General features: G+C 44.7%; 2 protein-coding genes across 2 annotated transcripts; both read right to left on the reverse strand.

Moving 5' to 3' along the window:
• Positions 1-35,282: 35,282 nt before the first annotated feature.
• LOC125525530 (zinc finger protein 2-like) lies at positions 35,283-35,979 on the reverse strand. Its single transcript, XM_048690535.1, has one exon. The coding sequence runs from the start codon at positions 35,873-35,875 to the stop codon at positions 35,531-35,533; it is 345 nt and encodes a 114-aa protein (XP_048546492.1). The 5' UTR covers positions 35,876-35,979; the 3' UTR covers positions 35,283-35,530.
• Positions 35,980-38,540: 2,561 nt separating this feature from the next.
• LOC125524513 (zinc finger protein 3-like) lies at positions 38,541-39,323 on the reverse strand. Its single transcript, XM_048689552.1, has one exon. The coding sequence runs from the start codon at positions 39,214-39,216 to the stop codon at positions 38,863-38,865; it is 354 nt and encodes a 117-aa protein (XP_048545509.1). The 5' UTR covers positions 39,217-39,323; the 3' UTR covers positions 38,541-38,862.
• Between the last annotated feature and the right edge of the window lie 32,766 nt (positions 39,324-72,089).

Consider the following 72,089-nt stretch of genomic DNA (forward strand, 5'->3'; position numbering starts at 1 on the left):
CAGAGAAGACCGTAAGAAAGACGGAAAGTTGAGAGTACCCGCCGACGGGTCGCAGTGGAGAAAAATCGAAACAAAGTACGGGAAGGAGTTTGCAGATGACGCAAGGAACGTATGGTTTGGTCTAAGCGCAGATGGCATTAATCCTTTTGGGGAGCAGAGCAGCAACCATAGCACCTGGCCTGTCACTGTATGTTTGTATAACCTTCCTCCTTGGTTGTGCATGAAGTGGAAGTTCATTATGATGCCAGTGCTCATCCAAGGCCCTAAGCAACCCGGCGACGACATTGATGTGTACCTAAGGCCATTAGTTGAAGAACTCTTACAACTGTGGAATGGAACAGGTGTACGTGCGTGGGATGAGCACATGGGGGAAGAATTTGACCTAAAGGCGTTGCTGTTCGTGACCATCAATGATTGGCCTGCTCTCAGTAACCTTTCAGGACAGACAAACAAGGGATACCGCGCATGCACGCACTGTTTGGACGATACCGACAATATATATTTGGCTAATTGTAAGAAGAATGTGTAGCTGGGACATCGTCGATTTCTTCCGAGCAGGCATCCCGTAAGAAAGAAAGGCAAGCATTTCAAAGGTGAGGCGGATCACCGGACGAAGCCTCGCCACCGTACTGGTGCTGATGTACATGATATGGTCAAGGATTTGAAGGTGGTCTTTGGAAAGGGTCCTGGTGGACAACCTGTTCCGAATGACGCAGACGGACGCTCACCCATGTGGAAGAAGAAATCTATATTTTGGGACCTGCCCTATTGGAAAGACCTAGAGGTCCGCTCCGCAATCGACGTGATGCACGTGACAAAGAATCTTTGTGTGACCCTGCTTCTCTTCTTGGGCGTGTATGGGAAGACAAAAGATACACCTGAGGCACGGGAGGACCAGCAACGTATGCACGGAAAAGACGGCATACATCAGGGTCATGCCAGCTACGCTCTTACCAAAGAAGAGAAGGAAATCTTCTTTGAATGCCTGCTCAGTATTAAGGTACCGTCTGGCTTCTCGTCGGATATAAAGGGAATAATAAACATGGCAGAGAAAAAGTTCCAGAACCTAAAGTCTCATGACTGCCACGTGATTATGACGCAACTGCTTCCGGTTGCATTGAGGGGGCTTCTACCGGAAAACATTCGATTAGCCATTGTGAAGCCATGTGCATTTCTCAATGCAATATCTCAGAAGGTAGTCGATCTAGAAATCATACCAAGGTTAGAGAATGATTTGGTGCGATGTCTTGTCAGTTTCGAGTTGGTGTTCCCACCATCCTTCTTCAACATCATGACGCACGTCCTAGTTCACCTATGCGAAGAGATTAACGTTTTGGGTCCTGTATTTCTACACAATATGTTCCCCTTTGAGAGGTTCATGAGAGTCTTAAAGAAATATGTTCATAACCGTGCTAGGCCAGAAGGAAGCATCTCCAAGGGCCATGAAAATGAGGAGGTCATTGAGTTTTGTATTGACTTTATTCCTGACCATAAGCCGATTGGTGTTCCTGAATCGCGGCATAAGGGCAGACTGGATGGAAAAGGCACGCTAGGAGGGGAACAAATAATATGTATGGACGGACTCTCTCACTGAAGCACACTACACAGTTCTACAGAATTCCGCCTTGGTGGCTCCGTATATGGATGAACACAAGAATTTACTACGCTCCAAACACCCGGAGCGGTCTGATGACTGGATTACACGTGAACAAACCAGGAGTTTCACCAGCTGGTTGCAGACACGTACCATGCATGACACCTCTATTGAAGATGACCTGTACTTGCTGTGTCAGTTACCATCTACGAATATAATGACTTTCAAAGGGTACGAGATAAATGGTAATACATTTTAGACGATCGCCCAAGATAAGAAGAGCACCAACCAAAACAGTGGTGTCCGCTTTGATGTAGAAACCAAGACGGGAAAGGAAACATATTATGGTTATATACAGGACATATGGGAACTTGACTATCGACGTGGTTTGTAGGTCCCTTTGTTTCGGTGCAAATGGGTCAATATGACACGAGGCGGGGTAACGGAAGACCCGCAGTACGGAATGACAACAGTGGATCTCAACAATCTTGCGTATGCAGATGAACCATTCGTCCTAGCCAATGATGTGGCACAGGTTTTCTATGTGAAGGACATGTCTACCAAGCCAAGAAAAAGAAAAGTTAAGGAAGCGAATGCACCGTACGATGAGCCAAAGCGGCACATAGTTCTTTCTGGGAAGAGAAACATCATGGGAGTGGATGACAAGACAGACATGTCAGAAGATTATGAAAATTTTGATGAAATTGCTCCATTCACAGTGAATATTGACCCGAGCATCCCGTTAAATGATGAAGATTTTGCATGGTTACGGCGCAAAGGGACACACGCGAAGAAAAATTTTCACACCCAAAGATCTGGGATGTGATCGGCTTCACTATCATCACTTTCTTTTGTGTTTCACACCCAGGAGGGAATCTCTGTAATAGTTTGGGTAGTTATGTGTTTTGGCATTTGAAACGTGAAGAAATTTTATGTGCAAACAAATTCTTTCATGCCTTTACTGATTTTTAAAGTTAATTTATTCACAAACTAGTGATTCACACTAATTTCAAATAATTCAAAATTTAAACTATTAAAATTTAAAAACTATGGGCACTAACAGAAAGTTTGTAATTTTTTGTACCTAAAGCAAAAATATTCACAAAGAAACTCTAAATACACAAAAAAAACTCAAAAATAAATAAAGCAAAAAAAATTAAAAAAAGCCCACCTACTGGGCGAGAGCGGCCTGCATACGACTAGAAACCAAACCTGTTGTTGGGCCAGAATGCAGGCCCGCAAAGGCTCAGTAGGCCCACAGGGCAGCACAGAACATGTAGGCCCAGTAGGCCTGCTTTGGAGAGGATCTCGAGAGAGCTACCGCACGGGGGGTTATAAACCAGTGCGGACGCCCCTCGGCTAGCGAGGTGGGACTAAACTGGCTGCACCGCACCTGCACCAGCGCACCCCCTTTAGTACCGGGTGGTGGCACCAACCGGTACTAAAGGGGGGGGCCTTTAGTACCGGTTGGAGCCACCACCCGGTACTAAAGGGGGTGCACTTCCCGCCGCTTGGCCTGACCAAAACAGGCCTTTAGTACCGGTTGGTGGCTGCAACTGGTACTAAAGGTCCATCCTATATAACTAAACACTTCAAAAATTTCAGTTTCTCATTTGCTTCTTCTCCTCTGCCCCGTCACCCGCCGCCCCCGTCTCCATATCCCCCTCGCCGCCCCGTTCCAGTCGTCGCCGCCCCGTCGTCCCCGTCCCCGTCGTCACCGCCGCCCCGTCCCGGCCCGTCCCGCGTCGTCCCCGTCCCCGTCATCGCCGCCCCGGCCCGTACGTCCCCGTCCCCGTTGTAGCCGCCCCGTCCCTATCCCCGTCGTCGCCGCGCCCGTCGCCATCCCCGTCGCCGCCCCCCGTCGCCTCTCGCCTCGCTGGTGAGCGCGCACAGACACACACACACATTTTTTTAGTTTTTTAGTTATAGGAATAGTTATAAAAATGTTAGCAATTTTTCTTTTTTTAGTTATAGAAATAGTTAGTTATATAGCATTGTTAGAAATGTTATAGAAATGTTAGAATTGTTAGAAATTTTTCTGTTTTTTAGTTATAGAAATAGTTATAAAAAAGTTAGAAATTTTTCTTTTTTTAGTTATATAAATATTAGAAATGTTATACAAATGTTAGTTATATATATAGAAATGTTATAATTTTTTTTGGTTTTTTAGTTATAGAAGTATTAGAAATGTTACTTATATAGCATTGTTAGAAATGTTATAGGAATGTTAGTTATATAGAAATGTTAGAAATTTTAGTTATCAAAATCCAATCATTAAAAAAATGTTACTTTTTGCGGGCATATAGCTAGTATTTGTTCTCGATGATGCCCGGCCCACATCCTCGCCGTCGACCCGTCCGCGACGACGTCCGGCTGACCCATGTCTGGGACTGGGCTCCGCCGGGCTGGCACTGGGAGGTGCTGCCTGGAGGGGCGCGCCGCTTGATGAGGAACCCGGCCCCGGGTCCCGTCGTCGACCCTGATCTCGTTTGGTGGCGTTCGCGTGGGCTAGTTTCGGTGCGGAGGGAGCCGGCCCCGCCGGAGGTGGTACGTCGCTGTGTCAGGGAGGAGGACGAGCACGTCCATCGCTACATGGTTGCGTTAGAGGGCGGCAGGTTCTCCAATACCTGGCAGTTTCTTCAGGGATCTCACTTCACCCATGATCCTGTGAGGGTTCCTTCTCTTTGGGTGTCCACCGCCCGCGCCGCAGGAACCACGAGTGTCCTAGATTCTTCTGTAGTATTCGATCTTTATTCGCTACCTAGCCAGTGATGTATTCGATATATAATATTCGAGACGATGTATTCGAGATTATATATTATTCGAGACGATGTATTCGAGATTATATCTATTATTCGAGACGATGTATTCGAGATTATATCTATTATTCGATACGATGTATTCGAGATTATATCTATTATTCGAGACGATGTATTCGAGATTATATCTATAATTCGAGACGATGTAATTTGAATACTAAATTGTTTTATATTTCTTTTGGATTAGTTAAACAAAACCTATGGCGAACAATACCGGCAGAGAGGGAGAAGAGGCCCTGTTCAATATCATACGCAATCCTCGCGGGCCAGATGATGATCAGAATGAAGAAGATTATGACGGCTCTGAATATCTAAACAACACCAGGGAGGGTGATATGATATTCGATCGCGACGACCGAATTGATGAAGTCATGAACTATGAACATGACGAAGAAAATGTTGATATTGAAACAACAAAGACCGGCGAGGTATATATATTTATATAAGCAGGCATCTCGTGATCATCACATGTTTTAAATGATTCAAAGATATATTAACGAATCGATCTTTCTTCTTTCAGCCATCCGGACCGAGCAAATCTTCAGGCAATAGGAAACGAGGCCCGAACAAAAAGTTGAAGGAGGGCGTTAAGTACAATATCGAGGCCATCAAAACTAATGGCGAACCATTAGCGCCTAAGAAGAGTGCGGACGAGTTCATTCGTCAGTGCGGAGTTCTTGTGAAGGACCAACTCCCAATCTCCCTTCAAGAATGGAGAGAGCCAGCAAAGCCACGTCCAGGAGTTAATTTCGTCGACGACAGACAAAAACTTATGCTTTGGGAAACGTTCATGGAACATTTCACCCTACCAGATCATTTCACAGATGCATATGTGGAGAAAGTCAAGGACGCTGCTCTTAGGAAGATGGCGGTTGCATTCAAGAACCACAAGATTCGTGAATGGGCCAAGTACGTCAACGGAGGAAGGAAGACTCCAGTATTCAAGGGAACACTAGAGAACCAAAGTGCTCATTGGGATGATTTCGTGAAATTCAAGGATTCGGAATTATCTAAGGAACGGTCGAGAATAAACAAGGACAATGCCACAAAAAAGGATAAGTTCCATAAGCTGGGGCCAGGTGGCTATGCGGTGGGAATGCCTAAGTGGGATAAGTCTGAGAAAGAGATGCTGGATGCAGGTGTCACTCCAGAAACATTGAGCTGGCCCCCTAGGTGCAGGACTTGGTTCTATGCGCATGGGGGGAGTTGGACCCGAAGACAGGCAAAGTTTCGAAGAAGACATGTCTGGACGGAGCCGAAGATAAGCTACTTGTTGCAATATAAGAGGCTCGATCGGGGTTGTTCGAGCCCAACAAAGAGAACGACGAGCTTACGCGTGCCCTGGGAAATCCTGAACACCCGGGAAGAACACGAGGCATGGGCGCTATTCCGTGGTATGAGGGGTTTTCGGAATGGAACGCCGACTACAGAACCCGTGCGAGAAAGAAGATTGCGGAGGAGAAGAAGAGGAAGATGGAGGAGGAGCAGAGGAAGCTAGACTATGAATGCCTTCAAGGCCTAGAATCAGCGCATGCGGACTTGGCAGTCAAATTCCAGCGGCAGCAGGAGCAGATCGACTCACTTAGCTAGTAAAGGGGGTCTCAGCAGCCAGCAGATGATCCACCTTCGGATAGCACCGTCCCATCCATGCCGAGAAGCAGCGTGGGTTCCGCCCCGGGAGACGCATTGCTGGAAAGCTACCCACTGGATGACATCATGGAGAACACTAACTGCGAGCTACACTTCAAAATGAAGAACATATCCATGAAGGTGGCGGACGCCCTTGCTTTTACAAATCCCCCCGAGGCAACCTTCCATTGCAACCCGATTCCAGCGGGCTATGCTCGTGTCTTGGTTGATGAGGTGGTGGACCAATATTCGGGGCTAGAGCTTGACATTCCTGGAGGTGACGATGAGCACACACTAGGAGAAGCCAACCATCGTATCATACTATGGAGAAAGGATTGCATTATGTTTCGAAGGCCACTGGCACTGCGTCATCCGACTCCTCGTCGCAGTCCGCCACCGAGTCAGCAGACTCCCGCTCCTCCAAGTCCACCAACGCGTCAGGCCACTCCTCCTCCAAGTCCGGCACAGCTTCAGGCCACTCCTCCTCCTCCAAGTCCGGCAAAGCATCAGGCCACTCCTCCTCCAAGTCCGGCACAGCTTCAGGCCACTCCTCCTCCTCCAACTCAGCCAAGTCAGCCGTCTTCACCGCCTCAGCAATCACGGAAGAGAGCCGCCTCAGCTATGGTGCATAGCGGTACAAGTCGACGTAGTACTGGAGGTACAGGCGGAGGCAAGCGATTTCAATATGGTCCAAGCCGCGCGCCTCTTCCGCAGAGGCCTTACGACAAGTCCGAGGAGGAAAACGTAGCCCTATCGAAGGCCGAGGTGGAAGCCCATTTTGCACCGAAACCGCCACCGCTGCCAAGGGAGAAAGTGCATGTGGAAAAGATTGACCACATCATTCGTATGGCTAGAGCACCAGCTCCCAAGCCTGTTGACACAGACTATGAGCGCCACATCAAGAAGTTAAATCGAGCACATCTACAGAAAGAGGCGAGCTCGATCTCGAGCAAATCAGCTGGCAAAAGGAGCAGTAAAACCGTTCCCCAGCTGGGAGAACAGGCGGCGCAATCAATCCCCCCGCTTGTTGTGCCAACAACACTTGAGAGTAGGCGCGCCCAATATTATTGTGGGCAACCATTAATGCTCCCGGGGTGGGCGATGTGGTAATAACCGAGGAGCATATTGCGCAGGCTGAATCGATCGGGATCACTATTGGACAACTCCTCGATATCGAGCCCATGTCTCCAACTAGAGAGGAGGAAATAAAACAGAAATATGCCTGGGGCCAACCTTTGGTCGAGCCAGAGGAGGTCCATAAGCTCCCAACGAGAATGTATGAATTGCATCAATGTTACATGGACATTACCAAGATTTCCAATCGAGAGTCCCTCATGACGAATGCCAACAAGGATCATTACTACCATGAGAAAGCTGTGACCGTTGAGTATTCAGAACTATTTCAGCTATACAATCAAGATGCACTTGACAAATCTATCGTCAGTTGCTATTGTCTCTAAGTGATTTCTTTCTGTAATTTAAGTCTCAAGCTAGCTGTAGTGATCATTTTGATCAATCATTACCTGTAATTATCCTCACTATATTCTTTTCTGTGGTATTATGCAGGATGAAGATTTATGAAATGAAAAAAGGTGGACGCTATGGCATTGGGTTCATTGACCCAAATACCATTAATGAATACACATGGAAAATAGATCCATATCACGAAAAAAGTGTAGAGGAAAGCATGCTACAGTTCTTCAAGGAACTCAAATACAATGAAGATATACTACTTCCTTACAACTTCCAGTGAGCCACACTGTCTTGTACTACAAATTATGTTTTTCCCTACTAGCTAGCTACATGTTTTTGCTTACATATGCCCGCTTAATTAAGACATGCAAACGTGTGTGCATGCAGATTTCACTGGATCTTGTTAATCATTAAAGTTGATGAAGGAATAGTTGAAGTACTAGACTCACTACTTAAGAAAGCAAGTGACTACACCATCGTGAAGGGGATAGTCAACAGGTAATTTCAATTAGTATTAACTATATCTCGGCCTATTTAATTAGTTTGTCATTTCCTGATAACAACTATTTAATAACACATTTATTCATTTTCTTTGTCGGCGGGCAGGGCTTGGGCAAAGTTCATCAGGGCCACTCCAGGCCCATGGAAACAAAATCTGAAATGGTTTCAACCCAAGGTAAGTAATTAAGTAGTACTAGCTAGCTGCCATCTCTTTAATTATCATGCTTGATTAATTATTATCTGATCAAATTCCATTCTTGTAAAGGCCCTGAAGCAGGCGCCGGGGAATGATCTATGTGCATACTACGTTTGCGAGAACATTCGCATGATGGCGTCCGAAAGGAGCAAATCTCAAAGACAGGAGTGGGTATGATATCGATTGTCAGAATACTATTCACAATTTTTACACCATTATTGATATCTAGTCATACAACTAATACACATGCATATTGATCTCCTTCTTAACAGTTCAAAAAGGTGCAGGACAAGCTCCTAGCACAGGACCGAATAGAAGCAATTCAAGAGGAAATAGCGGGATTTTTGCTCGACCAGGTCATAGATCCCAAAGGAGAATACTATTACCCGCTACCGCCCCATGAACCACTTCCAATTGTTATCATGCTCCGAAGGCACCAATTAGCTAGGCTAATGCCACTGGCTCCGAAGGCACCAACTAGGAGAAATTGTATATATATATATGTATATATATATATATATACATACATGTGTGTATATATGTGTGAATTAATTAATGGTGGTTGTGAGACATATGTAGTATCGTAAAATACCAGCAAACGAAAAATAATTAAATGGAAAACACAAAATTAAATGAAAAATAAATCATAAACCCAAAACCCCACAACCTTTTAATACCGGTTGGTGACACCAACCGGTACTAAAGGGCTCCCTGCCCCCGAAGCTGGCTCGTGCCACGTGGTTGCCCTTTAGGACCGGTTCGTGCTGAACCGGTCCCAAAGGGGGGGGGGGCTTTAGTGCCTACACTTTAGCACCGGTTACCAAACCGGCACTAAAGGGCCTTACGAACCGGTGCTATTGCCCGGTTCTGCACTAGTGTTACCCTTTCCTCTTCATGGGAGAACCAACGCAGTGCTCAAGAGGTAGCAATAGGCATCGTCGACGTCGATACGGGAATAATTGCTTTAACTAAAAAAGTAAACTAGTTCTATTAATTTTCGTACTAAAAATAAAATAGTTGTATTAACTCAACTAGTTCAATTAAGCACTTACTATAAATAAAAATAAACTAGTTTTTACTAAAAATAAACTAGTTCAACTAGTTATACTAATTTTCTTACTAATTCTATTAAACACTTACTAAAAACAGTAAAAAAACACTAGTTAGATTAACTCTAAAATTTAACCCTAACTGATGAACTCTAAAATTTAATGAACCCTAACTAATTTGATGAACTCTAAAATTTAACCCTAACTAATTTGATGAACTCAAAAATTTAATGAACCCTAACTAATTTGATGAACTCTAAAATTTGACCCTAACTAATTTGATGAACTCCAAAATTTAACCCTAACTAATTCAATGAACTCTAAAACTAATTCTATTTAACAAGTAATGCCATAATTAGCATCTAATTTGATGAACCATAACTAATTAGATGAACTCTGAAATTTAACCCTAAGAAATCTAGCTAGGAAGAGGTAGGGGAGGAGGAGGAGGGCGTGCTCACCTCGGGCGCCGGCGGAGTTAGGGAGAGGGGCACGTGGCATTGAGGTCGGGGACGCGGTCGGGGTCGGGGCGGCGGGCACACGGCGGAGGGCGGCGATGTAGGGGGCGTCGAGGTCGGGGTCGAGGGCGGCGTCGAGGTCGGGGTCGGGGTCGGGGGCGGCGTCGAGGGTGTGCGGAGAGCTACGGGTCGCGCGCGGCGGCCGACGGCGATGCAGGGTGGCGACAGTGGAGGAGTAGGGATTTAGGGGAAGTGGCCGTGGGGGAAGAACGAACCGTGCAGTTAAGTCAAAAGTAGCAGTAGCGCGTTCCAGGAAGTGCGCTGCTGCTACGATAGCTATAGCACGTTTTTTAACAAGCGCTACTGCTATTCCTTTCTCTTTTTTATTTGCTTTCCATTTAATTTTATTTTCGTTAGCAGTAGCGCCTTTGTTCGTAAACGCGCTGCTATAAAACAAGTAGCGGTAGCGCGGTTCTACGTAGATCGCAACTACTAGCCTATCGGCTAAGCTGTGGGAATTTTAGTAGTAGCGCTTTTATCTTCAAGCACGCTACTGCTGCAGTTGTATCTGTAGTGCCCTTTACACCTGCACGCTACTGCTACTTAGCACCAGCGTGCTTTTTTAACACGCGCTACAGCTAAAGTTCTGTGTATAAGGTTTTCCCTACTAGTGTTCATTTGCTTACTAGATCGCGTGTCGAGTTCTATCTATACGTATAGTAGCTAGCGTCGACCAAGCACAGAGAAAGAGAGGACACTTCTCTCTATTAGTTAGCTAACACAATATGAAACTCCTAAATTAACCATCCAAAACCCCCACTCTTCAAAAAAAAAACCAGCTCCTGCCAGCTGCTAACGCGTGGATGCCTTTTGGTCCCGCTTGGTGTTACCAACCGGGACTAAAGGTCCTCCTGCCTGGGCGCCCCATAGCGGCCACGTGGAGCCTCTTCTGTCCCGGTTCGTAAGCAAACCGAGACTAAAGATTTTGGGCTTTACTCCCGAACCTTTAGTCCCGATTCCAGAACCGGGGCTAATGGGCCTCTGGAACCGGGAAAAATGGGCCGTTTTCTACTAGTGCATCATCTTTTTCCCCTTTCGACTTTGTTTTCAAATACCAAAAAACAAGTAGATTTGCAACTTCATATGACTAAATAATAATTAATGGGCAATTAAGGGGTAATCTGGAAGCACACCTGAACCAGTTGTCAAGAAAAACATTCACTCATGTCGCCACGCTCGAGGAACTACCATAGCACCTGTCGCCTTCGCCACCCACATCGGCCCTCCCTCACCGACGGTTGAGGAAACTAACGAGCTAGCACGGTGCACTACCGATGAAGGTGTATCTGCATGGGGGGGGGGTCCTAAGCTTCGAAAGCTTATGACGAAAGGTTGGTGTGTGCGCACCTCTAGATCTCTTGATTGTGTGGGAAGCGAGGTCACCGAATAACATGGGCCACGGCACAGAGGCTTCGTCGATAGCTTACGAAGCCATATCTGGTCACATCCTCCCCTATGTTGTTTGGTAAGTTATGCCCCTCCAGATCCCGGTTGTGCTGATATGGTCATCTGACCCCGAGTTGGTTGGGGTGCTAGTGGCGACGAGTCAAGTTTGGGAGAAAATCATGGGCTGGCCTAGTTTGCCACGATAGCGGAGACCTCCAAGTGTGTTGTTCCCCTCCACCGAGGCGACATACGAGTCCTCTACTCTCCTCCCCTTCCACGTTGTCTCTCATGTGAAAAAACATTATCTTTGTTCAGCGGTAGTGGTGCCCTAAGCGTCGTGTCCTTCCTAAAGGTGCCGCCTTAGGAGCTTTCCAAGATGTTGGTGTTGTTGTGATGTGATAGGCACACGCGGCGGGAGGGGGGGTGTGCCGATAGTTGTGTTCTTCTCACATAGGAGGTTTGGCAGTTCCATTGTTTTGTGTGCTCTCCATGCGTCTGGTGCAACCAGTAATGGCTTGGTTTCAGTGCATGAGGGCATAGGGTTCCTCTCCATCGGCGGCAGGTGTCCGGCCGGTCCTGCATTCCATGGGTTGTTCCAGGGTGAGAAGAGATAGGGTTCCCCTCCACCTGAAGCTACACCAAGGTGTGTTGCAACAGTCGTAGCTCATCCTTTTTGTCTTCATTGGCGCTTTGTTCATGGAAGAGGGTCTTGACATCTCCATGCTTTATGTCTCTTCTCTATCTTTATAGCTTGTAGCATGTGAGGCTTTGTTAGTTGTTTTTCCAATGGTTTTGTATCTTCTTGTGTTCTTTTATTTTCTTTGTTTGATTGTGGTTTAATCTTGGCAGGTTGATGGCTTTGTTGAATAAATGTTTGGTTCGTCTCAAGCCTATTTTTTCTAAATTAAGTGGCAATTTGGAGAGAGAAAAATCAAGATTATCAAGGTTAAAGGAAGGAAACAATGAGCACAAAGCACGGACAACAGTGAACAACGAAGCTATTTGTGTTATGGCGGCCTAATGAAGTCATGGCGGAGGTCTCGAGAGTTTATTATGACTGGCGTAGCGTTCGTTTACCTCGTCCGTGCATGATTAAGGCATCCCAACGCTGACCCGTAAAAGGATACTCTCTCCGTTTCATAATGTAGTGCCTATAGATTTTTAGAGTCAAACTCTTCACAATGTAGTGCCTATAGATTTTTAGAGTCAAACTCTACAAAATTTGACCAAGTTTGTAGAGAAAAACATATAAATCTAGAATACCAAATATAGATCATTTGAATATATTATAAGACACACTTTCATATTATATATATTTAGTATCGTGGACATAAATAATTTTCTTTGTAAACATGGTCAAAGTCTATAAAGTTTGACTTTCCACAAAATCTATATGCACTACATTATGGAACGGGTGGAGTACCATAATGTCCTTTTGTTTGTTTGCACGTGGTCCGGCGGACATGATGAGGGAGCTGGTCATTAATCCGGTGAGGAGGAGTGAGAGAAGAAGGGGACCATGCATGTGATAAAAGAGAAAAAAAAGGAGGATCATGTGGTTACTTTTGGTTGATCAAGTGGATGTCCGGAGTCCTCCAAAGCGCCTCCTGATTGTTGCTAAGATACCTGAATCCGTACATTAAAACTACTAAACTAACATAAAAAGGTCTTTATTGGATGATAAAAATGGTGGGGACACTATGGTCCGAATCGTATAAGGGTGGTTTGAGGGTTGGCTTTAAAGATGCACTTACTCCGCCATCCTATGGGAGTGCTGCTGGATCTTCTCCTTCCTAGCTTGTATCATTCACGGTGTCTTCTCTCTTCGACGGTTCGTGAAAGAACACTAGTTTGACCGAGCGAGTTTCCGTGCTGTTTTGTGTGTAAGATATGTTTGTCTTTTGTCACACTCACACCGGTCCGCTCCGTTGGGTAGTACACCAGACCTGCAGCCAAGTTTGGGGTAAACGTTTCGCTTTCATGTGTGTGGGGTTGGCACGGCTATTTATGCAGCAGACATCACCGCGTGCATGTACGTGGTCGCTGTCTAATGTGGTTTGTTGCATCAGCTGGTGCTCCGTACAGGCTCCACCACACACACACACCCACGGCCATTTTTAGCAACGTGAATCTCCCAGCGACCGGCCTTGATTTGTCCGACGTGAAAGATTGGCAGCCGGCCGACGCACTGGAGCTGAGTGTTGATAACACTGGCCGGGCATGCATGCATACGATGACTGTTTCAGCAACTGAAAAAGCCTGCATATATGCCGGTCACAATTGCTAGCTCCAGTAGAGAGCAGAGGTTGCATCTGGCGTGGATTTAATTCGTGCAGAAACCAAAGTAAATATGGTTGCCCGAGCTGAGGCTGCGTGAAGCGTCCAGAGTACACCAGAGCAAGCGGAGTGGGGCCGCCAAGGAACAAAAATTTGTCAAAACTTCCGAAATTTCGATGTTTTATTATTTTGCGCTATGCTAAAAAAATTGGTATTTAAAAAATGCGCTTATAAAAGAAGGCGGAATCCTTGTTATTAACTGATACTCCATCACCTAGCCCAGCGGAATCCTTCAGTTTATGCATGCTTTGTTAGAAAAATCACGTAGCTCAGATTTGATCCTGGGTTCATAATGAACTAGATGTAAAGATCTCACAACTGTGATCATTCGATTTTTACGTAAAATCACAGCCACAGCAGCTATTTATCCAACTATTTAAATTCAAATTGTTTAAATTAAATAAATTCCCATTGATTTGTCCAAAACAAAATTTTCATGAATTTTGATGGTTTCGGGGGTGATACAAGTTTCTAAATTATATGCAGATACTACCTCTCTTCCGGTTTATAATGCTCATCTCAAAATTTCCGTTTTTCCATTTTATGAGTCTAATTTTTATTACTTCCTATCAAATGTTAAGATTTTAATGTGCATTAAATTTTTACATGCCAGGAATATCATAAAACTACCTAACCCATGCGCACATATGTTTCATTAGAGTAATGAAAAGAAGTCGTGAGGACTAAGCAGGAAAAATGTAGCCATTGTGTATGCCAAGGACCGGAGCCTCTATGCGAAGCTTTTCATGCTTGGTACATGTGTGTTTGTGAGTTCCTCCATTCTGTGTGTGTTCTTGACAGAATCCTTGAGACGACAGAGTTGCCAGGGAGAGAAGAAGAGGGACTGCGACGATGCAGCGCCAACATAGGTGTGCCATTCGAAACCAGGAAATCACACACAAGGGTGGGAGTGTATGCGTTCTGAGTATGCAGAAATGATATGATTTTTAGTGATACAATTGCGTTCACAGATCCGTCGACGACTGATCCACTGCTTCTACTCCATCGGCGACGCGGCTCAACATCTTTGCTCGGCATCGCCGGGGATGCTGTGGCCGGATACACCGCTTCCATCTTCACCTCGGCGCAGCTCGCCTTCTTGGCCGTGGAAATCAACTTAGGTGAGCATCCCGATGACCCCGCGCCGCTGGCGCTACGTCGAGCGTGCGAGCAGACAGCACGGCGTGTAGTTACGTGGTCCCTGTCTGGGTCTACATATACAGTACCCATCACACGTATTGTATTGTGGTTCGTTGGATCCGCTGCTGCTCGGTACAATGATAGCAATGTTACAGGCTCCACCACCAACAGCCACACCCACGGCCATTTTTAGCAACGTGAATCTCCCAGCGACCAGCCTTGATTTGTCCACCAGGCATGCATGAGTGGTCATGGCAGCCGCCCGTACGATGGCTGGCCCCCGGCGCTCTGACGTTGCATGTGGATAAGCCTGGCCGCCGGCTGGGCATACTATGACGGTCTCAGCTGCTGAAAAAGGCTGCAGCTACGTCGGTCACAATTCCTCCAACAGATCACAGGCGCAAGTGGATTGGATTTAATTCTGTCAGAGAAAACAAAACATGGTGGTGCGAGCTGAGGCTGCGTGAAGCGTCGAGAGTACAGTAGAGCGCGAATAGGGCCGCCCTACTATGCAGAATCTCGTCGGACTCCCTAGATCGCCGGTACAAGATATAGATCGTCTATGGCCCCCAGCTCCTACATACTCCCTCTAAAAAGAAATACTCCCACTAGAACAGGGTTTTTGTTCGGGCCTGGTCAGCCCATTAGTTCCGGTTCAGCCACGAACCAGGACTCATGGGGGCATACGCCCCGGTTCATGAGACCAGGGAGCCGGCCGGGGCCTCGTGGGCATTGGTCCCGATTCGTCTGGATTTATTTGTCTTGTGGGCATACCCCCTCGCCGCAGTAGAGCACTCCACAGTGCTCTGTTTTTTCTGGCCGACGAAGGGAGGGCAATTGGGTGCTCTAACTCACCTCCTATGCACATGAGGTGTTCGATGAATGCCCGAGCCACGCTAGTTAAGTTTTCTCCTCTCGAAGCTCGACCTCCAAACTACATTTTCCCCGAGATTTGCATAGGTTTAGCGGTCCATCACGTCCTGTCGCCTTCTTCACGCCGTCGATCGTCCGCGCTGATCTCCTCGCCGGCACCACCGTGGTGAGCCTCTTATTCTTCTCTTATTTCTGAAAGAGAAACAATTCTTGCTTTAAATAGATACTTGTCTAATTTTCTTACTTTTGACACACATAATTATATATAATGCACGCTGGTGAACCGACAATGGATGTACGGTGACAGACACACCTCCGAGTACATTAAGTGTTGGGGAACGTAGTAATTTCAAAATTTTCCTACGCACACGCAAGATCATGGTGATGCATAGCAACGAGAGGGGAGAGTGTTGTCTACGTGCCCTCGTAGACCGACAGCGGAAGCGTTATGACAACGCGGTTGATGTAGTCGTACGTCTTCACGGCTCGACCAATCAAGCACCGAAACTACGGCACCTCCGAGTTCTAGTACACGTTCAGCTCGACGACGATCCCCGGATTCCGATCCAGCAAAGTGTTGGGGAGGAGTTCCGTCAGCACGACGGCGTGGTGACGATCTTGATGTTCTACTGTCGCAGGGCTTCGCCTAAGCACCGCTACAATATTATCGAGGAGTATGGTGGAGGGGGGGCACCGCACACGGCTAAGAGAACGATCACGAAGATCAACTTGTGTGTCTAGAGGTGCCCCCCTGCCCCCGTATATATATAAAGGAGCAAGGGGGGAGGCCGGCCGGCCCTTGGGCGCGCCAAGGAGGAGGAGTCCTCCTCCTAGTAGGAGTAGGACTCCCCTCTTTCCTACTCCTACTAGGAGGGGGAAAGGAAGGGGGAGAGGGAGATGGAAAGGGGGGCGCCGCCCCCACCCCCTCTCCTAGTCCAATTCGGACCAGAGGGGGAGGGGGCACGCGGCCCACCCTGGCCGCCCCTCTCTCTCTCCACTAGGGCCCATAAGGCCCATTACTTCTCCCGGGGGGGTTCCGGTAACCCTCCGGCACTCTGGTTTTCTCCGAAATCATCCGGAACACTTTCGGTGTCCGAATATACCCGTACAATATATCAATCCTTATGTCTCGACCATTTCGAGACTCCTCGTCATGTCCGTGATCATATCCGGGACTCCGAACAAACTTCGGTACATCAAAATATATAAACTCATAATAAAACTGTCATCGTAACGTTAAGCGTGCGGACCCTACGGGTTCGAGAACAATGTAGACATGACCGAGACGTGTCTCCGGTCAATAACCAATAGCGGAACCTGGATGCTCATATTGGCTCCCACATATTCTACGAAGATCTTTATCGGTCAGACCGCATAACAACATACTTTGTTCCCTTTGTCATCGGTATGTTACTTGCCTGAGATTCGATCGTCGATATCTCAATACCTAGTTCAATCTCGTTACCGGCAAGTCTCTTTACTCGTTTCGTAATACATCATCTCGCAACTAACTCATTAGTTGCAATGCTTGCAAGGCTTATATGATGTGCATTACCGAGAGGGCCCAGAGATACCTCTCCGACAATCGGAGTGACAAATCCTAATTTCGAAATACGCCAACCCAACATGTACCTTTGGAGACACCTGTAGAGCTCCTTTATAATCACCCAGTTACGTTGTGACGTTTGGTAGCACACAAAGTCTTCCTCCGGCAAACGGGAGTTGCATAATCTCATAGTCATAGGAACATGTATAAGTCATGATGAAAGCAAAAGCAACATACTAAACGATCGGGTGCTAAGCTAATGGAATGGGTCATGTCAATCACATCATTCTCCTAATGATGTGATCCCGTTAATCAAATGACAACACATGTCTATGGTTAGGAAACATAACCATCTTCGATTAACGAGCTAGTCAAGTAGAGGCACACTAGTGACGTTTAGTTTGTCTATGTACTCACACAAGTATTATGTTTCCGGATAATACAATTCTAACATGAATAATAAACATTTATCATGATATAAGGAAATAAATAATAACTTTATTATTGCCTCTAGGGCATATTTCCTTCATTAACGGCCTGCATAATTTTCTCGAAGTGGCTGAGGCAAACAAGCAAAATGGTTTTATGTGCTGTCCATGACCTATATGTGGGAATACGAAGTCTTACTCTGACCGGAAAATCCTTCACACCCACCTGCTTTATAAGGGTTTCATGCCACACTATAATGTTTGGGCGAACCACGGACAAATAGGGTTATGATGGAAGACAACGAAGAAGAAGAGGACGATGATAACTATATGCCCCCTGAATACCGTGACGCTACAACGGGGGAAGCTACTGAAGATCAAGAGGAACCACACAATGTGCCCGATGATGATGATCTCCGCCGGGTCAATGTTGATGCAAGGATACAGTGTAAAAGTCAAAAGGAGAAGCTGAAATTCGATCGCATGTTAGAGGATCACAAAAAAGGGTTGTACCTCAGTTGCGAAGATGGCAACACAAAGCTCGGTACCGTACTGGACTTGCTGCAGTGGAAGGCAGAGAATGTTGTGTCTGACAAAGGTTTTGAGAAGTTACTGAAAATATTGAAGAAGAAGCTTCCAAACGATAACGAATTGCCCGACAGTACGTATGTAGCCAAGAAGGTCGTATGCCCTCTAGGATTGGGGGTGCTGAAGATACATGCATGCCCTAATGACTACATCCTCTACCGCGGTGCGTACGAGGATTTGAACGCATGCCCGATATGCGGTGCATTGCGGTATAAGGTCAGACGAGATGACCCTGGTGATGTTGACGGCGAGCCCCTCAAGAAGAGGGTTCCTGCGAAGGTGATGTGGTATGCTCCTATAATACCACGGTTGAAATGTCTGTTCAGAAACAAAGAGCATGCCAAGTTGATGCGATGGCACAGAGAGGACCGTAAGACAGACGGGAAGTTGAGAGCACCCGCTGACGGGTCGCAGTGGAGAAAAATCGAGAGAAAGTACTAGATTGAGTTTGCAGGTGACCCAAGGAATGTATGGTTTGGTTTAAGTGCGGATGGCATTAATCCTTTCAGGGAGCATAGTAATAATCACAGCACCTGGACCGTGACTCTATGTATGTTTAACCTTCCTCCTTGGATGTGCATGAAGTGGGAGTTCATTATGATGCCAGTTCTCATCCAAGGCCCTAAGCAACCCGGCAACGACATTGATGTGTACGTAAGGCCATCAGTTGAAGAACTTTTACAGCTATGGAATGGAAACGGTGTATGTGTGTGGGATGACCACAAATAGGAGGAATTTAACCTGCACGCATTGCTGTTTGTAACCATCAACGATTGGCCCGCGCATGCACGCAATGTTTAGCTGACACCGAAAGTATATACCTGGACAAATGCAGGAAAAATGTGTACCTGGGCCATCGTCGATTTCTTCCGACCAACCATCAATGTCGAAAGAAAGGCAAGCATTTCAAAGGTGAGGCAGATCACCCGAAGAGGCCCGCCATGCGTACCGGTGATCACGTACTTGCTATGGTCAATGATTTACACGTAATCATTGGAAAGGGTCCTGGCGGACTAGCTGTTCCGAATGGGGCTGAGGGGCGCGCGGCCATGTGGAAGAAGAAATCTATATTTTGGGACCTACCCTACTGGAAAGAGCTAGATGTCCGCTCTTCAATCGACGTGATGCACGTGACGAAGAACCTTTACGTGAACCTGCTAGGATTCTTGGGTGTGTATGGGAAGACAAAAGATACACCGGAGGCACAGGAGGACATGCAATGTTTGCACGAAAAAGACGGTATGCCTCCAATGCAGTATGAAGGTCCTGCCACCTACGCTCTTTCCAAAGAAGAGAAGGAAATCTTCTTTGAATGCCTGCTCAGTATGAAGGTCCTGTCTGGCTTCTCGTCAAATATAAAGGGAATAATAAATATGCCAGAGAAAAAGTTTCTGAACCTAAAGTCTCATGACTGACACGTGATTATGATGCAACTGCTTCCGGTTGAATTGAGGGGGCTTCACCCGGAAAACGTCCGACTAGCCATTGTGAAGCTATGTGCATAACTCAATGCAATCTGTCAAAAGGAGATCGATCCAGAAATCATACCAAGGCTAAGGAGTCATGTGGCGCAATGTCTTGTCAGTTTCGAGTTGGTGTTCCCACCATCCTTCTTCAATATCATGACGCACGTCCTAGTTCATCTAGTCAACGAGATTGTCATTCTGGGCCCCGTATTTCTACACAATATGTTCCCCTTTGAGAGGTTCATGGGAGTCCTAAAGAAATATGTCCGTAACCGCGCTAGGCCAGAAGGAAGCATCTCCATTGGCCATCAAACAGAGGATGTCATTGGGTTTTGTGTTGACTTCATTCCTGGCCTTAAAAATATAGGTCTTCCTATATCGCGGTATGAGGCGGGACTGACTGGAAAAGGTATGCTTGGAGGGTACTCAATAATATGCAGGGATGGGCATTCTTGGTCTCAAGCACACTACACAGTTTTACAGAACTCTACTTTGGTGACCCCGTATGTCGATGAACACAAGAACAGTCTGCGCTCCAAACACCCGGAGCAGTGTGACGACTGGATTACATGTGAACACATCATGACTTTCAGCAGTTGGTTGGAAGCACGTCTCAGAGGTTTCAACACTGTTTGTGATGAGCTGTGCTCGTTGTCCAGGGGACCATCTTCGACTGTATTGACTTACAAATGATACGAGATAAATAGGAATACATTTTACAGGATCGGCCAAGATCAAAAGAGCACCAACCAAAACAACGGTGTCCGCTTTGATGCAGCAACCAATCGGGGAAAGGACGCATATTATGGTTACATAGTGCACATATAGAAACTTGACTATAGACATGATTTTAAGGCCCCTTTGTTTAACTGCAAATGGGTCAATCTGTCAGGAGGCAGGGTACAGGTAGACCCATAGTACGGAATGACAACAGTGGATCTGAACAATCTTTGGTAAACTGATGAACCTTTCGTCCTAGCCAAAGAATTATCGCAGGTTTTCTATGTGAAGGATATGTCAACCAAACCGAGAAAAAGAAAAGATAAGGAAGCGAACACATCATACGATGAGCCAAAGCACCACATAGTTCTTTCAGAAAAAAGAGACATCGTGGGAGTGTAGGGCAAGACAGACATGTCCCAAGATTATGAAAAGTTTCATGAAATTCCTCCCTTTAAAGTCAAGGCTGACCCAGGCACCCTGATAAACGATGAAGATTATCCATGGTTACGACGCAATAAGCAAAGGACACAAGCGATGAAAAAGTGAAGACTTTTCTCTCCACAACTATTATGATGATGCCTTTGATCTAGAATATCCATGTAACAGACGAGTTTCCACATGAAATCCTGATACTTTGAAAGAGATTGTCCGTTTTGTACACGAAGTGCGTCCAGTTTCTGCCGTAACCCTCTCTACTTTTTTGAACATGCTATGTGGGTGAAATGATGGTGCCACGACAACTTTCAACCTTTTCAGAGTTCATTTGAAATGCTTTTCAATTTCAGGGTCATTTAGCTCAACCAAATTAGTAAATGCATGAAAAATAACAGATAAAGTCAGAAAGGGTTGAAAATTGATGATGTGGCTTTGAATGGTGCAGTTTGAACATACAAAAAGTATGGAGTTCAAATAAGTTCAAAAAATGAAATCCCTTTGTAACAGATGAGTTTCCATATGAAACCCTGATGCTTCGAAAGAGATTGACCATTTTGTACACGAAGTGCATTCAGTTTTATCCGTAACCCTCTCAACTTTCTAGCACATGCTATATGGTTGAAATGATGATACCGTGCCAATTTTTCAACCTCTTCAGAGTTCATCTGAAGTGCTTTTCAATTTCAGGGTCATTTATCTCAAAGAATGAACTAATATAAAAAGAATGATCTGGAAAACTTTTATGAAATTCTAATAGCAAAAATAATAAACTAAAAGAATGAACTACAAAACTTTAATGAAACTCTAATAGAAAAAAGAATGAACTAGAAAACTTTAATGAAACTCTAATAGAAAAAGGAATCAACTAAAAAGTTTTATAAACCTCTAGTATTGTTGAAACTAAAATTATATAAAATTTATGCAACTAAAATTATCAAAGTATTTTCGGTTCAAAACATTATAAGCAAAAAGAAATTTCATAAAGTAATCTTTTTCTTAGAAACTTTAATAGCAAAAAGAATTATCGTAAATATTTCTTTTGTTAGAAACTAAAATAACGAAGACTTTTTTTAATATAATGATAAAACACAGTAATATTAAATAGCAGGAAAAAGAATCACTCCAAAATCTATTTTTATAGTAAAGTTAATCACAAACTAGTGATTCACACAAATTTCAAAGTATTTAAATTTAAACTATTCAAATTGGTAAATTAATGGCACTGACAAAAAGTCTGAAAAACAAGTAAGTATTTTGCTGTAAGTAGAAAAAACTAAAAAACTAAAAAGATGCCGCCTACTGGGCCACCATGGCCTGCATACGACTAGAAACCCGCTAGTTGGGCCAGGATGCAGGCCCGTAGTAGGCCCAGTAGGCCCACAGGCCCAGAGAGTGGATTTAGGCCCGTAAGCCTGCAGTAGAGAGGAGCTCGAAGTGGTCGGCTCGGCAGGGCTTATAAACCACTTCGAGCCTCTCTCGGCTAGCAAGGTGGGACTAGACATCCCACCGTACCGCGGCAGTTCCAGTACACGACCTTTGGTCCCTGTTGGTGGCGCCAACCGGGATAAAAGGGTGCCTTTGGTCCCGGTTCTTAGCACCAACCAGGACCAATGTCCCCCTTTTAGTCTTAGTTGGTGCCATCAACCGGGTGTAACATCCCCAGCATCACCCTACAGTGATCTCCTCTTAATCATGACAAGTCATCATCATTGCAATGCCTGATCACAGTGGTGAAACATCTTATTTCAAAATCCTTATCTGAATTCAAATTCAAATGCAAGTGGAATTTGAAGTTGCTCAAATATTGCTGCAAAAATGTTAATCATTTGTCAAAAATTCCATAACAAATGATTGTTAAGGAAAACAACATCACCATATACTACAAATGGTCCTAAGCATTTTAAACAGTGCCAAAATAGCACTACTAATGCCTTTTCCACTATTGAAAGTCCCAAATGGAATCAAAACTTGTCCATAATTTTTATGGCAGAGAACATTATTCCCTAGTAATTGTTTTGGCCAGGCACACAATTTTGCTAAGCCATTTGGTGGCTAGTTTAATTGCAAAAGCCTGCTGCTAAAAAAAAGAAAAAGAAAAAGGGGAAACGAGAGAGAGGCCCCCTGCCCCCAAGGGCCTCGCCCCCCCCCCCCCCCCCCCCCCCCCCCCCCCCCCCCCCCCCCCCCCCCCCCCCCCCCCGGCCAGGCCCAATACATCTTCTCCCTCGGTCGTCTTCTTCTGTTCACCACCGCGCCCGAACAGGAGCTTGCTCCCGTCGAACCGCCTCACCGAAGCCGTCCCGGAGGGGATAAGGCCCCGATGCCTCGGGCTCCCTCCCCACTCGCCCACTTGCCCCTCTCTCCTTCGTCGTTCTCTCCCTCGCACCCCAGATCACCTCCCCCTCGCATCTGAACGCCATGACCGCCATGGCCGCTGTCGCCCTCACGGCCACCGTCCTCCACGCGCCCTTCAAACATGCCTGTTCGCTCCGCCGCCGTCCCCTACACCGCTTGGCACATCAAGTTGGAGCTGGAGCCCCTGCAGTGACGGCGGCAACTTCATCTTCCTCCTCGGCCACCTCGGATCGCCGCCGCCGTTCGTCGTCATCGAGCCTTCCCCGCGCCCGCTTAGCACATCTGCAGGACCCCTGTGAGCATATCTCTCCTTCCCCTCACTCCACGCGCTCGCTTTTGAGCTCTAGCAACCGATTCGCTGTCGGCTGAAAGCTTGCTCCGCCGCTCACCTCGCCGTCGCGGCCACAGCTCACGCCGCTGGCGTCTGAGCACATCGTCGTGCTTGACGTCTTCGTAGGAGGTCGTAGCACCCACCAGCTCTTCGCCTCGTGCCCCTTTGCGTCTTTCCCATCGGTGTCGTGCTCCTGTCGCCCCTGCCGTCGATGCGGCACTCACCTCCGGCCACCCCCAGCTGCTCCCACCACACAGTTAGATGCGGCTCGCTCCGCTCGTTCAGGCGAGCCCAAGCACGGCCGAAACCGTCGCCCGTGGCCCGTTTCCGGCGCGGTCCGCGCGCCTCCGTCGTGTTTTTGGTCGTCGGCGGTGAACCCCCGCCGCCCGCCGACGTGGCACACCTGGGGCCTGCCCCTGGCTCACTGCCAGTGGGGCCTAGGGGCCCTAGTTGACTGGGTTGACCAGTCAACCCTGCTGACTGGACAACCCCCAGCCACTGACGTGCGGGCCCCATCGCTTTTCCTCTAACTAAAATGTTTCAATAATTAAAACTAATTAGTTTAGCTAATTAGTCCATGACAGGTGGGGCCTACCTGCTAGATATCTTTGTTTAGTTAGTTTTAATACTCTGTTAGTTATCTGTCTATGACATGTGGGTCCCACTGGACCCACTGATCATTTTGACCAGTCAACCAGTCTGTTGACTGCTGATGTCATCCCCATGCAATGCTGATGTCATAAGTCCGTTTCTGTTAATTTAGATAAATCCAGAAAATGTTTAAATCTTTTAGAATTCATAGTAATTAAACCGTAGCTTGGATTGAAAAACTTTCTACATCAAAGTTGCTCAGAACGACAAGACGAATCCGATTACACGGTCCGTTCATCTGTCACATGCCCCTAGCATGCTGAACATGGAACTTTCCCCCTCTGGTCATCTGTGTGACACAGGTCCAGAACCGGGATTACATTCCTGGTTGAATTCCCCCTTCAACTATATCGTGTAGCACCGCGTTAGAACACGTCTAGCTCTGCTTGTTGTCCTGTTATGCACTTGCTTGCTATGTATTTACTGTTTCTTCCCCCTCTTCTCTCTGGTAGACCCTGAGACCGATGTTGCCCCTGTGATCAACTACGTCAACGACGACCACTCCTTGCCAGAGAAACCATGCAAGCAAACCCCCCTTGACCATTCCGATATCGCCCATTTCTTTCCCTCTCATGCTTGCATTAGAACTGCTACCGCTTTCTGTATGATCCTACTCTGATGCATAGCCTGTAGTTGTTACCTGCTTTCATACCTTACCTGCTTATCCTAAACTGCTTAGTATAGGATGGTTAGTGATCCATCAGTGACCCCACCTTTTCCCAGTTGCCCCGCTTTATGTTTGATGACTCGATCGGCACGATTGACGTCCAGGCCCCGACACTTCACATCACCCCCCTATTTGTACGAATCTGCAGAGCTACAATCGAGTGCCGAGGGTGAGACCTCTTCAGCACTTCTGTTGTTAACCTGTAGTGTAGTTATTCGGTCGTGGTCATCGAGGGTGATTTCCTCCTTAACCACTTCCGATACGGCTCTGTCGTGCAACCCCTCAAGTGTGAACCTCGAGGGTGGATCCTCTTACGTTCACCTTGATGATTACATCGAGTGGAATTCACCGGGGGTGATTCCTCGGGTTTTCCCCTTGCTGTTTGGACACACGGATACTTGGACTTTACCCTTGATACTTGGAAAGACGGGTCGACCCTGAGGCATACCCGCGCGAGCTTAATTGCGAGTGATGTGGAGACGGGTTGACCTGGAAGGTGCCCGCGAGATACTTACGAGGCGTGGCCGGGCATTCTTAGCCTTTGCCGCAAGTACTCGAGACACGGCAATGGGGTCACATCTTTCGTGAGTCTCTGCATGTTACCGCGCGTTCCTAATCCACTACGATTTGGATATTTGATCCGAGGGGCCTCTGGCCTGATAGCACTAACCATCACGTGGGCATAGTATGGGCGTTCTGCGTGGTATACATCAGCCGAAGCTTAATAGACGTCAGCGACTGAGCGGCGCGCGCCGGGTTGGACTGGTAAGCACCAACCTTGTTGAAGGTGGTAGCTAGGTCTGCTCACCGGCCGCGTACGCAACGTGCAGGAGTTCCCGGGGAGATGGCCCATGACCCCTGGGGGCATAGGTTTAGTCCGGCGTGCTGGCCTCTCTATTAATCCTAGGTCGGGTTGCGGCGTATTGTTTGGCTGAGGCCGGGCATGACCCAGGAAAGTGTGTCCGGCCAGAGTTAATCGAGCGTGGTGGGTAAGTTGGTGCACCCTTGCAGGGAAGAAAACATCCATCGATAGCCTGTCCTACGGTAACGGACACTTGGAGTTGTATCCCGATCGATACAACTAGAACTGGATACTTGTGATGAGAAATGGACGGATATGAGACTTGGATATGAGATGATAACTGGATAGTATGGCTCTGGGATTGCTTTCTCGCAGGGAGTCGAGAAAGGATCTCTGGCCGAGGTTGATGACACTTCTACTACTTTATGCTACTCTACTTCCTCCTGTTGCTGCAAGGTGGTGGTTTCCAGAAGATGCTAGTCTTCGATAGGCTAGGCTTTCCCCTTCCCTTCTGGCATTCTGCAGTTTAGTCCACAGATACAACCCATTCCTTTGATACAGATGCATACTTAGTTTAGATCTGATGTAAGTCTTACGAGTACTTCGGATGAGTACTCACGGCTTCTTTGCTACTTCTTTTCCCCCATACCCGATTGTTGCGACCAGATGACGGAGCCCAGGAGTCAGACGACGCCACTGATGACTACTACTGCCCGGAGGATGCCTACTACTACGTGACGGCCGCTGACGACTTGGAGTAGTTAGGAGGCTCCCTGGCAGCAGGCCTTGCCTATTCGATCATTGTTGCTTTTGTGCTAGCCTTCTTAAGTCAATATTGTTTAACTCATGTCTATACTCAGATATTGTTGCTTCCGCTGACTCTTGTGTATTCGAGCTTATGTATTCGAGCCCTCGAGGCCCTTGGCTTGTAATATAAAGCTGGTATTATTTTAATTTGTGTCTAGAGTTGTGTTGTGATATCTTCCTGTGAGTCCTTGATCTTGATCGTACATATTTGCGTGTATGATTAGTGTCCGATTGAATCGAGGGCGTCACACCGGGACCAAAGGCCTCTGCTTCCCGCCCTTTGTGCTGCTAAAAAGAGACCTTTGGTTCCGGTTGGTGGCACGAACCGGGACTAAAGGGGGCATTGGTCCCGGTTGGTGCCATGAACCGGGACCAATACTTCGTGTATATAAGCAAGATTTGTGAAAATTTTCAGTTTCATCGCAGTTCCCCTCCTCGAAACTGCCCATTCATCGTCACTGTCGCCACCCCCATCTCCATCGCCATCGCCGACGCCTCCGCGGCCTCGCCATCGCCGACAGCCTCCCCGACCTCGCCGTCGTCTCCCCGCGCCGGCCACTACCCTACCCCGCGCGCGCCGCCTCTACCTCAGCCCGGCCCCGACCTTGCCGTCGCCGACGCCGCCCCCAATGAGCCCCCATGCCCCTGCCCTGCCCCCCCCACCCACCCCCACCCCCCCCCCCCCCCCCCCCCCCCCCCCCCCCCCCCGCCGCCGCCGCTGCCGTGGACGTGGCCCCCACATATATGTTTATTTCTGCATATATATGATTTTTTTGCATATATGTTGATGTATGGATATATATGTATGCATATATGATGATTTTTTGTTCAGCGTCATATATGGTGCTTTTTCTGCATATATATATATGATCATATGAATTTTTTTGTTGATAGATGTGATTTTTTTTGTTCATATATCATATGATGTTTTTATTGTTGATAGATGATCGATCATATTTTTTCATATGTATGCAAGCGAAGTCATTGTCGTTAGTTGTACTGTTTAGGGTTTGGGTCGTCGAGGAAGGAAAAAAAGGAAAAAGAAGAAAAAGGAAGAAGAAGAAAAATAAAAAGAGGAAGAAGAAGAAGAAAAAATAAGGGGAAGGAGAAGGAATATAGGAGAAGAAGAAAAAGAGATATTCTATTTTTTCTTCTTATCCTCTATTCCTTTCTTCTTCTCCTCATTTTTTCTTTTTTTTTCTTCGACATGAGGGGGGGGTCGATAAATAATAGAACTAGTTAAACTAGTTTATTTTTTGTATGTGCTTAGTAGTTGAACTAGTTGATTTAATAAAACTACTTTATTTTACTATAGAAGTAGTTTATCTTTAGTAAGTACTACTTTGTTTTATTTATAGTAAGTGCTTAGTAGTTGAACTAGTTGATTTAATAAAACTACTTTATTTCACTATGTAAGTAGTTTATTTTTAGCAAGAAAATTAGTAGAACTAGTTTAATTTTTTAGTTGAAGCAATTATTCCCGCATCGACGTCAACGATGCCTATCCCACATCCTTGTCGTCGACTCGGCGGAGGAGGCCTGCTTGATCAAAGGGGCCATGTCCGGGACTGGGCTCCGTCGGGCTGGTATTGGGAGGTGCTACCTTCCGGGGGGCGTAGGTTGGTGAGGAGACAGCCCGTCGTTGACCCGAACCTTTTTTGGTGGCGGTCGCGTGGGCTAGTGACGGTGCCGAGACTACCGGACAACGCGGAGGTGGTACGTCACCGTGTCAGCAAGGAGGACGAGCATGTCCGTCGCTACATGGTTGCGTTGGAGGGCACGTTTGACAATACCTGGCAGGTTCTTCAGGGATCTCACTCAAGCTATGATCCTGTGATGGTTCCTTCTCTTTGGGTGTCCATCGCCCGCACTGATATCCGTCGGGCGCTACGGTTCTAGCTAGCTGTATTAGCGATGCTATATGTACGATACTATTCGAGGTGTATTAGTCATAATATTAGATGATATATGGATGCAAGAGATGATGTAGTTTTGCTTATAATTGAATGCATGCTAATTTGAATACTACTTTATTTTACGATTTGGTTTTACTTATTGAATGCTCAAATTGAAAAACTACTCCTACTTTGAATGCTAAAATTGGAGAGTACTATGCAAGGCGTATGAATTTGATTAGTTGATAGCTTATAGGGTTTTTTAGTACATATATTTAATTGTACAAGTTTAATATTTGAATTATGAACATAGGAAATGTCGTACTTGGACGACGAAAGTCTCCCGGGGGAGTGTGACTGGTGCCACGACGACCGAGGTCTGTGCGACAGGCCTCACCTGGACGAAGATCGGCGCTTCAGGATTAAGCCCGAGGACACCTTCGATGTTGAAATGGTACGCAACGATGACAAGTGTATTTTTTCGTAATTAAGCATGACTTCAACTATTTCAACATGTAATTTTCATCTTTTACAACTTGAGTAGCTTATCTCATGCCATGCAAGACACTATGTCCTGGAGAGGATGGGTTTTGAAGACCATGAAAATTTCGAAACAAAGAAAATTCACCTAAGGACCCATCATGATGTGGATTTTGAAGTAAATCTTTATAATTCTGAGAGCGTAACCCATTTTGGTTGACAAAAATGGGAAGAACATTGCAAGATGTATGGTTCTATGAGGGTATGCTTGTCACCATGGATCTTGGTGATCCTAACATCGACCAAGACAATATGGACATTTGGGTCCTTGTTAATACGCTACCAATTCTACCTCTATGTGAGTTTCTCAAACATAGTTATTAACTAATTTATATTGTTCATTTCAAAATAATTTACAGCTTATTTTCATTGTTCAAACAATGTGCGAAACATGGTAGACAGAACCTACTACACCGATGGCTCTGAGTTAACTTATCAGGAGAAAAATCATCTGGTCGCATTTTGTACTGATCTTGAGAGTTACAATATCTATAATAAAACTCCTCCACATTATGGTCAAGATGTGTCACTAGTGCACGCGTTGAACTACGGTAACATCCATGGAGATGCCATGATAAGATTTTCTTTACTATTACGACATCCGTGCATCTTTTGCATAAATTCTTTTAAAACTTAACTACATTGCTAACTACGAAGTTATTACTATGTTTGTTAACAGAAAATCTCAGATGATTGTGTGCCTCATCTGATGTATCAGACTGGTCGCCTTGATGCTTTGAACATGCAGCCATGTCATCCTATGAATCTCAACTGTCCATATCGGATTTCTAAAAGAAGTGGAGACATGAAAATCATAGAATGGAAAAAATGTATGGACAGTCGTAAGGAGGTTCTTCGAAGCAAAAGGAAGCGAAGCACAAGAATTGGAGACATGATGATCTCATTCTCCATAATGGAGAGTCGGGGCAAATATTGTTTTATGCTATTTTACCTTAAAAGAGGGTATTTAGGTCCTACCTTATACTGATGATCATGCGCTAAGAACAATTAAGTATGGTTGGTTTGATGACTATGAGGATGACAATCGTATGACTTGTTATTAATAACGAGTAGAAGTTGTATGATGATGATTAGTAGGACTTGTTATTATGATGATGCATGATGCGAGCATGAAGAGTTATTATATATCAGTGGGTGAAATGAATATGGATTGGATTGAAGTGAAGGCAACATGCATGTGGTGCATGTCGAAAGTAGTACTAATCCAAACTTGATCAAGTTAGGATTAGTATTACTTTCGACATGCACCAGATATATGTTGCCTTCACTTCAATCTAAGCCATGTTTAGGCATAGCACTAGCGTTGGTAAACCAAGCACGGAGATAAGAGAAGACACTTCTCTCTATTAGCTAGCTAACACCCTAAATTAACCCCAAAACCCCCTAAACCATCCCTTTTAAAAAAACTCAGCTCCTGCCAGTTGCTGACACGTGAATGCCTTTTGGTCCCGGTTGGTGCCACCAACCGGGACCAAAAAGCCCTCCTGCCTGGACTCGCCGCAATGGCCACATGGAGGCCCATCTGTCCCGGTTGGTGTAAGAACTGAGACTAAAGGTGTAGGGCTTTAGTAACGACCCTTCAGTCCCGGTTCCCCAACCGGAACAAATGGGCCTTACGAACTGGGACAAATGGCCGTTTTTCTACTAGTGTCCCGTCGTTCCTTTATATAAGGTGTATTTGTTTTTTGATAAAATTTCAAAATGTAATGTGCATTTCTTCTAATTCCTCATAATTCACTTGTTACCCTTGCAGAAAAGAGGAAAGTATCTCTCTCCTAATTGTCCGTATCTCTCCTTGTAGCAAAAGAAGGAAACTATCTCTGTGTCGATTGCATGTATTTCTTATTTTCCTGAAGTAATTGATTTACTTGCCACTAATGAATAAATTGGTTAAGGGTAATTTCATCTTAACATGTCTATAATTATGTGCCTTGGTCACCGTGCTAGAAATAATACAAGTTACATAAAGGAACGGATAGAGTAATATAAGAGCGTCTAGATCATTGCTTTAGTGATCTAAACGCTCTTACATTTCTTTAAGGAGACACGGTTTAGTGTTGAACCACACGATTCAATCATACATTTCTAAACGCTCTTATATTTCCAAACGATCTAAACACTCTTATATTTCTTGTTTGTTGTGCATGTTTCCCAAGAACCAACCGTACATGCACGATCAGCAATTAGGTCACCTTCTCGTGAAAATACCATTTAACGACATACAGTTGTGCGTCCTTGTGGCACCACTAACCGTGAACCGTGAACAACAATTAGATTACAGGCGCAAGTGGCTTGGATTTAATTCGTTCAGACAAACAAAATTATGGTGGTGCTAGCTGAGGCTGCGTGAAGCATCCAGAGTACACGAGAGTGTGAGTGGGGCCGCCTACTGCGCGGAATCTCATCGGACTCCCTAGATCACCTGTACAAGATGGATCATCTATGCCCCCGTGTCTCCTACATACACGGTTAGGGTTCAATAACACGGTTCAACCATTGCGACCTTGTGCGTTGTGCATGCTTTCCAAGAACCAACCATACGTGCACGATCTGCAATTAGGTCACCTTTCGTGAAAGTACCATTTATCGACATACAGTTGTGCGTCAGTAATGCCTTCTTGTGTTATCACTAATCGGGAACTGCTCTGATGTTGTCATGCGACTGTCATAGCCCTTTATGTTTTTTCAAAATGTATATAGCGAGTTCTTGAATTCTGAACCAACTCAACCACATTGACTTGTTTAGCAAAGAGCAAAAATAACTGAAATATGTGTCTGGGAGAGGTTGGAACTCAAAAGCAGGAAAACTAGTTGTAGTTGTAACTCCCCATCTGGGTGTTGGTGGGCAAGCTGCTGCGGACATTATGGAATGCCCGCAATAAATTGGTGATTGAGCATCACATTCCTCTTCGGTTCATTGAGGCCATATACAAACTGTGTGGCTTTTTACAGCTTTGGAAGCCGCTTAGCAAGCACCAAGACCGCCTCTCCATCGACAAGATGATCACCGACCTGCGCGCCTCGGCCTCTCGACTCGCCCCGCCGCTCCAACCCCAGATCTCTCTGCCTCCGCCGGAGCCAGATTGGTTGCTCTTTTATTTGAGGGATTTGTTGTGCTGTGCCCCAGCAAGACCTTGGAACCTGTTGTATTTTTTTCTGTTGTTGGATCCGTTTGACGGAACCTTGCTACCATACTCTGTTCTGTGGTGATCGTTGCTTTACAATATAAAGTGGGGGGAAACGCTTTTTCGTCAACTGCGCACCAATGGTTTTGTCAAGTGGCATACATGGTCAACTTACCTCTTTGAGCCACCAGCTTGCCTCGCTGCTGTCCAAAGCCCTTTGTCCTAAATTGTTATACATCTTTTGTATTAGATATTTGCAGAACAAACTAGGTGATAACTATAAGAAACCACATTTTGAGACTATTTCTTATGAAACTAATTTGAGAAGTCAGAAGATAAAAACCACTGGTATTTCCCAGTGCAAGCTCAGCGGAGATGGGTTTCCCATTATTTTAGGACCTTGGGTGAAAATTTTATCTAGAAAGAATATGGGTTGACATAAATGTCATGAATTGCTGCTCGACCCAGCGTTACACACGCCCCCGTGTTGCCGCCCAGCTGGGCGACTCGGGCGGACCCTCGAACCCTAGCCGCCAAGGTCGCTGTAGTTCCTATACCTCCCTCCATCGCCACTAGAGGAAGCCACCGGGAAAATCACTGCGGCCGACAGCTATGGCGGAGGCGCTCTCCTGTCCCGTGTAGGTTCGGGTGATGCGGGGCACCCATGGGCATGGGGGTACTTGCCCGGATCTAGGTCACTGGCGGCAAGGCGTCTTGCCTCCGGCGACGGCGTGTGCCGGCGGAGTGGTGGTGGGTGGTGGCGGTGGTGCTACAGGATCACCAGGGAGAGCTGGTGATGCAGTTGTCGGCGGTGACATGTGGGTTGTCTCCCAGCCAGCCCATACTTGTGGCTAGTGGGCGGCACATTGAGGGGCCGGTGAGCGGCGGCTGGAGACCCTCTATTGCTGACACGGCAACTGCGTTAGTCTTCACGACATGGATCCACACGGATCCAATCAACTGTAGGATCGGGATGGCGCGACTATTGTGAAAAGCGTGTCGACCATGGTCCTGGCAGACGATGGTGGCGCATTTGGCGTTGTCCCCTTGCGGAAGGTATTGTCGGTTGCAATCATCATCACCTTGGTCCAGCTGCTCCGGGGAAACCTAAACCTGGGATTCCTGGATCAGACGATGACGGGGTCTTCGGGCCATCCTCCCTCTTGGGGTCATCGTATTAGAGCCGATGATGGCTGGAGGGGACAAGAGAAGGTGCGGTGTTGCTTCTACCACGGCGATGACGACGGGTCTCAGCGGCGTGGCACAACGGAGCCTCTGTGGCAGACGCGTGCTGATGAACATGCACAGGTGGTGGTGCTGTCGGGCGTCATGGTGGCGTTGACGACAGTACAGCTTGGGAAGCTGAATGTGTTGGTTGCACCTGAAGGTGGGATGGCGGAAGATGGAGGCGTACGAGTTTAGAGCGTGTTTATGCAGTGCGCGCTTATGGTCTGCTAGACCGGTTGATGCTCTCGGCATGCCGGGTGCGGCATGGTGAGGCCAGCAAATTATATGGTGTGTGTTGAGGTGCGGTTGGGGCGCATCATCAAGTTGGTAGGTGTAGCAACCATTTTTGCGAGGAAGGTGGATTTGGGTTGATCAATGTTCTTGTTTTGGGGTTCTGCTGAATAATTTAGTAAAATCTTTGTATGCATCACTTGGATGCAGAGACCGGGGTTATTCTCCTTTTCGAAAAAAATGTGAACAACGATGTTAGTTCATTTTTCAGGCGAAAAATAGAGCACACGTCAAGGTTGGCATTTTGTTATTTATCTGCATCAATGTTATAGCAGGCGTGCTATCAATCCTCTTAAATGGAGCAAAGGGGGACTGCCCCGCAAAAAAACATAAGTGGACTCCCAGATCTGTGGTGTTTTTCCACACCTCTTGACTATGACAAACATGTACTCCCTCCTTTTCGGTTTGTCGGCCTCATCTTGTAAATCATCAATCAAGAAGGACTTACATACACTAGTAGAAAAAGGGTCTAATGTGAAACTCATTAGTCCCGGTTTGTAATTGAAATGGCACTAATGTGACCATTAGTACCGGTTTCAACGGCTAGGCGGGGGCGCTCATTAGTACCGGTTCGTGGCGAACCTTTAGTACCAGTTCATGCCACGAACCGGTACTAAAGAGATGGTGGCCTTTAATACGGGTTGGTGGCTCCAACCGGTACTAAAGGGGGGGTCTTTAGTACCGGTTGGAGACACCAACCCGTACTAAAGGCTACCGCCTTTAGTACGGGAGCCTTTAGTACGGGTTGGTGTCTCCAACCGGTACTAAAGACCCCCCTCCTTTAGTACCGGTTGGACCCGTCAACTGGTTCTAAAGGTGGTGCGCTGCCACCCGCAATGCACAATGTTTAGTCCCACCTCGCTAGTTGAGAGGAGCTCGCACCGGTTTATAAGCCCCGCCGCGGCTACCGTGTCGAGCTTCTCTCTAAGCAGGCCGTTGTGGGCCTATTGCAAGTCTTCTGCCCTGTGGGGCCTACTAGGCCGTACAGGCCTACATCCTGGCCCAACTAGAGATTGGGTTTCTAGTCGTATGCAGGCCATGTCAGCCCAGTAGGTGGGCTGTTTTTGCTTTATTTCAAAAATAAAAAAAATCCTTACCAACCGGGACTAAAGGTCTCCTAGACCACAGCGCGCCTCGTACCACGTGGTGGGCCTTTGGTCCCAGTTCGTGTTTAACCGGGACTAAAGGGAGATCTTTAGTCCCCACTCTTTAGTGCTGGTTCCAGAACGAGTACTAAAGGTCCTTACGAACCGATACTAAAAGTCGTTTTTCTACTAGTGATAAGTTCTAGGCAACTTATTAATGCTACATGCATGGCCCTCTCAGTCCTTCATGCATTGGTTGATTATACATTGGGATCAAAAAATTGAAATAATTCAGTGTGGACAAAGCTATGTTTGCATGTTCCCAAGACAAATGAGCCTTACAAATTGGAAAATTCTGATTTTCGAGATAGGCCATCAAAATGGAAAGGAGCGAATACTTCAATACGTTGATGACACTACACACTTTATGGAACATGATCTGAAGCAATACAACTAATTTATAGCATATTTTAATTTTCTTTGACACCATTCATGTCCTAAACATAACTTTCCCAAGAGTTTGGTTTTTTGGGCTCGTTTCCATTCAAATACCTCTGCATTCTAATTTGTCGTTGGAGACTATGAAATGAGATTAAAGAAGATCATTAGTTTCTATAGATTGAGATATGTTTTACTAGTTGGAGGTTCAAAAGCCGGAGGTTAGCTACACCTAAATTTCATGATGGTTTTATATTAGAGATCCCTAATGGGCTATAAGGATTTAGATTTGGGTAGATCTGGATTTTTCTGCAATGTGATTAGCATGAGAAGGCATAGAAACCGAAGAAATGAAGAATTTTGTGCCAGGAAGGTTTGGGCATTCAATTCGAAGACCTTATGAAGAAAATTAACTAGAAGAGCCGATGAATCTAACACACGCCCAACATGAGCTTGAAACAAAACGGTTGATCAAATTGTTGCTATACGAGACAGAAGGTAAAACTTTTTTTTCCAAACCAAAGTAGCTAGATTCTGACTTACCCAGCAGGAAATAACACGAATCCTCCTATATTAGAACATCGATGGAGGGATCGCTTATAGCCGGAGAGACAAGTCCACCTCGTCGTCGTCACCACGCTTCAACGAGCTCCCGCCCTGCTTGCCATCTGCAGTAGCAGCATGCCTCCCCGCCTTCCTTGACCTTGATTCCTGTGCGCGGGTGGCTGCCGCTGCAGCCTCTCGCCGGCGCTTGGCGATGGCACGCTCATGCTTGTGCGCGTTCTGGTGGCCGCCGAGTGCCTGCGAGCTGCGGAACTTGCGGTCACAGTGGACGCAGAGGAAGAAGCCATCCGGTGTGCCAGGCATCGGCGCCACAGCGGCCAGGGTAAGCTCAAGGCTGAGCTCATCGTTGTGTATGCTGCCGCTGCTCGCTCGTTCCATAGTGCTCGCTCCTGGCTGGTCTATGGCCGTGTCTCGTATATGGCTTTTGCGTGTTTGTGTTTATGTGTGTGCGCGCGCGCGAGAGAGAGAAAGAGAGAGAGAGAGGAAAGCTAGCAATGTTCGAATCTAGAGAGGACAACACGCCAAGCACACATCCCGACGGCGGGGTGTGGTGCCAATTACACTTGTCACTGTTCTCCAGGGTGAGGTGAGATCTAGCCGGGATTGAGGCCCTAGCTAGTTTTGTACACACGTGGTATTAACCCCTGCAGATTATAAAACAGTAAAAAGATGCAATGCGTGGAAGGCCAGGCCCAGTCAAGATTCCTTCGGTCTGGAGAAAATGAGCAACTGGCCAGGTCACTTGGGTACCGTTTTCATTCTGTGCAATTTATTCCCCTTTCGTAACAAAGGAAATTCATAGAAATGTTATAGGATTCATTTAGCATTCGCTCCAAACAAAGTAATCGCTCACCAAGATTGCAATGAAATTATTTATTAGACCATGTTAGGCTAAAAACGGAAACTGAGAAAATAGTTTCAGTCGATGAGCTCAAACAACTGGATTGAAACCTAGTGGTCGCTGCTTCTTCCTCACAACAAGCCGCTCCTTCCCCCGGTACCCCTGCCTCTCCCTGCCAATGCTGCCACGGTGTGTAGCATCGACCCCACCTCTGGTGAGGTCCTATCGAGCCATCAACGATGACGCCATGGCCAGCCACGACATCCCCTTCTCGGGCTTGGGCGCCGTCTAATCTCGGTGATGTCAAATGACTAAGCCTCCCCACCTGTCAAACCTGCAACCCCTGCCTCTTCTCCAGCAGCGACGATGCCACAATGGGCATGTCATCCCCGTCTCTTGGGAGGTCATGCCTCGGCCTTGCCGGCAACCACCTCAGCATGCTTCGCCTTCTTCAATGTGGGAATCAACTAACGCCACTAAAAGATTTAATCGCCTGAGAAATAACAAATCTGACAGGAATTGGTTGCAACATATTTCGATGATATTTTGATGTATAGAACATAAATATATGAATTAACAATATGGCAATTAAAAATGAAAGTTGATTCAATTTATTATGCTTATTTATTATGGTAGCCTACAGAACGTATATGTGTTAAGAGAAATAGTTTAGTGGAAATTACCTATTTACTTACACCAGATGATATCCAGCACTGTCACGGGTATGTTTTTCAATATATTTCAATGAGATTTGGTCGCGTAACATGAATAGTGGGAATACAATATTATGTTTGATTATTGTATAGTTGTGAAATATTTATTAAATATAAATAGCACAATAGGGTAGATATTATCATGCATATTTCCGCATGTTGAGATGAACTTTTACCAATGCAGATACTATCATGCATGTTTGCATGTTGAGGTTAACTTTTACCAATGCATGATTGCATTTTGTGGTGGGTCTTCTTGCATGCATAATGCATGCTGAGATGACACATTTGCATAATGTTAAGATAAATAGATTACTGGCCCTAGCTGTTTGGAGATGGAATTGAGGGACCATGCGCGCTGCTGCTGTGATGTGCGGACATGCATGCTTAATTTTAAAACTACCACTTACTCCGAGAGATAACTGCTACTCACCAGAGGTACAACCTCACCAGAGGCAACACGAAACATTATTAAGTAAACTACGTGTCTACGAGAAGTTAACACTAACAAGCAGTCAAAGTTGCCCGTCGATGGTGTTGTCGAGTGAAGCTGTCAACTTACCCCTTCGGGCGGATAACTGGCCACGCCACCGCTCAAAGCCCTTGGACCTAATAGGTTTATACTCATATCTGCGGAAAGGGTTCATCCCTGTCTCATGAGCTTTCGGTGGAAAATTGTATGCACAAAGAAGGCATTGATATCAATACAAACGATGATATTAGTCCTTTTTTCAAGCAAATAAAGGTGATGCCAAGGGTACACTTTTCTATTTCATTTTCTATTATACTATTGCAGATATGTTAGTTATCCTTGTAAATAGAACCAGGGAGGTTCGTCAGATCCAAGATTCGGCACCTTTCTTGACCATGAGTTATCAATATATTGATGACAATGTACTCTTCATGGATATGATCTAAAGAAAGTAACTAATATAAAGCTCGTATTCATTTGCTTTGAGCACCTTTAATGTCTTAAAACTACGACAGGTTCGAGACTTATTGTGGAAGTAAACCCAACTACTTGGCTGTTGTGTTGGGCTTATTTCCTCTCAAATACCTTCCCGTCCATATTCATTGTCGAGACTATATAATGGAGATTAGAAACACACAAAGGTCAAATATTGTTTTGAGAAATGTATAAGCAGTTGGAGGTTCAAAAGATGGAGTCTTGGGAGTTCTATCTCCATTAAAATTTATTAGGCCTAAGAAGATTGACAATTTGACCAATATAATAATACAAGTAATATATCCTAAAACATGTACCGCTAGATAATATATTATTTCAAGTTTCTAATGATATTTTTTGTTATATATAAATTGTACTATGTTTGGCAAATTGTCAATCTTGGGAAAAACGTAGGCTGGCCTAATGGAAAAGGAGGTGGCACTAATGAATTTGGTGTTGGCCAACATCTCAATTTTCTTGATGTTCTTATTCTAGATTCCTAACAGCTAAGGAAACATTTAGCCAATTCTGTGACAACTAATTCGGGACGGAGAGAGTAGTATATATCTTGATTTTTTCTGAAAAAACTGATTATCATAAAGAAGCACATACAAGCTGGCCGGAGAAATTGGGAATTTTGTTTCATCCCAAGGAGCGACAAGCTCTAGAGATTCAGTTCAATACTTAAAAAAAAGTAGAAGAGCCGATGAATCCCATGCCTGCCCACATGAGTTTCTTTTTGACAATATGCCCAACACGAGCTTGAAACAAAGGGTCCACGCAAAGTAGCTAGACCATGACGTACCTACAACCGAAATAAGTGGTGCGGAGCAACCATTTTAGCAGAGATCGATCGATCGACCATTTACAGCCGGAGGGACAAGTCCAGCTCTTGGTCAGGCTCCGGCCAGCTGCTGCCGCGCTTGTGCGCCATGCCACCCGCCGCCGGCACCTCGTCCTCCGGCCCCTCAGGCATCCGAGCAGCAGCCTTCCATGCCCGGGAGGCGTGCATGTCAGCAGCGGCATCGCCGTGGAGCCTGGCAAGGGCGCGCTCTTGCGTGTGCGCGTTCTGGTGGCCGCCGAGCCCCTGCGCAGCGAGGAACCTGCGGTCGCAGTAGGCGCAGAGGAAGAAGCGAGGCGCTGCCGGCGCCACTCTCACGGTGATGACCAGGGTGAGCTCGAGGCTAAGCTCGTCATGCGCGTTGCTCGCTTGTTCCATTGTGCTCGCTCTTGGTGGTTGTGCGTCCAATTCGCATGCGGCTGTGTGGGTTACTGCGAGCTGAGCTAACAATGTTAAAATCTGGGGAGCACAAACGGCCAAGTGAGTCCTGTAGGCACAGGAAGCTTGGACGGCACCCTGACGGCCGGGGTGTGGTGCTAATTGAATTGTGCCTGGGACAGTTCTCTGCGGTGAGATCCAGGACGGCGACGTACGACCCTATCAGCTAGTTGGTGTACGCCCCTAAATCCTAATGCAGCCCTGGCAGACTGCTGCATGCATGGCCCAACAAGATTCCTTCGGTCTCAACGATCTAGGGAAAGGCTAATCTTTGTGTTCATGTTCGCGCACAACACTAACGCCCACACATGTGACATCTTGCACATCGTTCACACGCCTCTCTTACCACTCATTTTGTTACATATGAACATATGACATCAGCTGAATTCTTTTTGGTTTTTGGCTTAAAAATATTTTATCACCTAATTAAAAAATCGAATTAACAATCGGTTTTTATCATTAAATCCGTCTCGACAAGATCTTCAAAACTAAAGCCCATGTTGATATGTTTCGACGAACTTGTTTTTGTCGAAAAGTTGCCATTATGTTTACACCGTAGTTACTATAGTGCTTAAACTAAAGTTGCCATGTGGCAATTTCAGTTTGTAGAGCATGGCAATTTCAGTGTTTTGATGATGGCAACTCCAGTACTTTGACCATGAAAATTATTTTTTGTCTGAACCATGACAATTCTAAGTGCATCTATCATGGCTATTTTACTTTATGGTTCATGGCAAGTCTAGTTTCTTAATTCCCCGTTTTATAAATGTCAAATTTTACTTTTAAATATAGAAGAAAATAGCTGTAACATATCATGGCAACTTCAGTGTAAACACCATGGCAATTCATGGGCAATAGACATGGCAACTTTTAACCCAAAAAAATTCGTCGAAATATATTGATATGAGATCTAGTTTCGAAGATCTCGTCGCGAGGATTTAATGGTGAAAACGGATCTTCAACCAAATTTTCCATTTAAGAGATAAAACATTTTTAAAACTGAAAATGCAAAAAGATTCTCACATACAAGCATGCGGTGACGTGACGCAGTCTGTGTCTTGCAGGGCGTGTGGGCGGGTTTCGCTCCCACCACACATGTGGGCGTTAGCGTTGTCCTTGTTTTTCTATGTGATTGGCCGGTCCACATGCCAGGAGGGAAATAAAAGACAATGTATGTTGTAGTTCTTGGACAGTACACGTGTTACACTCATTTTTTGATATAGCTTACCATCCATACCAAATGGTCACATATTATACACATGCACGCAAAAGTAAGTTCGGAAATATTTGTCACCATATACCATCTAAATTATCTAGACATCAACTCTAAAAACACAAGGTGAAAAAATTACTTATAATTCCGACACTGGTCTGGAAGTATTTTTTATTTTTGCAAAACCCAGAAAGCTTTTCGTTATCGATCTCATGCCGGTGCGTGTTGAGTCGAGGCGAGTCTTCATGTGTCCAGCAGTTAGGTGGAATCATTAACTAACATTTGCAAAGAATAACCCTTTCTGTATTTATAGATTAATAAGTTCACCACATCACTGCCTAAGTCTGTGATATTGCTATGACGATTTGCAAGTTTTTTGGCGGACAATGATTTACAAGTTTCTTCTTGAAAGAGGGCTTTGCACTTTTTTTGTACTACTTTGATTCAGTAAGACCATACCTTTATTTCAGCCAGCCCACATTCTCTGGCCCATTTCCTCGGGGTGAACTCCTTTCTTTCCATATTCCAATGCTAGATAGCCACAATAGATCTGTGTTTGCAAGTCGGTACTGATGGGTCGTCATCGTACTTGTCCCTCTATTCCTATTTTTTCTATTATTCTAGATTTCTTCTTCTCCTCTATTCCTTCTTCTTCCCCTCTCTTTCTCCTTCTTTTTTTCTACTTCTTCTCTATTCCTTCTTCTTCTCCTCTTTTTTTCTTCTTCTTCTTCATCTTCTTATTTTTTATCGGGCATGTCATTGTCGATGTACCCCCTCCTCGATAACTTCGACATGAGGGGGGAGGGGGTCGATATACCCCCTCCCCGATAACATTTTTTCCATGTATGTATCTCATCGTTGTCGATATACTCCCTCCCGGATAACTTCTACATGAGGGGGGGGGGGTTCGATATACCCCCTCCCCGATAATATTTTTTTCATCTATGTATGTCATCGTTGTCGATATACCTCCTCCCCGATAACTTCAACATGAGAGGGTGTCAATATACCCCCTCCCCAATAATATGTTTTTCTAAGTTACTAAGGTAAAATGTTTCTATCGTGCATAGACCGATTTTAGACGACGGGAGCACCCCCCCTCTCTCTCGACCAACTCTCAAGGACACCCAAATCCCGAAAAAAAAATGTTTTCGGTCTCCTACCCCTCCCGCCCCTACCCGACAAACTCTCTTGATATTTATAAGAGATTTATCAAGAATGCCCCATTATGGATGTGCATAATTAATTTGATCCATATTTTTTCTGATCTCATCTACCATTCTATATGTGCATGTTCTCTTGTGTCAAAGTATTGAAGAAATCCATGGTTTCATAATGAGCCGGAAGTAACAGGCGCATGATCATATGAAGCTCTCCAAAACTATTTTGGAACGGAGTCCTGATAGGATAATTCGCTTTTTGGTATGCACATCCAGAATGGCGCCATTTTGTTAAATCCCTTGTTTGACATTCATGAGAGAGGCGGTCTGGACGTGGACATTCATGAGAGAACTCTGGTAACTCTTCAACATGAGGGGCGATGTCGATCAACCCCCTCTCGCCCGACCAAACCCTAGAAGCGTCGAGGCCACCCCAAACCCTAGAAGCGTTGCTGAGGCCATCCTAAACCCTAGAAGCGTTGTCGAGGCCACCCCAAACCGTAGAAGCATCGAGCTAGCTAGGTCTATATTGCCACTTATATATCCATTTGTCATGTTTGTATGTTACTTGCCATGTTGTAATATTTGCAGAAACTATGGAGCACAAAGACTTGGAAATAGAACAGTTGTTGGGGGACCTAATCCTCGGCGGAGTTGATATCTTGGCGTATCTCAACGACACCGATGGTCTAGAAGGAGAGGGTGAAGCAGGCTCCAGTTATCGAACAATGGAGGAGGAAGGACATGATCATGATGGCTCCGGTGACCGAATGCCGGTGGAAGAAGGAGAACGTGATGACAGCTCCGGTGACCGAACGGAGGAGGGAGCTGTTGCAAAGTCCGGTGAGGTATATATATTAATTAAGCCTATGCTGACTAGCTAATTGATGCATTAATTGTTTTGGTATGTACACATATTAACCATTCTTTCTTCTTTTCTAGCCCTCTGGATCGAGCCAAACTTTGGTAACAAGACAAGGCCTGAAGAAAAGGTTGCGCTAGGATGAAAGGTTCATGATCACAGGAATCACGGACGATGGCCAACTGATTGAACCCAGGCGGACCAAGGAAGCATTTTCTGCTCAGTGCGGGGTTCTTGTTAGGGACATGATCCCAATCAGCATTCACCAATGGAATAAGCCTAAGAACGAAGACCCTGAAGTTTCTTATGTCAACGATAGAAAGAAAGATGATCTTTGGACCTTGCTGAAGGCAAATTTCGCCCTATCGCTAGAGGAGTATCTAGATAAGCCAGTTATAGAGCTATTGGTCAAGGCTCATGCTCTTAAGAAGATGGCAGATCTATTCAGGAGGTGGAAGAATGAGTTGAAATCATCGTATGTCGACAAAGGGAAGACTCCAAAATTCACCGGCCGATTTGAGAAGATAAGAGATCACTGGCCCGCATTTTTTGCCTACAAGACATCGGAGAAGAGTAAGAACATGTCAGAGACAAACAAGATAAATGCTGCAAAGAAGGAGTATCACCATCGCACGGGGTCAGGTGGCTACCTCAAAGCCCGGCAGTTGTGGGACAAGGCTGAGAATGACCTGCTTGCTAAAGGGGTCGAACCAGAGACATTCAACTGGCCAGACCATTCAAGGACTTGGTTCTTCCGCGTTGGGGGAATCTTGGACCCTGAAACAAGGAAGTGTGTTTGAACGGACGAGCAACTTGAAATACCCGTCAAGAAGCTTCAGAAGTATATCGCCGCAGCGCAGCAAGGGACGTTCGTTCCCGACAGAGAGAACGACGAGCTCACCGAGGCCCTCGGGAATCTTGAGCACCCTGGACATACACGAGGCACACCAGGCTCCCTTGTGTGGAAGGTTGGGTTTCCCGGTGGAGGCGGTTACAAAACCCGGGAGAGGAAGAGGAAACTGGAGCAGAGCGAACTGCAGAAGCTGAATGCAAGGGCACTAAAGCTAGAGGCACAAGTTGAGAGCCAGCGACCTGCCGGAGCTACCCCAGAATCTACCCCGCCGTGTTAGTGGAGAAGCGGCGTGGCTTCAACTGAGCTCGTTCAGCAGCCTGACTTCACAGCTCCTAGCTACCCCGTGGATGCTATCACGGAGGCTCAACATTGCCAGCTTATGACGCAACGGAAGAACATCAAAGTCAAGGCGACTGTCGGCTCTGTTGCACCTACTGAACCCGAGCAACTTTTCACTGCCGTCTGATTCCACAAGGAAATGATGTTGTGATGGTGGATGAAATAACGGGGGGATTTTAGGAGCTCGAGCTTGAGCACCCTACAGGTGAAGGGGAGACTCAGCTGGGTCTTGCTCTAGAAACTCCATGTCTATGGCGGAAGGAGCACATCAAGCTTCTGAACTGGACCCCTCCGCCTCCTCCTTCTCCTCCTCCGGCGAGTGATCAAGGCACTCCGCCTGCTTCTCCGGCTACTCCGGTGTGTGAGGGCGGCACTCCGCCTCCTTCTCCGCCTGCTCTAGCGGTTCGACCAGCCCGCCTCCTCCTCCGCCTCGTCAGCAACGCGGAAGACAGAAGTTGCCGCTCCGGCTGCTCCGGCGCATTGGAGCACTCCGCCTCCTACTACTCGTCAGCAGCAACAGAAGAGAGACGTCGCCACTCCGGCGTCTAGTAGTACAGCCAGAGGCAGGAGGCAATATAGATTCGGTCCATCTCTCAAGCCTATAGAGAAGTTACCATACGAGATGACAGTGGAGGAAAACACGAAGATCTGTGAATCCCAAGTGAAGGACTTCTTTCAAATGCGAAGATCTATGAAACATCCACCTCTGGAGGAGAAGATAGATCCGGTGAAAGTGAAGCGCACTATCAATGCCCTGAAGCGACCACCACCGCCTCCGCTGGATGACAACCATGTCTGCTGTCTTAAAAAGACACTGCAAGATGCGCGCCGGTCAGGAACTACTTCAAGTGAGTAAAGGTTAGCAGAACGAAGAAGTGGGGAAAAATTCCCCAGCTCGGAGAACAGGAGAACCAATCGTGCCCCCCTAGTGATTACCTGCCCGACGATGTACATTGTGATACAATGGAGGTGGACGAATTCAAATACTAGTACGGGAAGCCTCTCGTCAAAGATGGAAGTCCTCCTCTAACAACGATGATGCGAAGATTCCATCAATGGTACATCAAATCTGCAGCGAGTCTGGGAAGGATGCTTTGTCGATGAGAATTAAAGAGGACCACGCACTAGTAGAAAAAGGGGCTTTCGTTCGGGCCTGGCCAGCCCATTAGGTCCGGTTCTGCCACGAACCGGGACCAATGGATGCATTCGTCCCGGTTCATGAGCCCAGGGGGCCGGCCGGGGCCTCATGGACATTGGTCCCGGTTCGTCTTGGCCCATTTGTCACGGTTCTTGGCACGAACCGGGACCAATGGGCCTTGCTCCTGGCCCACAAACATAGGTCCCGGTTATTGGCTCGAACCGGGACAGAAGGCTGGGCTTTAGCCCCGGTTCCGGCCATGAACTGGGACCAATGAGTTTCCTATATATACCCCACCGCCGGTGAGCAGAGCACTCCACAGTGCTCTGTTTTTTGCTGGCCGGCAAGGAAGGGCATTTGGGTGCTCTAGCTCACCTCTTACGCATGTGAGGTGTTTGATAGAATGCCGAGCCACATTAGTTAAGCTTTGTCCTCTCGAAGCTCGACCTCGGAGCTCCATTTTTGGCGAGATTTGTCTAGGTTTAGCGGTCTGTCACGCCCCGTCCTCGTCTTCACCGCCGTCGATCGCCCGCGCCGATCTCGTCACCGGCACCACCGTGGTGAGCCTCTTGTTCTTATCTTCTTTCTGAAAGAAAAAAATCTTACTTTAGATAGATACTTATCTAATTTTCTTACTTTTGACACACATAATTATATATAATGCACGCAGATGAACCGGCAATGGATGTACGGTGACAGACACACCTCCGAGTACATTAAGGGCGAGCGTAAATTTCTCGAAGTGGTTGAGGCAAACAAGGAGAATGGTTTTATGTGTTGTCCATGCCCTGATTGTGGGAATACGAGGTCTTACTCTGACAAGAAAATCCTTCACATCCACCTGCTTTATAAGGGTTTCATGCCACACTATAATGTTTGGACGAAGCATGGAGAAATAGGAGTTACGATGGGAGACAATGAAGAAGAAGAGGACGATGACAACTATGTGCCCCCTGAATACAGTGATGCTGCAACGGGGGAAGCTGAAGATCAAGAGGAAGCTGAAGATCAAGAGGAACCAGACGATGTGCCCGATGATGATCTCCGCGGGGTCATTGTTGATGCAAGGGAAAACTGCGAAAGTGAGAAGGAGAAGCTGAAGTTCGATCGCATGTTAGATGAACACAAAAAAAGGTTGTACCCCAATTGCGAAGATGGCAACACAAAGCTCAGTACCGTACTGGAATTGCTGCAGTGGAAGGCAGAGAATGTTGTGCCTGACAAAGGATTTGAGAAGCTACTGAAAATATTGAATAAGAAGCTTCCAAAGGATAACGAATTGCTCGACAGTACGTACGCAGCAAAGGTCGTATGCCCTCTAGGATTGGAGGTGGAGAAGATACATGCATGCCCTAATGATTGGAGGTGTACAAGGATTTGAACGCATGCCCGGTATGCTGTGCATTGCGGTATAAGATCAGACGAGATGACCCTGGTGATGTTGAGGGCGAGCCCCGCATGAAGAGGGTTCCTGCGAAGATGATGTGGTATGCTTCTATAATACCACGGTTGAAACGACTTTTCAAAAACGAAGAGCATGCGAAGTTGATGCGATGGCACAGTGAGGACCGTAAGAAAGACGGGAAGTTGAGAGCACCAGCTGACGGGTCGCAGTGGAGAAAAATCGAGAGAAAGTACTGGGCTCAGTTTGCAGGTGACCCAAGGAATGTATGGTTTGGTTTAAGCGCGGATGGCATTAATCATTTCGGGGAGCAGAGCAACAATCACAGCACCTGGCCCGTGACTCTATGTATGTATAACCTTCCTCCTTGGATGTGCATGAAGCGGAAGTTCATTATGATGCCAAATCTCATCCAAGGCCCTAAGCAACTCGGCAACGACATTGATGTGTACCTAAGGCCATTACTTGAAGAACTTCTACAGTTGTGGAATGGAAACGGTGTACGTGCGTGGGATGAGCACAAATAGGTGGAATTTAACCTGCATGGAATTTAGTTGTATTAATTTGGATGTGTAGTTTAGATGTGTAGTTAATTTAGTTGTTGTAATTTAGTTGTATTAGTTTAGATGTGTAGTTTATATTTTTTTGGGTGATATTATTGTTGAATATGCAAATGTTTGTATGTTCATATGCAAAGAATATGTCAATTTTTTCATAGAATTTTTATGATTTTTTTCTGTTGTAATTTTGTTCATATAATTTTTATGATTTTTTTCTGTTGTATTTTTGTTCATAGAATTTTTATGATTTTTTTTGTTCATAGAATTGTGTATGATCAATGTCATTTATGTATATGTTCATATTTAGAAGAAAAAGGAGAGAAAAAGGGAAAATAAGAAGAGGAAGAAGGAGTAGAAGAAGAAGAATAAGAAGAAGAGGAGAGGAAGAAGAGGAGAAATAAATAAGAAGATGAAAAAGAAGAAAAATTAGAGGAGAAGAAGAAGGAATAGAGAAGAAGAAGGAATAGAGGAGAAGAAGAAGAAATAGAATAATATTCCTTCTTCTCTATTCCTTATTATTCTATTTCTTCTTTTTCTCCTCTATTCCTTCTTCTTCTCCTCTTTTTTTTTCTTTTTTTTCTTCGATCTCCTCCTCTATTCCTTTCTTCTTCTCCCCTTTCTTCTTCTTCTTCTTCCTCTTCTTATTTTTTTATCGGGTATGACGTTGTCGATATACCCTCCCTCCCCGATAACTTTTAGTAAGTACTACTTAGAAAGTGCTTAATTAATTAGTAGTTGAACTAGTTGATTTAATAAAACTACTTTATTTTACTATATATAGAAGTAGTTTATTTTTAGTAAGTACTACTTTATTCTATTTATAGTAAGTGCTTAGTAGTTGAACTACTTGATTTAATAAAACTAGTTTATTTTACTATAGAAGTAGTTTATTTTTAGCAAGAAAATTAATAGAACTAGTTTATTTTTTTAGTTAAAGCAATTATTCCCGCATCGACGTCGACGATGCCTATACCGCATCTGCGTCGTCGACTCGGCGGAGGAGGCCGGCTTGATCAGAGGGGCCATGTCTGGGACTGGGCTCCACCGGGATGGTTTTGGGATGTGCAACCTTCCGGGAACCGTAGGTTGGTGAGGAGCCAGCCCGTCGTTGACCCGATCCTTGTTTGGTGGCGGCCGCGTGGGCCAGTGACGGTGCCGCGGCTTCTGGACACCGTGGAGGTGGTACGTCACCATGTCAGCGAGGAGGACGAGCACGTCCGTCGCTACATGGTTGCCTTGGAGGGCAGGTTCGACAATACCTGGCAGGATCTTCAGGGATCTCACTGGAGCGATCCTATGATGGTTCCTTCTCTTTGGGTGTCCACCGCCCGTGCCAATACCCTTCGGGCGCTACGGTTCTAGCTATGCTAGCGATGTTATATGCATGATAGTATTCGAGGTGTATTAGTGATAATATTCGACGATACGGACACAAGAGATGATGTAGTTTTTCTTATAATTGAATGCATCCTAATTTTAATACTATTTTATTTTGCGATTTGATTTTGCTTATTGAATGCTCAAATTGGAAAACTACTTCTACTTTGAATGCTAAAATTGGAGAGCACTATGCAAGGCGTATGCATGTGATTAGTTGATAGCTTATAGGGTTCTTGTTTTCACAGAAATCTAGGGGCCCCCCTCTATCATCCCCGCCGTGGTCCCCGTCACCGACCCCATGCGACCTCGAGGTGAGACCAACCAAATCCTTTTTTAGAAAGATAATTAAATCATATTTTGAGTTGACTTTAAGTCTGTCGAGTCTCCATCATATATGAGAGGACGAAGAAGCCCGACTGTTGTCGTGGGGGTCGTTTCTCCTTCTTCTCCGGGTGCTAAACCTTTGTTATGCACTAGGGGAAGAAGGAGTAACGACCATCACCGACGGTCGCAAATGTCAGAGTGGAATCAGTGAGGGAGAGTTCCACCATATATATATATGAGAGGACGAAGAATCCCGACTGTTGTCGTGGGGGTCGCTTCTTCTTCGTTCCCGTGTGCTACACATTTTGGTGTAATGCACTCGGGGACAAAGTGAGGAGCGACCATCACCGAGAGTCGAATATATACACCACGTGAGCTGAGAGTTTTCAAAAAAAGACTCGACAGACCAATAGTCAACCCGTGATGAATAATAATGATCTAATTTAGTTTTTGTAGTACATATATTTAATTGTACAAGTTTAATCTTTGAATTATGAATGTAGGAAGTGTCGTCATCAGACGACGAAAGTCTCGCAGGGGAGTGCAGCTGGTGCCACGACGATCGAGGTCTGCGCGACATGCCTCACCTGGACGATGATCGGTGCTTCAGCATTAAGCTCGAGGAGACCTTTGATGTTGAAACGGTACGCAACGACGACAAGTGTTTTTTCGTAATTAAGCATGACTACAACTATTTCAATGTGTAATTTTCATCTTTTACAATTCGAGTAGCTTATCCCATGCCATGCAAGGCGCTATGTCTTGGAGAGGATGGGTTTTGAAGACCATGAAAGTTTTGAAACAAAGAAAATTCACCTAAGGACTCATCATGATGTTGATTTTGAAGTAAAGTTGTACAATTCTGAGAGCATAACCCATTTTGGTTGCAAAAAATGGGAAGCACTTTGCAAGATGTATGGTTTTGATGAGGGTATGCTTGTCACCATGGATCTTGGTGATCATGAAATATAGCAAGACAATATGGACATTTGGGTCCTTGTTGATATGCCTCCAATTCTACCGCTATGGGAGTTTAGTTTCTCAAACATAGTTATTACATAATTTATATTGTTTATTTCAAAATAGTTGACAGCTTATTTTCATTCTTCAAAGAATGTGTGGGAGATGGTAGACAAAACCCACTACCACTACAAAAAAATACACTTCCGTGATGATACATGTTTGTCACAGTAGGTCGCATTTTCTGTCATGCATGTACATCCATGATGATTTTATGACAGAATCAAGATAGTCATACATGTGCTATCGTAGAAGTGTTCCATGACATTACCAAAATTATCATCATGGAAGTGTCCACTTCCATGACGATAAATCCCGCGTCACAGAAGTGCTTTCGTCAAGGGTGACCGACACGTGGCATCCACCGTAACGGAATGCCGTTAAGCTATCAGGTCGGGTTTCGGATCCGATAACCCGTTAACAGCCTAGACCAATGGGGATTTTCCACGTGTAAAATCATCATTGGCTGGAGGAAACACGTGTCGGCTCATCGTTGGGACAGATGTCATCCACTCATTGGACAGAAGGCGCCTATGATACGTCAACATGTGGCACGGCCCAATAGAGGCCCATTCTTGTGAAAAGGCCGGCCCGTTTGACTTGTTCAAAAGGTGGCGGGCCGGCCCATGTAAAGCCTATTAACGGCCTGTTCGCATACAGCCCATTTACAGCCCGCTAACCCAAGGCCCATTACGCCCTATCCGAATTAGGCCCAGTAGCGTCATCTGGGCCACCCAATATGATTCCAGCCGGTTTTCACTTCTAGCCCATGTATGGCCCATGATGTGTTTCGGCCCATATGAGGCCCTATGTAACTCTTGGCCTATTAACGACCCGTGGTGAAACTGGCCCGTAATGAATAGTGTATCACTTTACACCCATTAATGGTCCGTGGTGAAACTGGCCCGTAATGAACAGTGTATCACTTTATACCCATTAACGGCCTATTATTCCGTTGGGCCGTTTCTAGCCCATGTTATCTTTCAGCCTTCTCAGAGCCCATTTATTCTTGGGCTCATTTCCAGCATTCGTTTACATACGGCCCGTTACTGTCATTTTCTGCTTGTGGGCCAAATTCAGCCCGTGGTTACAGTCGGCCCATTTGTGGTCCGTTAATACGTTGGGATGTTTTCATAGCGTCATCAAATACGGCATATTAACGATGGCCCGTTATGGTCGGTCCATGAACAGACAATTCCAACTCTAGCTCGTTTACGGCCATAATGCGGTCTGTTTGGCCCATGTTTGGCCAATCGATCATACGGCACGTATAAGGACCATTGATGATATGGCCCGCAGAAGGCCCATCTACGGCCCGTAGAAGGCCCATAGTTTCTACGGCCCGTAGGAGGCCCACTATTTCTACGGCTAGTAGGAGGCCTAGTGTCACTACAGTAAATATTAGCCCATGGTTATTGTGGCCTAGTTCTAAAAAATAGGTTATTGCAGCCACTAGCTAACCGCGGAAAAAGAACTGCAATGACTACAAGCAAACAAAAAAACAAGACAACAAGGAAATAAATAAGCAAGCAACTAATGCTAGGCTATCACGGCTATTCATGTTACATCCACTGGGCATCAAAGTTCGCCACCAGTGCAAATATAGGGAACAAAGCAGCATATCATATAGACTGGTTGTCAAAGTTGGCGACCAGCGCAAATAAACGCCACAGCAAAACAAATCCAGAACTGAAACCACTTCAGAAGATCTCAAGAAACAATATCCTGGGTACCCATAATGTTGGCAAGATGCTTAGCAAGCTTATTAACTTTCTCTTGTTTGGCGCTTAAATCCTCCAGCGCTTGCCGTTGCACCAGAAATTATGCATCTGAATTCTGCAGGGACTTCCTCAGTCCTTCAGCTTCCTGTCGCAGCACATCAGATCGATGTCTTTCAACTTGAAGTTGAGACTCAAGAAGACGAACTGATTCAGGCAGCGAGTTCGAAGAGCTTGTGCGAGCTGTAGTGGCGAGCTCGAACACTACATCAAGACAGGACTTTTGGGTTCCTTCACTATCGTCAAGATAGTTTTTATCAGCTTTCTTGGAGACCAACAAGGATGTCTCACTATCTTGAACCTTATCTGCATTACTTCCTTCACCATTGTATAACGCGGTATTCTTCTCCAATATTTTGTCCGCTTTCTAAAAGAGAAACAAGCAGACACATCACATGTCTACCATGTTGTATATGAAACTCATTTTGGTAAATGAGTTCAGTAGTAAAGTGGACTGGATAACAGCATGAAACAAACATATATCTATGTACCATGGTCACTTTATGGTCTATATCATTCTAGTTTTTGTTGCCAAATCAAGATAGAGACATAGTTCAAATAATATTTGTTCATGACAAAGAAGAATAGACATAATATAAGTGTGGGTAACTATAGAGCAATAACAGCACTTGTAATGTGCATGGCATGAGAACATAAATGTTTATTCAATTGAAACTGAAATCAACATAGAGCAGGTTACAATAGCAAACCAGTTAAAGAAACAGGTTTAAACCATACCTGTTGCGCCATTGGAGTTTCAATTCCATCCTTCAAATTTGAAAATAGTTGGTATGAGTAAATACAGTAATGCAAGAGCAAAGGAGTATGAACCATAACAACAGAACCTGACCTGAGAACAAATCTTCTTCTCCTTTAAGCTTTGAGTTGGGGTTCGGAGTGGTGGTCCTCGTGCTTTGGGCACTGCAGTTCCCTTACCAACCGCTCGTGTTTGGGTGCTCTGTGGTGTAGACGGTGTTGTGTCAACTAGAACTGGGTTACTATCTGCCGGGATTGGAGTTAGAAGGGGTGTAGCTGGTTCTCTGTCCAACTGGGTAGGGGTACAATCTGCGAGAGTCTGGGTTATGTGTGGTGGATCTGGTCCTTGGGCAAGTACAACCGTGGTTCTATCTGCATCAACTGATAGCACTATCTTTTCTGAAGACCGTGTTGTTACTCCCTTAGATACTGCCATCACGCCCTCCAATTCAAATGGCTGGTAAACAAGAAAAGTAATTGAAAGTATAGACATTGTATGATAGACAGGTGCAATGGATAGTGGGGAATAAAAGAGGGCATGAAATAATTCATATTTATGTTGTCTAACCAAACAGGATAGCATGACACAATTTCACATATATGATGGCTAACTAAACAGAATAGCATGACACAATTTCACATTATGATGGCTAACTAAAAAAGATGGAAAGACATAGTTCAAAATATGAGACTATGTAAACAGGATGACATGATATAACTATATAATGTGTTTATTAAATAGGTTGGCATGCCATAATTCACATACATTCACGGATAGAATGCCATAATTCAAAATATGATGAATGTAAACACTAAACAGGATGCGATGATATAACTATATGATGTCTTTATTAAATGGGTTGCCATGCCATAATTCAGATAGATGATGTGTATGTACTATGTAAACATGATGGCATGATATAATTCAAATATATGATTTATATAGTAAGCAAGTAAGCAGATGGCAATCCATATATGAAGTAAAAACTAAGCAATGCAAGACAACATGCATGACATGGGTAATATAACCCTGCCAAGTTTGAGCATAGACCTCAGGGGGGAAATAGGACTAGTCATCAGTCTTTGAATCCTCCTCTAAGGAGCTCTATGTAACCAGCAAGATGTGTGCTTCAGCAGGTAGCATTGTGTGCTCCGAATACCTTGTTTTGACTCTAGATACTTCCATCACCGCATCAAATGGCTGATGCACAGGAAGAGTAGTTGAATATACAAACGTTGTCGACAAATGGAACACATAATACATAAAAATGATAGCATGATATAATTCACATACATGATGATTGGCTAAACAGCATGGCATTGCATAATTCACATATATAATGCATTTGCAACAAGATAGCATTGTATAATCCACATATATAATTTCTTGCAACAAGATAGCAATGCATAATTCACATATATGGTAATTAGACACTGAACAGGTGGCATTCACACAAAGCATGTCTAAACTAATCAAATGACATAGCAATGCGAGACACCATACACACGATATGAGCAACATAACCCTGCCAAGTTAGAGCATACACCTCGGGGGGGGGGATAGGACTGGTCATCTGTCTCTGAATCCTCCTCTGAGGAGCTATCCGTAACCAGCGAGATATGCACTTCGTCAGATAGCATAGTCTGCTCTGAAGACGTTGTTATCACTCCAGTATTTGCCATCACCATGTCAAATGGCTGATGCACACGAAGAGCAGTCGAATGTACTAACATTGTTGACAAATGTAATATGTAACAAAAAAAGGATGGCCTCATATAATTTACATATAAGATGACTGGCTAAGCAGGATGGCATTGCAAAATTCACATATATGATGCCTGGCTAAACAAAATGGCGTTGCATAATTCACATAAACGATGAATAAACGAAACAGATGGCATTCGCACAAAGGATGTCTACACTAAGCAGATGACATATTTGATGTATAAAGTTAGCAATGCAAGACACCATATGCATGATATATCCAACATCAACATGCCAAGTTAGAGCGAAGACTTCAGGGGGTAAATAGGAGTTGTCTTCTCCTTCTGAATCCCCCTCAGAACAGATATCTTCCTCTCGATTAGAATCTGAAATGCATGGAGGGGGGCTGCCTTTGCGCCTACCATGGAGCGACGTCTGCATGAAATTTTATTGCCACGCAAGGCTCGTCTCTTTTGCTCTACATGTTCAGTTCCATTGTTTACAATAACTGTCATGCATAGGAATAAAACATAGTGAGATTATGTAAGGAGTGCATACAGAAATCCAGAGTGATGGTAGCAACCTGTGGATAGACCCAAAACCATCAATAGCAGGCACATAATGGCTTCAGTTAAAAATACAGATAATGGCTTCTTTACTGTTTGTTTCCCACCCAACATGAAACTCATAGTAGACACCTTAGATTAACCAGATAGTAGATAGATACTATTGATAGAGGCCCTGATATGTACCCCACAACCATTTAAAAACTCAAGTTTGACCATTAGTTTGGAGCTGACTCAGAGTCTAATCGGTGAACATGACGATAAAGTAGCATGTAATATTAAGCGATGCATAACGTAAGCAGACACGAAAGCATGCGACCTCTCTTGCGGACCTGTGTAGTCCTCGGTCATCTGCTCGGTTGATGATGGTAATGCAGTTTTCATGGCTGCCAGCGGCGGGGAAGAAGATCTGAGGCGGTGAAAGACAGTCTGGAGGCCGGATCCCTGCTATGTTGGACCATTCTGTTGTTGGAGCAGCTGAGTTGGGGTGGATGACGGCGCAGCGGGAGCGGGACAAACCATCCAAGGTTTTCTTTGACAACTATCTGTAAGAGAAGTAATTATGTAAGTGCTCGTTTGAATTGGAGGATTCCAACAATGTAGGGATAGGAAATAGACAAGAATAGGATAGGAATGCACGTGCAAAACAGAGAATTTAAAAACACAGGATTTCTGCCAATCTGGGTGTTTGATTCACAACAATTGGAAGATCACAGGATGCAAAGAAGCATGGTGAGATTAAGTCAAACCACAAGAAAATGTATGGTTATAATGCTATTATGCTACTATCTCTTAGTCTTGTGCTTCATGAATAGGAATTTGAAAAGGAGGACAAGTGAAAATTAAAATTCCTACGTTTTTTCTTTCATGGAGACACTAAAGGAACAAATCCGTGTGCTCAGTGGACAATATATATAACATGTAGAGTAAAAAAGAGATGCAACAAGTGTACAACCTCTTTGGCGAAGCCATGTCGATCTCAGCGTGATTGGGTTGGCCGGTGAGGATGCTCCGGCTGACTTTGCTGTCGGAGGAGGGGAAGAAGATCTTAGGCGTCTGGAGATGGAGCCCGAGGTACTGCTTCGCTGTGATGGAGGGTTTCATCGTTGGAGCAGCTCCGGTGAGTTGTACGACGCCGAGGCTGAAGCGGGACAAGAGAGACAACGAACAACGTTAACCTGAGTGGAATTCTAATAGCATCTCCAATACATGACGTAAAATACATAACCACAAAGTGCTAGATGTAAAATACATCAGCCGCTCATCTCTGAACTTCACTGTCGAAACTGAACTTAACTGTCGAAACTGAACTTAACTATCGAAATTGAACTTAACTGTCGAAACTAAATTTTGCTGTCGAAACTGAATTTTGCTGTCGAAACTGAAGCACTAGCAAGGTGAGGCTACACGTCGGTCGACTGACTTTTTCATCTCTGGTCAGTCGATTTTGCAGCCGTTGGATACGAAATCAAGGGTCTGCGGTTCATCTTCAACCTCCACCCCCTGAGCCGCCAGCCACCACCGGCCAAACAGCAGCCCCCCGCCGCTCGCGGTCGGCGGTGCGCCGCCTCGCCCGCCCTGAAAACACTACCCACCGCCGGTCCGCCGCCTCCCGGACCATCCCTCTAGGCCCCCCCGTGCCGAGCTTTTTCTCCGGCGATCCCCACGCCACCGCCCCACCAACGCCCCGCCACCACCGGCGACCACCGCCCCCATCCTGAACCCTAAGATAGATAGTGGGGTACCTCTCCGGCGAGCCCCCCTCCCCACTACGCCTGGTTCTTCCTTCACCCCGGCGAGCCCCCCACCCCCCTGAAAATCGACTGACCCAAAAGTCGATTCAGTCAACTGAAGTGTAGCTAAATCGGAGAAGCATCGCAAGAAAGAGCAAGAGCGAGAGCAACAGCATGAGCAAGAGCAATAGCAAGAGCAGACCAGGCAGGGGACCGAGAGCAAGAGCAGAGCAGCAGCGCAAGCGAGAGCTAAAGCAGCAGCAGCTCCTACTGATGTGGACGTCACCGCCGAGGGAGCGACGCCGTGGAGGAAGTGGTCGGCGACGCCGTCGTGGATGGAGCCACGCCATGTCGGCTCGGGACCGAGCGCTGGCAGCACCGTGAGATCGAATCAAGAAGAAATGCGGCGATTAGTGTACAACCTCTTTGGTGGCGCCGATTAGGCCGCAGCTTCATCCGAGGAAATGGTGATGATGATGCTCTTCCGCTGGTGCAGGTGAAGACGGCGGTGTGGGAATGGAGGTGGCGCGAAAGACGAGGGTAACGTCAGGGAAGCTCCTTGGAGGTGGAGGACGGGGTGGCTGAACCGGCGGGACGATGAGATCGATGATGGATCCTCATCCGGTACGGTGGATGAGGGACGTCGAGGTGTTGCTGTGGACGACATCGTCGGGGAAGAGGCTCTGGCCGGGTGGCGGACGGAGCAGGGTGTGGGGTTTCGTCGCGGATTTTCGCGGCCTCGTTGTACGAATGGGTGCGCAGATGGGATGGCAGTGGGGAACCATGGCTTAGAGACGCGCTTGTCCGAAATGTGGGGTAAGTTACGAAAGTACCCCCACCGATTTGAGGCGGTTCTTTCGGTTCAGGGGTACCACGGGCATTTCGCGTGTCGGGATTTCAGAAGAGGCGGGATTTTTCACGTGCGTTGTAATTTCGGAATAGCAAGGCGCGGGTTGAGATGGAGGGAGTTGTCAGAGCACAACGAGACAAAGATATATCTTAAATATTTCGGGCTAACAAGGCACAGGTTGAAATTTCCGGACAAGCCTAATGTGTACTGTACCAAATCAATGCGCACTACAAATGTCATTCAAAACTTTGAATTCATGTTATGTTCAATTAAAATATTTCTCTACGTGTATAATGCATGCAACCTACTACTCAAATGAACGTTTTAGTGCGTTCCAAACATATATACTACCGCTTCAGTATGAACTAAATTTGAATTCGTTTCTCTATTTGAATAAGATCTACATTAATGATTGTTGTGAAGTCAAAGCATTTGAAGTCGTTTCTCTGTTTTAATAAGATCTACAATCATCATTATTGTCAAGTTAAACCATCGTTTGTGTATTATCATCACAACACACCACATGATTAGTCTCGAGTTACATATGAACTATGTGTACTATATGAACTCGAACTAGATTTTTTGACTCCACTTTATTTTGATTTCAAATCACATTACATTTCTAGCTCTAGCTAGATCTTCATAATCTAAACCATGTCTCATATGTATAATGTGTTTATCACATTATGTATGGTGCCCCGCCCCCTACGCCTACAAGTATTTAGATGTGAGTTGCAAACACCACACATTACCACAAATTCAAATATAATGTGAGAATGTTCGATATATAGTATTGTTTAGATTGTTCGATATTTAGTTGTAAGCTGCAAACGCCACTGATACGTCTCCAACGTATCTATAATTTTTGATTGCTCCATGCTATATTATCTACTTTTTTGGACATTATTGGGCTTTATTATCCACATTTATATTATTTTTGGGACTAACCTATTAACCGGAGGCCCAGCCCAGAATTGCTCTTCTCTCTTTTTGGATCTCAATACAACGTTCTCCCCCCTCTCTTGTAGAGAACTATTCGATGTAATCTTCTTTTTGCGGTGTGTTTGTTGAGACCGATGAATTGTGGGTTTATGATCAAGTCTATCTATGAATAATATTTGAATCTTCTCTGAATTCTTTTATGTATGATTGGTTATCTTTGCAAGTCTCTTCGAATTATCTGTTTGGTTTGACCTACTAGATTGATCTTTCTTGCAATGGGAGAAGTGCTTAGCTTTGGGTTCAATCTTGCGGTGTCCTTTCCCAGTGACAGTAGGGGCAGCAAGGCACGTATTGTATTGTTTCCATCGAGGATAACAAGATGGGGTTTTCTTCATATTGCATGAGTCTATCCCTCTACATCATGTCATCTTGCTTAAGGCGTTACTCTGTTTTTAACTTAATACTCTAGGCATGCTGGATAGCGGTCGATGAGTGGAGTAATAGTAGTAGATGCAGGCAGGAGTCGGTCTACTTGTCTTAGACATGATGCCTATATACATGATCATACCTAGATATTCTCATAACTATGCTCAATTCTGTCAATTGCTCAACAATAATTTGTTCACCCACCGTAGAATACTTATGCTCTCGAGAGAAGACACTAGTGAAACCTATGGCCCTCGGGTCTATCTTTATCATATTGATCTCCATCTACTTAGTTATTTCCTTTGCTATTTACTTTGCCTATTTTACTTTGCATCTTTTATCATAAAAATACCAAAAATATTATCTTATCATATCAATCAGATCTCACTCTCGTAAGTGGCCTTATAGGGATTGACAACCCCTATTTGCATTGGTTGCGAGGATTTATTTGTTTTGTGCAGGTGCGAGGGACTCGCGCGTAGCCTCATACTAGATTGATACCTTGGTTCTCAAAAACTGAGGGAAATACTTATGCTACTTTGCTGCATCATCCCTTCCTCTTTGGGGAAAACCAACAAAGTGTTCAAGAGGTAGCAAGAAGGATTTCTGGCGCCGTTGCCGGGGAGGCCTATGCAAAAGTCAACATACCAAGTACCCATCACATACCCTTATCTCCCGCATTACATTATTTTCCATTTGCCTCTCGTTTTCCTCTCCCCCACTTCACCCTTGTCGTTTTGTTCGCCCTTTCTCTCTATCCTCCCTCTCCCTCTCTATTTTCCTCTTTTTGCCCGCTTGCTTTTTGTTTGCTTGTGTGTTAGTTTTCCTGCTTGTCAAGATGGCTCAAGATAATACTAAATTGTGTGACTTCACCAATACCAACAACAATGATTTTATTAGCACTCTAATTGCTCCTCTTACCGATGCTGAATCTTGTGAAATTAATATTGCTTTGCTGAATCTTGTCATGAAAGATCCGTTCTTCGGCCTTCCTAGTGAAGATGTCGCTAGCCATCTAAATAGCTTCGTTGATTTGTGTGACATGCAAAAGAAGAAATATGTGGATAATGATATTGTTAAATTGAAGCTATTTCCTTTTTCTCTTGGAGATCGTGCTAAAGCTTGGTTTTCGTCTTTGCCTAAAAATAGTATTGATTCATGCAACAAGTGCAAAGATCCTTTTATCTCTAAGTATTTTCCTCCCGCTAAGATCATATCTCTTAGAAACGATATTATGAATTTTAAGCAACTTGATCATGAACATGTTGCACAAGCTTGGGAGAGAATGAAATTAATGATACGTAATTGCCCTACTCATGGTTTAAATTTGTGGATGATTATACGAAAATTTTATGCCGAATTGAATTTTGCTTCTAGAAAATCTTTTAGATTCGGCCGCGGGAGACACTTTTATGGAAACCACTTTAGGAAAAGCTACTAAACTCCTAGATAATATTATGGTTAAGTATTCTCAATGGCATACTGAAAGATCTACTAATAAAAAGGTGCATGCGATAGAAGAAATTGATGTTTTGAGTGGAAAGATGGATGAACTTATGAAATTATTTGCTAATAAGAGTGTTTCTTATGATCCTAATGATATGCCCTTGTCTACTTTGATAGAGAATAATAATGAATCTATGGTTGTGAATTTTGTTGGTAGGAACACACTACAAGAAACCTGTTAATACATGACGGATTTCTGGTGACGTTCTGAGAATCCGTCATAGTCGGTGACGGCTTTTTGTTATCCATCACGGAAACCGTCATCGGTCAGCAAGATGTGAATGTACCCAGAAACTCCAGGAAGCCCATATGACTTTTTTTATGAAGACTTTAGATTTTAATTTTCAATAAAAAGAAATACAATCGGTGCTTGATCCAATCCCTCTTAGGTTAAGAGACTAGCGAGTGATAACTACACCACCATCCCGGCTAAAGGTGCATTCTGACATTTTTATTTTGATAATAAACCTAAAGTATTTGTTTTAGGTGAAAAATGAGACCACACACCTCTCACCTACTTAAATAGTTCAATATGAGTTAGTCAAAAAACCATGGTGTGAAAGATTGCGGACATAAAAAGTACATTCATATATAACAAGTATATATATATATGTGATGTTTATAAGAAAAAAATATGAATATAATTTTTAACTTCATCTAGATGGGAATAAACATAGTCACTTCATCATGGTTGGTGAGGAGAAGTTGATAGAACGGATTGCTAGATTTAGTTTTACTTTTATCGCAAAAAAGAGATTTAGCTTTGTCTTTATAAGTCGTCCAAACCGTCACGGCCTGCTATTGTGTTTTTTAGGAGAAAAAACGAGCTGCTCCTGCTGATGTGGCAATCCAGTGTGAGGGAAAACTCGCACTTTCATTGGTTCACCATGCCGTCACACGGATCGCTATTCCAAACCGTTTGATACTCTGAGATCCGACGGCTATGAAACCTCCCCCTCTTTCTAGTGTGTTCTTCGACCCACCCAGGCACTGAATTCTTCCAGAGAAATCCTCTCCGATTCCGCCAAATCTCGTTGCTGCACAAGCGCCCCCATACCACCAGAACCCGAACACCAGCACCCTCTCCGCCGTACCCACATCCTCCCCTCCTGGCTTGAGGCTTCTCGTCGTCGTTCACACATCCTCCTCTGCCAATGCCTCCCCGCTGTGCCCATCTCCCCCTGAACAGGCCACGACCCATGCACACGCACCGCATCCCCGCAGTGTCCTCATCCCCAGCCGGATCCCGTCGGGATCCGTGTGTCCACGGCAACCGTGGGTGGATCCAGGTGAGGCCATCCCCTTCCCTCACCTCTAGCCTCCCCTGCCCCTTTCCTCCCACCGGCTCGATCCAGGCATCGGTGCCCTTGATGCAGGTCTCCGTGTCACTGTATCGAGCGAGCGGGCCTGTTCGTGGGCGCGCTGAACTGTAGCTTGGACAACGAGATCCATGGAAATGGATACTGGTGCTCGAGGTCCCAGGGCAATGGATACTGGTGCGGCCACCTGCATGTAATCCCATCCAGCGTCGTACATCTGATGTGCAAAAGCGGCACTGAATCGAGCTAAAACGGCAAGCAGGGCCACCAAGGACACTGGAGTCGCGCCATCCACCATGAAGCGTTGGGTGCAGATGGAGTGTGGGGTTGTGGCCTTCGTTGTAAATGTCCCTTTATAAAAAATTTAGTGGCCCGTTCTACCTTTGCTCCTGCATGTAATTTATTTTCCTTTAATTTTTGTTTGTAGCGGTCTGTTTTGCCTTTGCTCCTGGATGTAATTTGTTTTTCCTTTGTAATTTTTGTTCTTGTCCTTTTTAATTTAATTTGTTCTTACTTGATGATATGAACATAACTCTATTAACAACTTGTGGGCTCAAAATCTGAGTTGACACGAACTAATTCGCAGCTGATTCGGTAAAATAAATAAATAGTGAGCAAACCCTATTTGGGCTAATTACAACATGGGCCAGAACTTTCTTTGGGCCATTTATCACAAGGGCCATAACAAAATTGGTGGGCCAAAATTCTAAACATATGGGCTGCCATGTCAGCTCCATGTTGGCTGCCATGTCAGATGATGATGTGGAATTCATGGTTAACGCCGTTATCTAATAGTAAGTTGTGACGGTCAGGAACCGTCATGGATCCATGACGGATTTGGTGATCCGTCAAGGAGTGCATGGTGGCCAAATTATGACGCGATATACATGACGAATTTAGAATCCGCCATGAATGCCCTAACATGACAGTTATGCACACATTTGTGACAGACTGTATCCGTCATGTATTAACACATTTCTTGTAGTGACAATTTTGGTAACAACGCGTATAGAGGAAATTTTAATCCTAGGCCTTATCCTAGTAATCCCTCTAATAATTATGGTAATTCCTACAACAATTCTTATGGAAATTATAATAAGATGCCCTCCAATTTTGAGTCTAATATTAAAGAATTTATTACTTCACAAAAGAACTTTAATGCTATGATTGAAGAAAAATTGCTTAAGATTGAAGATTTGGCTAGAAACGTTGATATAATTGCTCTTGATGTTAATTCTTTGAAACTTAGATCTATTCCACCTAAGCATGATATCAATGAGTCTCTCAAATCCATGAGAATTTCCATTGATGAGTGCAAAGAAAGAACCGCTAGGATGCGTGCTAAGAAAGATGCCTTTATAAGAGCGTGTTCTTCTAGTTCCTATGAAAATAAAGATGAAGATCTAAAAGTTATTGATTCCCTATTAAATCTTTGTTTTGCAATATGAATCTTGATAATGATGGGACTAAATATGATCCACCTTTACCTAGAAGGCGTTCCAAGAATTCGGAATTTGTTGATCTTGATGCTAAATTTTATAAAAGTGGGATTGAAGAAATTAAAACCCTAGATGTTGCTAAACCCACTATTATGGATTTCAAGGAGTTTAACTATGAAAATTGCTCTTTGATTGATTGTATTTCCTTGTTACAATCCGTGCTAAATTCTCCTCACGCTTATAGTCAAAATAAAGCGTTTACTAAACATATCGTTGATGCCTTGATGCAATCTTATGAAGAAAAACTTGAATTGGAAGTTTCTATCCCTAGAAAAAATTATGATGAGTGGGAACCAACTATTAAAATTAAAATTAAAGATCATGAATGCTATGCTTTATGTGATTTGGGTGCTAGTGTTTCCACGATTCCAAAGACTTTGTGTGATTTGTTAGGTTTTCGTGATTTTGATGATTGCTCTCTAAACTTGCACCTTGCAGATTCCACTATTAAGAAACCTATGAGAAGAATTAATGATGTTCTTATTGTTGAAAATAGTAATTATGTGCCCGTAGATTTTATTGTTCTTGACATAGATTGCAATCCTTCATGTCCTATTATTCTTGGTAGACCTTTCCTTAGAACGATTGGTGCAATTATTGATATGAAGGAAGGAAATATTAGATTCCAATTTCCGTTAAGGAAAGGCATGGAACACTTTGCTAGAAAGAAAATTAAATTACCTTATGAATCTATTGTGAGAGCCACTTATGGATTGCCTACCAAAGATGGCAATACCTAGATCTATTCTTGCTTGTTATGCCTAGCTAGGGGCGTTAAACGATAGCGCTTGTTGGGAGGCAACCCAATTTTATTTTTATTTATTGCTTTTTTCTCTTGTTTAGTAATAAATAATTTATCTAGCCTCTATTTTGGTTGTGTTTTTTGTGTTTAATTAGTGTTTGTGCCAAGTAGAACCGTTGGGAAGACTTGGGGAAAGTCTTGTTGAACTTGCTGTAAAAAACAGAAACTTTAGCACTCACGAGAACTACTGCCATTTTTATTTGGAAAGTGATATTTAGTTAATTATTTTTGAATATGATTAATAGATAAATTCCTAACGTCCAGCAATTTATTTTAGAATTTTTGGGGTTCCAGATCTTGCGCTAGCTACCGATTACTACAGACTGTTCTGTTTTTGACAGATTCTGTTTTCATGTGTTGTTTGCTTATTTTGATGAATCTATGGCTAGTAAAATAGTTTATAAACCATAGAGAAGTTGTAATACAGTAGGTATAACACCAATATAAATAAAGAATGAGTTCATTTCAGTACCTTGAAGTGGTCTTTTATTTATTTCGCTAACGGAGCTCACGAGATTTTCTACTTTAAGTTTTGTGTTGTGAAGTTTTCAAGTTTTGGGTAAAGATTTGATGGATTATGGAACAAGGAGTGGCAAGAGCCTAAGCTTGGGGATGCCCATGGCACCCTCAAGATAATCTAAGGACACCTAAAAGCCAAAGCTTGGGTATGCCCCGGAAGGCATCCCCTCTTTCGTCTACTTCTATCGGTAACTTTACTTGGTGCTATATTTTTATTCGCCACATGATATGTGTTTTGCTTGGAGCGTCTTGTATTATTCGAGTCTTTGCTTGTTAGTTTACCACAATCATCCTTGCTGTACACACCTTTTGAGAGAGCCATACATGATTTAGAATTTGTTAGAATACTCTATGTGCTTCGCTTATATCTTTTGAGTTATATAATTTTGCTCTAGTTCTTCACTTATATATTTTAGATCACGGTGGTGGATTTGTTTTCTAGAAACTATTGATCTCTCATGCTTCACTTAGATTATTTTGAGAGTCTTAATAGCATGGTAATTTTCTTTAATCCTAATATGCTAGGTATTCAAGAAGAATAAAAATTCTCTTATGAGTTTGTGCTTGAGATAAGTTTGATACTTGATAATTGTTTTGAGATATGAATAGGTGATATTAAAGTCATGCTAGTTGAGTAGTTGTGAATTTGAGAAATACTTGTGTTGAATTGTGATTCCCGTAGCATGCACGTATGGTGAACCGTTATGTGATGAAGTCGGAGCATGATTTATTTATTGATTGTCTTCCTTATGAGTGGCGGTCGGGGACGAGCGATGTCTTTTCCTACCAATATATCCCCCTAGGAGCATGCGCGTAATACTTTGCTCTGATAACATGTAGATTTTTGCAATAAGTATATGAGTTCTTTATGACTAATATTGAGTCCATGGATTATACGCACTCTCACCCTTCCACCTTTGCTAGCCTCTCTAATACCGCGCACCTTTCGCCGGTATCATACACACACCATATACCTTCCTCAAAACAGCCACCATACCTACCTATTATGGCATTTCCATAGCCATTCCGAGATATATTGCCATGCAACTTTCCACTGTTCCGTTTATTATGACACACTCCAACGTTGTCATATTGCTTAGCATGATCATGTAGTTGACATCGTATTTGTGGCAAAGCCACCATTCATAATTCTTTCATACATGTCACTCATGAGTCATTGCATATCCTGGTACACCGCCGGAGGCATTCATATAGAGTCATATTTTGTTCTAAGTATCGAGTGGTAATTGTTGAGTTGTAAGAAAAATAAAAGTGTGATGATCATCATTATTAGAGCATTGTCCCAGTGAGGAAAGGATGATGAAGACTATGATTCCCCCACAAGTCGGGATGAGACTCCGGACGAAAAAAAAGAGGCCATACAAAAAGAGAAAAGGCCCAAATAAAAAAAAGAAAAAAATATGAGAGAAAAAGAGAGAAGGGACAACGTTACTATCCTTTTACCACACTTGTGCTTCAAAGTAGCACCATGATCTTCATAGTAGAGAGTCTCTCGTGTTATCACTTTCATATACTATTGGGAATCTTTCATTATAGAACTTGGCTTGTATATTCCAATGATGGGCTTCCTCAAAATGCCCTAGGTCTTCATGAGCAATCAAGTTGGCTGCACACCCACTTAGTTTCTTTTTGAGTTTTCATATACTTATAGCTCTAGTGCATCCGTTGCATGGAAATCCCTACTCACTCACATTGATATCTATTGATGGGCATCTCCATAGCCCGTTGATACGCCTAGTTGATGTGAGACTATCTTCTCCCTTTTTGCCTTCTCCCTTTTTGTGTTCTCCACAACCACCACTCTATTCCACCTATAGTGCTATATCCATGGCTCACGCTCATTTATTGCGTGAAGATCAAAAAAGTTTTGAGAATGTCAAAAGTATGAAACAATTGCTTGGCTTGTCATCGAGGTTGTGCATGATTTAAATATTTTGTGTGGTGAAGATAGAGCATAGCCAGACTATATGATTTTGTAGGGATAACTTTCTTTAGCAATGTTATTTTTAGAAGACATAATTGCTTTGTTACTATGCTTGAAGTATTATTATTTTTATGTCAATATTAAACTTTTGTCTTGAAACTTTCGGATCTGAATATTCATACCACAATTAAGAAGAATTACATTAAAATTATGCCAAGTAGCACTCCGCAACAAAAATTCTATTTTTATCATTTACCTACTCGAGGACAAGCAGGAATTAAGCTTGGGGATGCTCGATACATGTCCAACGTATCTATAATTTTTGACTGCATGCTATATTATCTACTATTTTGGACATTATTTGGATTTATTATCCACTTTTATATTATTTTTGGGACTAACCTATTAACCGGAGGCCCAACCCAGAATTGTTGTTTTTTTGCCTATTTTAGGGTTTCAAAGAAAAGGGATATCAAACGGAGTCCAAACGGAATGAAGCCTTTGGGAACGTCATTTTCTCAACGAACAAGACCCGGGAGACTTGGACCCTACGTCAAGAAAGGAAACAGGAGGCCACAAGGTGGGGGGCGCGCCTGCCTACCCTAGGCGCGCCCTCCACCCTCGTGGGCCCCCTGTTGCTCCACCGACGTACTCCTTCCTCCTATATATATCCACGTACCCCCAAACGATCAGATACGGAGCCAAAACCCTAATAACACTGCCGTAACTTTCTGCATCCATGAGATCCCATCTTGGGTCCTGTTCCGGAGCTCCGCCGGAGGGGGCATCGATCAGGGAGGGCTTCTACATCAACACCATAGCCTCTCCAATGAAGTGCAAGTAGTTTACCTCAGACCTACGGGTCCATAGTTTGTATCTAGATGGCTTCTTTTCTCTTTTTGGATCTCAATACAATGTTCTCCCCCTCTCTTGTGGGGAACTATTCGATGTAATCTTATTTTTGCGGTGTGTTTGTTGAGACCGATGAATTGTGGGTTTATGATCAAGTCTATCTATGAATAATATTTGAATATTCTCTGAATTCTTTTATCTATGATTGGTTATCTTTGCAAGTCTCTTTGAATTATCATTTTGGTTTGTCCTACTAGATTGATCTTTCTTGCAATGGGAGAAGTGCTTACCTTTGGGTTCAAATCTTGCGGTGTCCTTTCCCAGTGACAGTAGGGGCAGGATGTTGGGTTTCGTAGTAATTTCAAAAAAATTCCTACGCACACGCAAGATCATGGTGATGCATAGCAACGAGAGGGGAGAGTGTGATCTACGTACCCTTGTAGATCGACAACGGAAGCGTTTGGTTGATGTAGTCGTACGTCTCCACGGCCCGACCGATCAAGCACCGAAACTACGGCACCTCCGAGTTCTAGCACACGTTCAGCTCGATGACGATCCCCGGACTCCGATCCAGCAAAGTGTCGGGGAAGAGTTCCGTCAGCACGACGGCGTGGTGACGATCTTGATGTACTACCGTCGCAGGGCTTCGCCTAAGCACCGCTACAATATTATCGAGGACTATGGTGGAAGGGGGCACCGCACACGGCTAAGAATATGATCACGTGGATCAACTTGTCTCTAGGGGTGCCCCTGCCTCCGTATATAAAGGTTCAAGGGAGGGGGGCCGGCCGGCCAAGGTGTGGCGCGCCAGGAGGAGTCCTACTCCTTCTGGGAGTAGGACTCCCCCCTTTCCTAGTTGGAATAGGATTCGTGGGAGGGGGAAAGAGGAGAGAGAGAGGAAGGGCCGGCCCCCTCTCCTTGTCCTATTCGGACCAAGGGGGGGAGGGGCGCGCGGCCCATCTCTGGCCACCTCTCCTCTCTTCCACTAAGGCCCACTAAGGCCCATATACCTCCCGGGGGGTTCCGGTAACCTCCCGGTACTCCGGTAAAATCCCGATTTCACCCGGAACACTTCCGATATCCAAACATAGGCTTCCAATATATCAATCTTTATGTCTCGACCATTTCGAGACTCCTCGTCATGTCCGTGATCACATCCGGGACTCCGAACAACCTTCGGTACATCAAAATGCATAAACTCATAATATAACTGTCATCGTAACCTTAAGCGTGCGGACCCTACGGGTTCGAGAACAATGTAGACATGACCGAGACACGTCTCCGGTCAATAACCAATAGCGGGACCTGGATGCCCATATTGGCTCCTACATATTCTACGAAGATCTTTATCGGTCAGACCGCATAACAACATACGTTGTTCCCTTTGTCATCGGTATGTTACTTGCCCGAGATTCGATCGTCGGTATTCCAATACCTAGTTCAATCTCGTTACCGGCAAGTCTCTTTACTCGTTCTGTAATACATCATCCCGCAACTAACTCATTAGTTGCAATGCTTGCAAGGCTTAATGATGTGCATTACCGAGAGGGCCCAGAGATACCTCTCCGACAATCGGAGTGACAAATCCTAATCTCGAAATACGCCAACCCAACATCTACCTTTGGAGACACCTGTAATGCTCCTTTATAATCACCCAGTTACGTTGTGACGTTTGGTAGCACCCAAAGTGTTCCTCCGGCAAACGGGAGTTGCATAATCTCATAGTCATAGGAACATGTATAAGTCATGAAGAAAGCAATAGCAACATACTAAACGATCGGGTGCTAAGCTAATGGAATGGGTCATGTCAATCAGATCATTCAACTAATGATGTGATCCCGTTAATCAAATAACAACTCTTTGTCCATGGTTAGGAAACATAACCATCTTTGATTAACGAGCTAGTCAAGTAGAGTCATACTAGTGACACTCTGTTTGTCTATGTATTCACACATGTATTATGTTTCCGGTTAATATAATTCTAGCATGAATAATAAACTTTTATCATGATATAAGGAAATAAATAATAACTCTAGGGCATATTTCCTTCAGTCTCCCACTTGCACTAGAGTCAATAATCTAGATTACACAGTAATGATTCTATCACCCATGGAGCCTTGGTGCTGATCATGTTTTGCTTGTGGAAGAGGCTTAGTCAACGGGTCTGCAACATTCAGATCCATATGTATCTTGCAAATGTCTATGTCTCCCACCTGGACTAGATCCCGGATGGAATTGAAGCGTCTCTTGATGTGCTTGGTTCTCTTGTGAAATCTGGATTCCTTCGCCAAGGTAATTGCACCAGTATTGTCACAAAAGATTTTCATTGGACCCGATGCACTAGGTATGACACCTAGATCGGATATGAACTCCTTCATCCAGACTCCTTCATTCGCTGCTTCCGAAGCAGCTATGTATTCCGCTTCACACGTAGATCCCGCCACGACGCTCTGTTTAGAACTGCACCAACTGACAGCTCCACCGTTTAATGTAAACACGTATCCGGTTTGCGATTTAGAATCGTCCGGATCAGTGTCAAAGCTCGCATCAACGTAACCGTTTACGATGAGCTCTTTGTCACCTCCATATACGAGAAACATATCCTTAGTCCTTTTCAGGAGCTTCAGGATGTTCTTGACCGCTGTCCAGTGATCCACTCCTGGATTACTTTGGTACCTCCCTGCTAGACTTATAGCAAGGCACACATCAGGTCTGGTACACAGCATTGCTTACATGATAGAGCCTATGGCTGAATCATAGGGAACATCTTTCATCTTCTCTCTATCTTATACAGTGGTCGGGCATTGAGTCCGACTCAACTTCACACCTTGTAACACAGGCAAGAACCCTTTCTTTGCTTGATCCATTTTGAACTTCTTCAAAATCTTGTCAAGGTATGTGCTTTGTGAAAGTCCAATTAAACGTCTTGATCTATCTCTATAGATCTTTATGCCTATTATGTAAGCAGCTTCACCGAGGTCTTTCATTGAAAAACTCTTATTCAAGTATCCCTTTATGCTATCCAGAAATTCTATATCATTTCCAATCAGTAATATGTCATCCACATATCACATCAAAAATGCTACAGAGCTCCCACTCACTTTCTTGTAAATACAGGCTTCTCCAAAAGTCTGTATAAAACCAAATGCTTTGATCACACTATCAAAGCGTTTATTCCAACTCCGAGAGGCTTGCACCAGTCCATAAATGGATCGCTGGACCTTGCACACTTTGTTAGCTACCTTTGGATCGACAAAACCTTCCGGTTGCATCATATACAACTCATCTTCCAGAAATCCATTCAGGAATGCAGTTTTGACATCCATCTGCCAAATTTCATAATCATAAAATGCGGCAATTGCTAACATGATTCGGATAGACTTAAGCATAGATACGAGTGAGAAACTCTTATCGTAGTCAACACCTTCAACTTGTCAAAAACCTTTTTGCGACAATTCTAGCTTTGTAGATAGTAACACTACTATCAGCGTCCGTCTTCCTCTTGAAGATCCATTTAATCTCAATGACTTGCCGAACATCGGGCAAGTCAACCAAAGTCCATACTTTGTTCTCATACATGGATCTCATCTCAGATTTCATGGCCTCAAGCCATTTCGCGGAATCTGGGCTCATCATCGCTTCCTCATAGTTCGTAGGTTCATCATGATCTAGTAGCATAACTTCCAGAAGTGGATTACCGTACCACTCTGGTGCGGATCTCACTCTGGTTGATCTACGAGGTTCAGTAGTATCTTGTTCTGAAGTTTCATGATCATTATCATTAGCTTCCTCACTAATTGGTGTAGGTGTCACAGAAACAGTTTTCTGTGATGCACTACTTTCCAATAAGGGAGCAGGTACAGTTACCTCGTCAAGTTCTACTTTCCTCCCACTCACTTCTTTCGAGAGAAACTCCTTCTCCAGAAAGTTTCCGAACTTAGCAACAAAAGTCTTGCCTTCAGATCTGTGATAGAAGGTGTATCCAATAGTCTCCTTTGGATATCCTATGAAGACACATTTCTCCGATTTGGGTTCGAGCTTATCAGGTTGAAGCTTTTTCACATAAGCATCGCAGCCCCAAACTTTCAGAAATGACAACTTTGGTTTCTTGCCAAACCATAGTTCATAAGGCGTCGTCTCAACGGATTTTGATGGTGCCCTATTTAACGTGAATGCAGCCGTCTCCAAAGCATAACCCCAAAACGATAGCGGTAAATCAGTAAGAGACATCATAGATCGCACCATTTCTAGTAAAGTACGATTATGACGTTCGGACACACCATTACGCTGTGGTGTTCCGGGTGGCATGAGTTGCGAAACTATTCCACATTGTTTCAAATGTACACCAAACTCGTAACTCAAATATTCTCCTCCATGATCAGATCGTAGAAACTTTATTTTCTTGTTACGATGATTTTCAACTTCACTCTGAAATTCTTTGAACTTTTCAAATGTTTCAGACTTATGTTTCATTAAGTAGATATACCCATATCTGCTTAAATCATCTGTGAAGGTGAGAAAATAACGATATCCGCCACGAGCCTCAATATTCATCGGACCACATACATCTGTATGTATGATTTCAAACAAATCTGTTGCTATCTCCATAGTACCGGAGAATGGTGTTTTAGTCATCTTGCCCATGAGGCACGGTTCGCAAGTACCAAGTGATTCATAATCAAGTGGTTCCAAAAGTCCATCAGTATGGAGTTTCTTCATGCGCTTTACACCGATATGACCTAAACGGCAGTGCCACAAATAAGTTGCACTATCATTATCAACTCTGCATCTTTTGGTTTCAACATTATGAATATGTGTGTTACTACTATCGAGATTCAATAAGAATAGACCACTCTTCAGGGGTGCATGACCATAAAAGATATTACTCATATAAATAGAACAACCATTATTCTCTGATTTAAATGAATAACCGTCTCGCATCAAAAAAGATCTAGATATAATGTTCATGCTTAACGCTGGCACCAAATAACAATTATTTAGGTCTAATACTAATCCCGAAGGTAGATGTAGAGGTAGCGTGCCGACCGCGATCACATCGACTTTGGAACCGTTTCCCACGCGCATCGTCACCTCGTCCTTGGCCAATCTTCGCTTAATCCGTAGTCCCTGTTTCGAGTTGCAAATATTAGCAACAGAACCAGTATCAAATACCCAGGTGCTACTGCGAGCATTAGTAAGGTACACATCAATAACATGTATATCACATATACCTTTGTTCACCTTGCCATCCTTATTATCCGCCAAATACTTGGGGCAGTTCCGCTTCCAGTGACCAGTCTGCTTGCAGTAGAAGCACTCAGTTTCAGGCTTAGGTCCAGACTTGGGTTTCTTCTCTTGAGCCGC

Source organism: Triticum urartu, chromosome 7 (genome assembly GCF_003073215.2).
Source record: "Triticum urartu cultivar G1812 chromosome 7, Tu2.1, whole genome shotgun sequence".
NCBI classification, from domain to species: domain Eukaryota; kingdom Viridiplantae; phylum Streptophyta; class Magnoliopsida; order Poales; family Poaceae; genus Triticum; species Triticum urartu.

Coding starts and splice junctions, on each gene's coding strand:
- LOC125525530 (XM_048690535.1), bottom strand. CDS start 35,875: ATGGAACGAGCGAGCAGCGGCAGCATACACAACGATGAGCTCAGCCTT.
- LOC125524513 (XM_048689552.1), bottom strand. CDS start 39,216: ATGGAACAAGCGAGCAACGCGCATGACGAGCTTAGCCTCGAGCTCACC.